Here is a 62,176-nt window from a genome sequence, read left to right on the forward strand (position 1 = left end):
ACACTGCAGTGCATCAAGAGGTTAGTGTGTTTATTCTTGATTTAATCTAGGATTCTAAAATTAATCTGATTAATTTTAAAATCTTAAATGGCAAATACAGATCCAAAAATATATTAAAAGAGTTTTAATATGTTGTTTATCATTGAAATCAAATAGATAAAAATAAATCTTGCATGATGCATGTGACCTTAGGTAAAAATTTTTGAATTCAATGGTATAAACTTGTGTTTTTCACGCTTCCGCTCCTTCAATACTATGATCTTATCACTTATGATTCCCATAGTGGGACTTGTACCCTCTTTAGGGTACCTGAACCAATAACTCTCTATCAAACCTTACAGTCCAATTTGGGATATCATTCCGTAGGTAACCAACACTAGTAGTAACCTTCTATCTCTCCTAAAAAATAAGGCCATGCCCTACAACACAACTAACTGCAAAAGAGGTACTGTATCTACTACATTTCCATTACCATTTCATGCTATCTTCTCTTTTATCATACAACAACCTCCTTATAATGTCATTTCATAGGCTATGAACATTATTCATAGCCTCCTGTTTCCTTTAGGGAGCAAGGTTGTACTTTGTACGTCACTGTCACACAAAAGATATACTATTCTCACTAAACTTTAGGCAAAACATCCATCGTAATGCCTAAAACTGTCCAAGATCTAGACTAATTGATCTCACTTAATAAGTGCCATCCTTACACTACAACCATACTAAATCTCTAATCTCATGACAACTCATGACTAAACCTCTAATCTCATGACAACTCATGATATAACTCTAGGATAACCAAGTCACTAACTCTATTTATCACCCAACTGTGATCTTTGATACTCTGGCTCAAGGGTTTAAACCTCTAAGTGGGAATTCCAAACTCCTCTATAGAAATAGAACTTTGTCCTAGCATAACTGTACCAAAATAGAAATTGTCTACAAACACCCTCATCATGGAACACCATGGGAATGCATGCAGCTCTATATAATAATCTCATATCGGTACAGTAATTTATAGCTTACAGAACAGACATTGAGAACATTGTATAGGTCATTATAGTACATTCCAATAGACTAGGTTTCCCAACCTCTTATCTCTCTTTAACCCATTGATATCATAAATTTACTTAGACTGGGCTATCCATTGATGACTGCCAGCATTGGTACCCGTATCCCCAAATAGGCCAGCTATACTGCCATAACTCACCTTTATGTAATCATGCCTTGCACTAGATAAGCATGCCAATTAGCGTTATTTTAACAAAAACATGACATTTCTTGGAGTATGTATCCCATGGTAGACCTCAACACATTCGCTAGCTCAAGTTCACATCACCATGTACTCCATGAAAATATAGCCGCCGGGCCCACCAGTGATATTGTTCGCTCTGGGCCGAAGCCCTCACGGTTTTAAAAAGCGTCACTAGGGGTTACGAACCGCCAACTTATAAACCCAGCATCTCTCCTGTGTTTTGCCAATGTGGGATTTACCTAGGGTGTTACAATCCACCCCCCTTATGGGACTCAGCGTCCCCGCTTGGGAATGTAATGGCCCGGCCCACCAGTGATATTGTCCGCTCTGGGCTGAAGCCCTCACGGTTTTAAAACGCGTCACTAGGGGTTACGACCTGTCAACTTATAAACGCAGCATCTCTCCCGTATTTTGCCGATGTGGGATTTACCTAGGGTGTTACAATCCACCCCCCTTATGGGACTTAGCGTCCTCGCTGAGGTTTGCCCCACCATCACTCAAGGTTGCATGCGGAGCGGCTCTGATACCACAAATGTAATGGCCCGGCCCACCAGTGATATTGTCCGCTCTAGGCCGAAGCCCTCACGGTTTTAAAACACGTCACTAGGGGTTACGAACCACCAACTTATAAACCCAGCATCTCTCCCGTGTTTTGCCGATGTAGGATTTGCCTAGGGTGATACAGACTCCTATTATAGATCGGCTCAAAACTCCCTGTCCCAAATCTACTGGGTCTTATCACCTGAACCTGTGAGAGGAAAAACTATCGCGCTACGCATTTCTGCTTAGTGGTGCACTAATGGAATGAAGGTATAATATACAAACAAAAGTAATAATTTCATGCTTGAAGTGATATAAATAAAATGCATATTTAATTAATCGTGAATCATTTTAAAGAAAATAAAGATTGTGTCATCAAATTTTTGTAATCACTTTGTAGTTTAATCACATAATGAATTTAAAGACTTTTCACCATATTTTCTTGATCTCTCATGTTTACACATTTTTGTGATCTTTGAAAGCATTTATTTCTTTGGGATCTTTCTTTCTCTTTATCTTGATATTTAACTTTCTTATTTCATTTCAGTGCCTAAGTAACCTTTTACAAGATTGACCCAGGTTTTACGGGCACTGGACACAGTGCCTCGGGCCGTCATACCGTCGGACACATCGGTGCCTACCGAGTATGCTATGTAAATTAGGCGTAAAAGCCAAAGGAATAATCATATTGGACACATCAGTGCCTGCCAATGATTATTCAAAGAAATCATGAACATGGGATAACCATATCGAATACTCGGTGCCTACCAATAGTACCCAGGCATAAAAGTCAAATGCAGTACTGCTAATCTCATCCAATCCTTGCACTACTGTTAAGGCATATTTGGGCTAATTATCATTGTTTGCAGTTCAATATTCTCATTATTTTCACATTATATCATCACTTCATTCATCATGGGAGCATAGGTCCCAAACACATATCACATGACATTCATGCTAGTCATTAAGTTAATTAATCTAGTCATTATTATTTTACTTTTACTAATTATATTTACTTTTTCCTAATCTTGATTAAGTTAATTAATCTAAGTTAATTAGCTCAATTTATCTCATTTTTTGTCAATTTTGAACTCTTAAATTTGATTGACCAAATGTTTCTCTTACCGGGTTTATGTTTATCTTTTCCCATAATACCCGATAAGTCCTTACTCCATTTTTTTCACCTTAGCTTTTAAATATGCTTATTTGTGTTTATTTTTTTCATTTCTTTGACTTATTAATTCATAATAATTCCTCATTTAGTCCTTTATTAAGGGTCTTGTAAGGTCCAACATAAATTAAAGAAGCAATCAGACCTATAGTCACTTCCTAATGAGGTTACTTATCGCTAGGAACTTGTGTTCATTTAATCGATTTGTACTCCACTTCTTTTATTCTTCTTCAACCTTACTTGATCTTTATTTAATTAAATTATGATTTCTCACTCTAATTTAAGTATGGTTCCAGACATTCTAGCCATCCGAACAGACCTTAGTAGCCGGAGTAGTAGAATATACGGAACTGTCTAAAGTGAGGATGTTACAGGAATGAGCGTTTGACTTAGAGAGTTTAGATATTGATTATAGATGTAATTTCTATAACTACCTACAATTAGTATAACCCTACCATGAAATGCACATCTAATATATATAACAAACAATTCACTCAATATTTACACGATAAGATAATTTGGAGCTACTCACACACTCAGTGTATCACATCAATACATAAATAGAAGAGCCAATCCCCTATACAGCTCTCTCAATCCAAATCCTGCCAGTGAGCTCAACTCAAGCTAGACTTTTGATTAAATCCAAGTGTGGGGGCCAGTGTGATCAACTCAAAATCGTGCCTCACCTTGACTTTCCATATCTATAAGGACCGAGTTTCAGCGAGACTAAATCAAGCTACGACTATCTGTCCAATCCATATCCGTACATACCATATATAAATAACACACCCAGCTCCAAATTATCCCCCAGGTGATAGTCACAAACTAATAACAATAATTAAATATACAAAAACCAAAATGCCTCTAATATATTAATTATTTATGTGCATAATTAAATATTTATAAAATACATGAGCATGCTAGATATATAATTAATATTAAAATTACAAATATAATCAATATCTAACTCACAGATTGATCAACTTGACTGCAGCTGGTCCAACTGAAAGAAAGAAGAATGGTCGGCACCAAACACCCATACAGACACACTAACATCTACCAATGTACTGACAAAATAATTAATTAATTTAAACTGAAAGAGCAATAATTATTTGTAGATTCTTGCTAACATTTTGGTAGAATCTCCTCTATAACTAGACCTAACTCTCTGTAAGAAAACTTATTAAAAAGTAATACTAAAGGCCACAAGCCCACAACAGCAAATACCATGCCCATCTGGGCTTACAAGAAATCTAATTTAAGTCAAATTATCTAAACTTCAACTCAAGTTTTTAACTCTTTTACAGTTCAAATAATTATTTTTAGTACCCTAAAAATTATAAAAATATTCCTGGAGGTCTTTTACATTGTTCTTGTATTGATTAAATTTATTTTACTGAATTTTACTAAGTTAGGAATATTTTACAGATAAATCAGCTAGTTTAGCCAAGGTAAAAATGCACAACTTAAGTTTGGGACTGCATTTGCAAATTTTGCTAAATAGAATGCATCCGAAACATCTGAAAATACTAGAAATAACTGTAAACAAGACCACCTTTTGAGTTGGCCCGCTGGGCGTCCAGACGGGGCCCGAGCATCGGTTAGCTATCGCCGATCCAATCACACCTATACGAACCCCATAAATTCTTAATAATTATTATATAATTATATTTAATTTACAGAAATAAAAAAACTTGAAAATCTCACTAAGCGATCTAAACCGTTCAATAATTGCCTTTTCTAAACTATGTCTAATCAGAGCGGGATTGGTCCCATCTCGAAGATTTTGTCACGCTAGATCCAACAGTGGTTCTGGATCGTCGATTCGACTGTCGAATTATCTGAAATCTGATCGAAAAGCTTCGAATATACCCATTTTCTCTCTCCGCAATTCTATAGACGTTGGCCGCCAAACTCGCTGCCACTAGTTGAAAAATGAAGTTGGGGTTGAGAGGAGTCTAACGCCACTGGAATTGCTGCTATTGGTCGCCGGAAATGCTGAATTTTGGCCGGAGAAGTTTGGCTCTTCTCTCGCTCTCTTTTTCTCTCTCTCTTTCTCTCCCCACTACATTCTGCCACCTATTGCCGTGAACCACCACCGTTTAGTGGTCGATTAGATGTGGAGGAACTCATCGGCGCCTTGCCAGCGCTGCAATTGGCCGATCAGAAGAGATAAAGTGAAGGGGAAAGGAGAGAGAATCCGCCCGAGGGGGGGGGGGGTATGGCTACTGCCTGATTTTTGAAGTTTCATTTTTTTTTTTACTTTTAATTATCCCTTCAGTCCTTGAACTTTTTATATACATTCAAAAAGGTCCAACATTCTTTTCTATAGGGTCCAAAAGTACTTTAATCAGTTTAAAGCTAATTTTTAAATAATAATAATAATAATAATAATAATAATAATAATAATAATAATAAATCCCATTTAATAATTCTACTACTTTAATACTTGAAATAGTATTAAACTTTAAAATACTTTCATAAAATATGTTTGAAAGAAATAACAAGTAAAATTTTAAAATTTTTTGGGGTATTATACTGTAGATCTCCACTTGTTTTCAATCTTGCTCCTTCTCTCATTTCAATAGAATGAGGAATTAAGCAGCTCACAAACTTGCAAGGAAGTGTCTGCATGATTTTTCCTTCATTTGTAATCCTTTGACTCAAACAAACTATGTTATTTCTTGCTTGGCCAATTAGGCCTCTTATGAATCTTGCCTTTGGATTGAAAAAAAATAATAATAAATAAATAAATAAAGGCATGATAAATCTTGGCGGAGTAAGCACCATATATGCTTTATTGACCCATATGTTATTATTGTTACAATTATAAGAAACTATTGACAATTTTAATGGCATTGGATTGCAAGAAGCATATAACTATTGACGATGTTACTGAAAACGTCATTCTCTCTAGCGTTTTAGTGGCACACGCTCTGTGTGATTTAACAGGGGAAATACCAAATCAATTAGCGTCTTCTAAAGCCAAGAAGTAGAGAATCTCAGCGCACGTGCTGCTGAAACTACTTATTCAAATGGTTTTTTCTTGTTTAAATGCTTCCCTTAAAAACTTTTTTTTTTAATTGACATTTTTTAGCTAATATTACTTTAATAAATAATTTTAAACTTATATTATTTTGATAAATAATTTTTTAATATTATTTTAATAATTAATCTTAAAATATGCAATTATAAAAACACTTTTATAATGAATAAAACTTTAATAAAAGATATTATTTTTCAAAAATTGAACTAAACTATATATTTTCACACTTTTAATATTTATTTCCTTAGGCTCCATTAGTTTTATAAAATATATTTTTTTATAATGATATTTTCTATATTTTTTAGAATTTAAGCACTCTAAAAATGAGTTAAAAGAGAAATATTTTTTTATAAAAAATAAATTATTTTCTATGTTTAATTTTTGATAATTTTATTAAAATATTTTATATAAAAAATATTTTTCAAATTCAAATAAATTTTTATGAAATAAATGAAGTTTGAAATAATTACTTCCTTTTTAATAAATTAGATAGCATTTATATAATCCTGATATTTTTTTAATTTTTTATTAAAAATTGAAAATAAAATAGAAAAGTGTAATTTTTTAAATGTTTTTCGATCATTATATCAACCATCAAAATATTTCATTAAATTACTTTTAAAAATATAATAAGGAATTAATTCAAAAAATTAGTAGTTAATTATATAAAAAAGGACATATTTTTTGGAGTTGTTCTACTGCCACGTGTAAAAAAGCTCGGAGGAAAACCCGACTTTAAAGTGTGCTGAGAGAGGGAATTTGTTGCAGTAGAAGACAGTGTAGTGTTCTGCTGCTGAGTTTTTCTTTTCCATCAGAGGAATCAAAGAATCTTTTTGAAGAGGAAAAAAGAGGAAGAAGGAGGTGAATGCACTGGTGGGTTGTGTTTTTCTTGCTTTATTTTTTGGTTTATGATCCGAAACACTATGGTTTTCTTACCCCCTTCATTTTTTTGTACTTAAATCTCAGAATGAATGATGAATTAGTGCTCTAATTGGTTCATTTCTTTCAACCCAGTACACACAGGTTATGTTTCTCTTTTGAAGTTGATTTCATTGCATGGTTCTTTCTCTTGCAGCAGTTTCCCATTTAAATGCTGGATTTTATGGGTTTGTGTGTGTGTGTGTGTGTGTGTGTATATTACTTTGCACATTTTTTTATAGAATGCTTAGAAATGTCGAACTAGAGATGCGTTCTGGGTAGTTGTGAGTAATGCCATTTTTTACTTTCTCATTGCTGTTACTAGAATTTTTTTTTTCCCCTCTTTATTGAGTCTTTGGTGCTGGATTTAAGTATCCAATATGTACTCATAGGTGATTGGCATTTGAATTTTCTCAATAGAATCTCTTAGTGGGGAATGCTTGAATGTACCTTTCTTCCTAGTTCTGATTACAATGCTATCTGATAAGAATCATGACTTGGAAATTTTGATATGTCGAACTGCAGAGGATGATTTTCCTATTTCCAACTTTGAGTGTTGATTTAACTTCGCTTGCATAGCTTCAGGAGACTATATTCTAGTACTGATTTAGAAGCCAATTGGATATGAATATGCTGGTGGGGCTATGTTTGAACCAAGGGAAGCTGATCTACCTGTGTTGTTTCTGGTTTTGGTTGTGCTTCCTCTTGTTGCTTACATTTTACTTGGGAAATGGAGTGAGACTACAAAGAAGAGAGAGAAAATAGATTTGCTTGCTCAATTGACTACTGAAGAGGCACTTAAGGCAGAAGCAATGCCTTATGCCACTCCTACTGCTCCTGATATTCCTTTCGTGTATCCTTCAAAGAATGGAATTCATGTATGCGCTAGATGCTCAAGTCCAGCTACGACTTGCTGCTCTAGATGCAAGTCTGTTAGATACTAGTATGTTCTTTTTCTTATTGTGGCATAAATGTGTTCAGTAAGAAAGATGCTTTATTATTTTATTTATTTATTTATTTATTTTACCGTAGGTAAGTAGGTGTTAAGATTTGAAACAAATTGCATATTGTGGAATAGTTTTTCCTCTGGATAAGGAAATAGTTATCATACAAATCTTGTTGTACTTTAATTTATATATATATAAGATTTGTACTTTAATTTGTAGAAAGTTCAATCGAAGCTTTCTAGGGTTAATTCATTTGGATATCTGGTTTTTTGGGATGAATAGATGAAATTTAAAGATTTCATGATGTGATTTTTGGTTTAAATTATTTGAATGGAGTCTAGGATAATATGACTGTGAATGAGTTTAGATTAATGAATGTGGATGAAAACTTAGTTCAGGTGGATTTAAAATAAGAACTTTTGTGGGCATCTTAAATTCACCCTCAAGTCAGTTGATTTATTCAGAGTCATGAATCTAATTTCAATTCATGAATAATTGAAGGTACCTACACATTATCAAACCCAAGTCTTACATTTTCAAATGCATCCAAATGTAGGATAAAGAACCAAATAGGGGATAACTCAAAGCTCAAAGCTTTGTTAACTGGATTATTGTAGAATCTAAGGCATCAAGCTTATGCATAGGAATTAGTAGATTAAATCTTTTACTATCCATTTATCTCCTGTTTTCCCTTCTTGATTCTTGATATAGTTGGAAATAAAGAGGAAAAGTGGTTTCCAGTGTCCATAGTTAGATTTGTGTTACATATTATAGTAAAAGGAGAAGGAATGTTAGGAAAGTAGTGTAACTGCTTGTGGAGGGAAATAACCAAAATAGTTCAGGTTTGATAGAGTTAGTTTTGGATGTCTGAATCATTGAGAGCGATTCTTCTTTGTGTGTATAAAGGGTCAGCTCATACCTGTATGGATTCATTCAAGATTCAATTCAATAATATACTCTCTCCTCTTCTTTAAACCTCTGTTCTCTTCTCTTCTCATCTCAGTTCTCTATTCTCTTCCCATCTCATTCTTTTCTCTTCTCATCTAATTCTTTTCTCTTCTCGTCTCTTTCTTCTTTGTTCTAAGTTCCAATCTCTGTTATCAGATCTGATCAATAACAATTTGGTATCAGAGCTTGTAGCGTGAGGGAACTAGCCAATTTCAGATCTGGAGTGTCACAAGATGACTAGATCTGGGACAGTCACTCAAGAATCTAGGGTTTCAGAGTTGGAGGAACAAATTAGGGTTTTATAGGAGGATTTTAAGAAGAATAAGGAGGAATTGCTTAGGGAAATCAAGCAATAAGGAGTAATTGCGTAGGGAAATCAAGCAATCTGCAATAGAATTAAGGGAGGAAATCAAGCAATCTGCAATTGATACTAGGAAAATTATCCTGGAGGAGTTCCGATCCTTGTTTGGTGCAAATTTGGCTGAGAAGGCCAGAGGAAACCAGCATGGAGGCAATGAGGAGGCTGGTACTTCTATGGCTTCTCTTGGAGGAAGGGGAATTCTTCCTGTGCCAAGGGAGAACATTAATACAAGTCAGAGAGGGGCTAATAGTGCTGGATCTACAACTAAAGTTGAAGGTATGTCCAAATTTTTGCCTAAAGTTAAGTTGATTACTTTTGATGGCAAAGAACCTAGGGCTTGGCTAAGGAAATGTACCAAGTATTTTGAGGTATATGGGGTTCCTAAGGATCAAATGGTGGGAATAGCAAGTTTATTTTTGATAGAAAGGGCTGATGCATGGTATCATAACTGGGTTAAGGGTGATGGAGGTCATTCTTGGGAAGATTTTGAGAGGGAATTGTGTGGCAGGTTTGGGGATGAAGGATTAGGGGATGTAGTTGAAGAATTCATGAGGTTAAGGCAAGAAAACACTCTTGAGGAGTATCAAGATAAATTTGAAGATATTAGAATTAGGTTGGAAAGGATGATGCCTAATCTTGGAGAAGCTTATTTTCTGTCAAGTTTTGTTGGGGGGTTGAAGGATGATATTAGACCTGTGGTTAAGATGATGAAGCCCGTGAATCTTTCTCAAGCTATTGAGGTTGCAAGATTGCAAGAACAACTCATAAACTCTACCAGGAAACCAATTTCTTATTCTAGACCCTACCAATGTGATTTCAGATCTAATATCCTTTCATCTTCAGCACCTATTACCTATAAACCTAATCAACCTACTCAGAATTATCCTTATGCTCCTAAACCCCCTATAACAGACCAGAATGCCAATTCAAAACAACCAAATTCTGTGCAGAAAACCTTACCTAACACTAGTCAGTCTTCTGTCAACCAACCTACAACTAAATTTACTTCCACCGATTACACTAATTCAAATACCATTAGACAACCCAGACCTTGTTTTACGTGTGGAGAGAAATTCTTTCCTGGCCATCAATGTAAACAGAAAACTCTCATGGCCCTGCAATTGCAAGAGAATGATGCCTCAGTATTTCAGATGCAAAAACAAGGAATAGATGAGGGGGAAGAGGAATGGCATGATGTTATAGAAGGAGAAGTACCTGCTGTATCTGAAAAAGTTGCTCTGTCAGTGCATGCTATGGAAGGCAGTCATGGGGTTCATACTATAAGGATAATTGGGCAGCATAAGAACAGGGAATTGTTGATATTAATAGATAGTGGTAGTACCAACAGTTTCTTGGGTGCAAGAGTGGCAAAAGAGCTGAAGTTACCTATTATTGAAGGGCCTGCAATTGCTGTGACAGTAGCTGATGACAGGAAAATTTCTAGCAGCAGCATGTGTCCTAACTTTAGATGGGGAATGCAGCAACACTCTTTCGTATTTGGCTTCAAGCTATTAGACATGTGGAGTTTTGATATTATTTTGGGAGTTGACTGGTTGAGGACATTTAATTCCATTTTATTTGCTTTTCAGCAATCAAGAATTACTTTCCAGCATGCAGGGCAGTTGGTTACATTGCAAGGAATCAATGATTTGGGCACTCGATCTAAATTTCTGCACTGTACCAGTTCTCAATGTAAATTGTTGCATGGGAAGGGAATGTTCAGCAGTAATTCTGGTTATACTTTTGCTGCATCAACTGATTTACCAGGGATAATTTGCAAATTCTTCAGGGCCTTGTTAAGTGCCAGCGGAAGAAGCTACATGGGGGCTCAAATCATTTGTCCTAGCTCAATTTCTTAAATTCTCATCTTCTTGGGGACAAGAAGATTCTCTTGCGGAGGGTATTGTTACATATTATAGTAAAAGGAGAAGGAATGTGAGGAAAGTAGTGTAACTGCTTTTGGAGGGAAATACCTAAAATAGTTCAGGTTTGATAGAGTTAGTTTTGGATGTCTGAATCTGTTAGAGAGCAGTTACTGCTGTGTGTATAAAGGGTCAGCTCATACCTGTATGGATTCATTCAAGATTCAATTCAATAATATACTCTCTTCTCTTCTTTAAACCTCTGTTCTCTTCTCTTCTCATCTCATGTCTCTAATCTCTTCCCATCTCATTCTTTTCTCTTCTCATCTAATTCTTTTCTCTTCTCATTTCATCTTTCTTCTCTGTTCTGAGTTCCAATCTCTGTTATCAGATCTGATCCATATCAATTTGTCAGAACTAGATGTGTGTCAATTGGCGAGTTTAGTGTTGATTATTATCACGGGAGAGGAAACAAGTGAAACAAAAAGCATGTATATTCATCAGCTAGTGAACTGATCTGGTCCCAGTTTCTTAATTTTCAAACTGATGGCGTACATGCAGTTCTGGGAGATGTCAAATAATTCATAGGAGGCAAGTTCATGAGCAATAATGTTGGCAATCGGAAACTGCCAGTTCATGCTCATCTCCTAATGCTACTGTAATCAAGGACTCAATTCCAGAGAGGATTTCAATTAATGACAGCTTGAACTTATTTTACTCTGGATATAATATTAAGTCACCTTTGATGAATAATGCACCTTCAGAAAATACAGTTCATTCTCAAATAATCAGTGGCATCTCTGCTGGTACCAATTGTTCTGCAGTTGATGCATTGCACGAGGCAATTCTGCAGAAAAGAAGCAGAGACAAGCAGGGATACCATAAATCTGACAGAGAAATGTTAATAAGACATGACATGGTTGTACTTGATTCTTTGGAAGAAAATTATGGAACAAGGCCTGCCTGTTTAACCTTTAATGACACTTCCATTGCATGTATCAATGGTCAAGATAGTGCTTGTAATATGCATGTGATTCCTAAATATTCAAGGGAATCTGGGAAGATATTTGAATCAAGAAGCAAATATGGATTGTCGGGCTCATTGCATTCTGGAAAAATTGGGACAAAAGTGCATGAAACTAAAACAGATATTATTTTGAATGGAGGAAATATGTCAAATATAGAAAGTACTTTTAATGATGAGACAGGAGAATTGAATTATTCTTATGAAACAACTCTTAGTAAGGGAAGTGTAAAGGGTAAATGTGCATTGCTGCCTGTGGGTACCAAAATTTCTAAATCATCAAAATCAACAACAAAAGTCTTCGGAGAACAATCATTCTCAGAAGTAGAGGGCAGGGGAAAAATTGCTGACGATTCAAGTAGGTTTACTGGATCTCTTTTTTGAATATATACTTTTCAGTGAGAATTTCCTTTGATTTGGCACCTGTGATGCAGAGGCCGTTAGAATGGGGTGTGCAATTCCTGCTCCAGGAAGCAGTGTGGTTGCAGGCATTGGTTTTATGAAGACGATTGGTGTAAGGAAGTCAACTAGACTTGGTAGACAGGATGTTACAGGACTACATGGTATACACCAAAAAAGTAATGTTTAATTTCCAATTAAATCCAAGCTCTTATGAATTCAATTTGAACCTTACATTTGTATATGATGGTTAATTGAATGGTTTCTGCCTTTCTGGAACCTCTTTTCATGTTGTGCTATCATTTTGTCTCAGATGCTGTTCCCTTATGAAGAATTTGTTAAAATATTCAATTGTGAGGCTTTTAACTTATCACCTAGGGGACTTGTGAACTGTGGAAACAGGTATCATCATCTAATTTTGTCTTTTATTTTAGCAATCACAAATTTAGGAATAGGGTGCAGAATATAAAAAATTATGTTTTCTGTGGTGGCATAATTAAGAACTAGACAAGAAATTGTGTTTCTTTTATTGGCATATGTAGACAAGAATAAGACTATAAGAAATTATACATGTAGATTGTAGAAGGCAGCTAATTTCATGTTGTTATGTATTTGTGAAAATCATACAGAACGACTAGGGAAAACTTTACTTTTAGAAATTAGGGTTTGTAGACTCAAGATTAAAAGCTTAAAATAACCTGCAGATGTATTTTTTTGAGGAAAAAAAAAGTTGGAGGAAACATAATAAACTACTAGTCTGACACAAACAAGCTTTAGGATTCACTCCTGTCAAGAAAGCATCACACTTTCCATGGTGAGAATTGCGTCAAACAACTTTGAAACATAAATTGATGGAATTTATTCACTGTAAACTAAATAATAAAAAGGTTTAGATATTTACAATCGAAGTAATCCTAAACCTGCATTGGACTTAAAAAACTAGTCTGAATCCTTAAGGATTTGGATTTCCAAGGAGAACTATGAGGAATAATTGTTATCATAAGTATAATATTTTTTAAAACCCTCAATTTAAAACTCTAAAAATAAAAAGATGAAGACTCCTCAAGACCTTTGGACAACTTTTCTAGCAAAACTCAAAATTGCAAAATACCCCTATGACGTAAAATATTATACCAACAGGTAATTTATTTGAATAGACATATAAATGGAACTCATAATTGACTAGAAAGTGCCCTATAATATCCCAAATAAATCTATATGTTATGAAAAGTCAATCACTATATTATTTCTCTGTATATTCTGTATTCTGTATTCCTATTTAGGATTTCTTATTTAGGATTTCTTCCTAATTAGTAGAACACAATTATAGGAATCAATTGTATATATATACCCATGTACAGATTAATTGAAATCAAGGAAAATCATCTCTTTCTACATGATATCAGAGCGGGTCATCTATCTAGGGTGATTATTTGTTCTCACCACCCAGCTTAGAAGAGACCTTGGCCGCCGACCGGCCGTTTTGACTCCGATCGACATCGCTGGCGTCGCCTCAACCCTCTCATTCCACCACTGTGTGCTGTTGCCTGATCCAGTACACCATTAAAGGACTTCTGAGGTTTAGCTCTCAGATACTATTTCGGTATTTGCTTGATTTGTGATTTTGGGTTATTTTGCGGTTGTAAGCACTTTGGATTAACGTTTTGGTTAGTTTTCTTTGTCTCAACAAATGACAGACAATAAGAATGTCATTTCTGATGTGATTCCGGTAATGACTAAGATTACGGAACACAAAGTTAATGGTTCGAATTACCTGGAGTAGAGTAAGACTGTTAGGATCTATTTGCGTAGCATTAATAAGGATGATCACCTTACTAAAGACCCACCTACTGATGATACATGGCAAATTTGGCTAAGGGAGGATGCTCAGTTATTTTTGCAGTTTTGAGACTCGATTCACAGTGAGGTAATTAATTTAATTAATTACTGTGAATTTGTTAAGGAATTGATGGATTACTTAGATTTTCTGTATTCTGGTAAAGGGAATATCTCCCGTATTTATAATGTTTGTAAGACATTCTACCGTACTGAGAAAGAGGATAAGTCTCTCACGGCTTATTTTATGGATTTTAAATGGGTATATGAGGAACTTAATGTATTGTTGCCTTTTAGTCCTGATGTGAAAGTTCAGTAGGCCCAACGGGAGCAACTAACTGTTATGAGTTTTCTTGTAGGCTTTCCTTCAGAGTATGAGACTGCTAAATCTCATATTCTCTCCAGTTCTGAGATTTCCTCTTTGCATGAAACATTCACATGGGTCCTTAGTACAGAGAGTACTCAATCTTCACAGCCTGTCAGTAGTGCTCTTATTAGCCGAAATCCAAATGGACAACAGGGTAATAGAAGAAGAAGTAGAGGAGGAATTATAGGCAACAGAGGTAATCAGCGTAATGGGGAGGCTAGTTCTAATCAGGACTCAAGAGGAGTCATTTATTATTATTGCCATGAGCTTGGCCATACAAAATATAATTGTTCACAACTTCAAAGGAAAAAATCAGCGATCACAGATGGCAAATATGGCAGCAGAGGATTCTACAGTATCTTCCTCTGAGAAAACTGTTTTGGTATCTGCAGAGGATTTTGCACGCTTTTCGATGTCGAGCATCTCTAAAGCCTACCAGTTCCCCTATCACTGCGATCGCTAAGTCAGGTAAATCCACTACATGCCTTGTGTCTTCCTCATCCAAATGGGTTATTGATTCTGGTGCGACATATCACATGATAGGTAATTCTAGTCTTCTATCTGCTTTTCAGTCTAATCTCACTTCCTCTATTGTTATTTTAGTTGATGATTCTACTTCTTGTATCATGGGTTCTGGAACTGCGAACCCGATTTTGTCAATTTCTTTGTCATCTGTTTTGTATCTACCAAAATTCTCTTTTAATCTACTTTTTGTTAGTAAACTTACTCGTACCTTAAATTATTCTGTTTCCTTTTTTCCTGACCAGTGTTTGTTTCAGAATCTTATGACGAAGCAGATTATTGATAGAGGACGTAAGTCAAGTGGTCTCTACATTATGAAAAATCATGTACCGCAGTCGCTTGTTTGCTCGAGTACCTTAACACCTCTTGAAGCTCATTGTAGATTGGGCCATCCTTCTTTGTCTACCATGAAGAAGCTGTGTCCTCAGTTTCAGTCTTTATCAATACTAGAATGTGAGTCATGTCAGTTTGCAAAACATCATCATTTGCCTTCTATGTCTAGAGTCAATAAACGGGCTTCATTCCCTTTTGAGTTAGTTCATTCTGATGTTTTGGGTCCTTATTCTGTTACTTCTAAAACTGGATTTCGTTATTTTATTACTTTTGTTGATGATTACTTTCGTGTTACCTGGTTATATTCAATGAAGAATAGTTTTGAGTTGTTTTCTATCTTTTGTGCCTTTTGTAATGAAATCAAAACTTAATTTAATATTTTTATGCGCATATTAAGAAGTGACAACTCAACTCAACTCAACTAAGTCTTTCTCCCAAAAATTTGGGGTCGGCTATATGGATTCGTTTTCTTCACTCTAAACGATTTTGGGTTAAATCCTCAAAAATGTGTAATGCTTCTAGGTCATGTTGTACTACTCTCTTCCAAGTCAATTTAGGTCTACCCCTTTTTTTCTTTCTATCCTCTAACCTAATGTGCTTTACTTGTCTAATTAGAGTCTCCGTATGTCTACTCTTCACATGACCAAACCATCTCAATCTCCCTTCTCTCAATTTATTCTCAATTGGCACCACTCTTATTTTTTCTCTAATGCTCTTATTATGGACTTTATCTACTCTAGTATTGTCACTCATCCACCTTAACATTCTCATCTCTGCAACTCTTATCTTAGACGCATATGACTGCTTCAGTGCCCAACACTCACTACCATATAACTTAGCCGGTTGTATGGTTGTACGGTAAATTTTTCCTTTCAACTTATTGGGAATCTTGCGATCACATAAAACTCCCGTAGCACGTCTCCACTTCAACCATCCAGCTTTAATCCCATGACTAACATCCTCCTCACATCCCCCATCTATTTGAAGGACTGAGCCGAGATATTTAAAGTAATTACTTTGGGACAGTACCACTCCATCCAAACTAACTCATTCCCTATCACCAGTTTGGCCTTCACTGAACTTGCAATACATGTATTCTGTCTTTGTTCTACTTAACTTAAAGCCCTTTGACTCTAGAGTACTTCTCCAAAGCTCTAACTTTCTATTTACTTCTTCTCGCGTCTCATCTATCAGAACAATATCATCCGCGAACATCACGCACCAAGGAATACTCTCTTGTATATGTTTCATCAATTCATCTAAAATTAATGTAAAAAGGTAAGGGTTTGTAGCTGATCCTTAGTGTAATCCAATTGAGATTGAAAAATCTCTTGTGTCCCCTCTCACTGTGCGAACAATAGTAGTTGCTCCTTCATACATATCTTTCAACACTTGTATGTACCTAATAGATACCCTCTTTTGTTCTAACATATTCCATAAGACATCTCTTGGAATACTATCATAAGCCTTCTCCAAATCAATAAAAACTATGTGTAGATCTTTCTTCTCATCTCTATATTTCTCCATCAAGCTTCTAATGAGAAAGATTGCTTCCATAGTTGAACGACCGGACATGAAGCCAAATTGATTGAGAGAGATAGAAGTATCATGACGTAGGCAATGCTCCACAACTCTCTCCCACAACTTCATAGTATGGCTCATGAGTTTAATTTTTCTATAATTTGAGCAACTCTGTATGTCACCCTTATTTTTAAAAATAGGTACTAAAATACTTCTCCTCTATTCATCAGGCATTTTCTTTGAGTTTAGAATTTTATTAAATAATTTAGTTAACCATGCCACTCCCATATCTCCCAAACACTTTCACACTTCAATTGGTATTCCATCGGGTCCACAGGCTTTATCCACTTTCATTCTCTTAAGTGCTTCCTTTACTTCTAAAGATCTAACCCTTCTAGTATAATTCACATTCTTTTCTATTGTTCTATAGTCTATATTCACGCTATTACCATTTTGACTATTATTAAAGAGATTATTAAAATAATTTCTCCATCTTTCTTTAATGTCCTCATCTTTCACCAACACTTTTCCTTCTTTATCCTTAATGCACCTAACTTGATTGAGATCTTGACATTTCCTTTCTCTCCTTCTTGCTAATCTATAAATATCTTTCTCCCCTTCTTTAGTTCTAAGTTTCTCATATAACTTTTCAAAAGCCTGTACTTTTGCTTGACTAACTGCCTTTTTTGTCTCTTTTTTTGCTATCTTATACTGTTCATATGTCTCATTATTATCACATTTAGGTAATTTCTTATACCATTCCCTTTTTCTCTTCCCTGCCTTTTGTACTTCCTCATTCCACCACCATCTCTCTTTTGAGGGTAGTCCATGTCCTTTAAACTCTCCAAGTACTTTTCTAGCTACTTCTCTAATCTTTGATGCCATCTGTATCAATATATCATTGGTCTCCATATCCATCTTCCATGCTTCGGACTCGAGAAGCTCATTTTTGAACTTCACTTGCTTTACTCCTTTGAACTCTCACCACTTTGTTCGAGCTACACTATTTCTTCTGACTTTACTTGAATTGTTCCTAAACTCGACATCCAAGACCACCAACCGATGTTGACTTGTTAAAGCCTCTTCTGGAATGACCTTGCAATCCTTGCATTGAGCTCTATTTGTCTTCCTAGTTGAAAGGAAGTCGATTTAGCTTCTATGTTGCCCACTTTTGAAAGTCACTAAATGTGACTCTCTTTTTATAAAGTAGGTATTTGCTAGTTTTAGGTCGTATGCCATAGCAAAATCCAAAATGCTTTTTCCCTCCTCATTTCGACTGCCAAAATCAAAATCTCCATGAACATTCTCATAACCTTGCCTATCACTTCCTACATGTCCATTTAATTCTCCACCAATGAAAACATTCTCTTCATTCAGTATGCTTTGCATTAAATCATCCATATCTTTCCAAAACCTTTGTTTACTCTCACTATCTAGTCCTATTTATGGGGCATAGGCACTAACTACATTTATTATTTCTCCTTCTAGTACTAGCTTTACTAGTATTATTCTATCTCCTACTCTTTTCACTATCTCCTGCTCTTTTCACATATTAAGAAGTGACAATGCCAAAGAATACTTTTCAGCACAATTTCAATCTTATATGATACAAAATGGCATTCTTCATTAGTCTTCATGTGTTGATACTCCATCCCAAAATGGCGTGGCCGAAAGAAAAAATCGGCATCTTCTTGAGGTAACTCGTGCTCTTCTTTTCCATATGAAAGTTCCTAAACACTTTTGAGCAAATGCAGTTTCTACGGCATATTTTTTGATCAATCGTATGCTATCTTCTGTCCTTAATGGGGATATTTCTTATACTGCTTTGTTTCCTACAAAATCTTTATTCCCTATTGAACTCTGTATTTTTTGTTGTACCTGTTTTGTGCGTGATGTTCGTCAACATGTTACTAAATTGGATCCTAAGTCTCTCAAATGTGTCTTCCTTAGGTACTCCCGGCTCCAAAAAGGATACCGCTGTTTCTCTCCTACTCTTAATCGTTATCTTGTTTCTGCAGATGTCAAATTTTTTGAGTCCACTCTATTCTTTCCTCAATCATTTGTTTATGAGAGTCAGGGGGAGGAGGATGATCTCTTAATATATATTGTCCAACCAATGTCTAGTTCTCTCCCATAGTCTGTTCCTTCTGTCTCTAGACCTACTCGACCTCCCATTGTTCATGTTTATTCCAGGAGATTGGAAATTCCTGACTCAGATCCTTCACTAGCTACTTCGTTGGGAGATCCTGTACCTCATATGGATCATGACTCTGACCTAGACTTACCCATTGCTCTTTGTAAAGGTAAACGTTCATGTATTTACCCTATTTCTTCTTTTGTTTCTTATAATCAATTGTCTTCTTGTTCTCGGTGTTTTATTACTTCTTTAGACTCTGTTTCTATCCCTAATACTGTTGATGAGGCATTGTCTCATTTTGGCTGGTTTGCTGCTATGAAAGAGGAAATGGAGGCTTTAGATGCTAATGGTACATGGAAACTGTTGCCTTTGCCCACTGGTAAGAAAGCTATTGGTTGCAAATGGATATTTACAATAAAGGTAAATCCTAATGGTTCTGTGGCTAAGTTAAAAGTACGCCTTATAGCAAAAAGATATGCTCAGACATTTGGGGTTGATTACTCTGACACTTTTTCTCCTGTAGCTAAACTTACTTCTGTTCGCTTGTTTATCTCTTTAGTAGCTACATATGATTGGTCCATGCACCAATTGGATATCAAGAATGCTTTCCTTCATGATGATCTTCAGGAGGAGGTGTATATGAAGCAACCACCTGGGTTTGTTGCTCAGGGAGAGTTGGGTAAAGTTTGTAGGCTTCGGAAGTCTCTTTATGGCTTGAAACAAAGTCCTAGGGCCTGGTTTGGGAGATTCAGTGAAACAGTACAGGAATTTGATATGCAAAAGAGTAAGTGTGATTACTGAGTATTTTATAGGCAATCTGAGACTGGTCTAATTCTCCTGGTAGCCTATGTGGATGATATTGTCATCACTGAAAGTGACTCTGCAAGTATTTCATCTCTTAAAACCTTCCTCCAAACCCAGTTTCAGACCAAAAACTTGGGATTGTTAAAGTATTTCTTGGGTATTGAAGTTATGAGAAGTAAGAAGGGTATTTTCTTGTCTCAAAGAAAATATATCCTCAATCTATTGACAGAGACAGGAAAATGAGGTGCTAAGTTTTGCAGTGCACCAACGACTCTAAATTTATAACTGTTAGCAGGAGATAGTGAGTTGTTTGAAGATCCAGAGAGATACAGGAGATTGGTAGGAAAATTGAACTACCTTACAGTCACTCGTCCTAACATTGCTTATGCAGTTAGTGTGGTAAGTCAGTTTATGTCTTCCCCAACTGTTGCTTATTGGGAAGCCTTAGGACAAATCTTGTGTTATCTAAAGGGCACTCCAAGAAGAGGTTTGGTATATGGTAATCATGGGCATTTGAATGTTGAATATTTTTCAAATACCGACTGGGCTGGATCTAAGGTACACAGGAGGTTAACTACTGGATATTGCATTTTTGTTTGGGGAAATTTGGTGTCTTGGAGAAGCAAAAAGCAGAGTGTAGTTTCTCAATCTAGTGCTGAATCGGAATACAGAGTCATGGCACAATCAATATGTATGGTAATGTGGATACTTCAATTACTAGACGGACCAAACATATTGAGATTGATTGTCACTTTGTTCGTGAAAAGATTCAACAACAGATCATCTCAACAGGACACATCAAAACTGGATAGAAGTTAGGAGATATTTTCACAAAAGCTCTTAATGGAGCTAGGATTGACTACATTTGTAGCAAGTTGGGTATGATTAACATCTATGCTCCAACTTGAGGGGGAGTGTTATGGAAAGTCAATCACTACATTATTTCTCTGTATATTCTGTATTTTATATTCCTATTTAGGATTTTTTATTTAGGATTTCTTCCTAATTAGTAGAACACAATTATAGGAATCAATTGTATATATGTACCCATGTACAGATTAATTGAAATTAAGGAGAATCATCTCTTTCTACACTATACTATAATTCTAAATTCTTGGCTTTCTTGTTATCTACATGAGAAAGTAACCAATCAAGGTCTATTTAACCTTTCGAGATTGGGAGCTAGGCTATGCAATTTGTGGATTCTGTTTCTTCATGCAATAGAACTTTTGTGTGTGTGACATTTTCCAATGATCACAGTTCCTATCTTGCAGTTGTTATGCCAATGCTGTCCTTCAATGTCTAACCTGCACAAAGCCGCTGATAATCTTCTTGCTTCGTAGATCACATTCAAGAGCCTGTACTTTCATTTCCTCATTTTTGCTATTGTTCTGGTAATTCATTTGTAATAATTTGTTTTTGTTATGGAAAGTCAATCATTATATTATTTCTGTGTATATTCTGTATAATGTATTCCTATTTAGGTTTTCTTATTTAGGATTTCTTCCTAATTAGTATAACACAATTATAGGAATCAATTGTATATAAATACCCATGTACAGATTGATTGAAATATATATGAGAATCATCTCTTTCTACATGGTATCAGAGCAGGTCATCTATCTAGGGTGATTATTTGTTCTCACCACCCACCAGAGAGACATTGGCCACGACCGCCGCTTCGACTCAATCAACATTGCCAGTGTCGCCTCAATCCCCTCATTCCACCAGCGTGTCTTTGTTGCGATCCAAGACACCATTAAAGGACTTCGAGGTTTGGCTCTCGATCCTATTTCGATTTGCTTGATTTGTGATTTTGGATTATTTTGTTGTCACAAGACTTTGGATTAGCGTTTGGTTAGTTTTCTTTGTCTCAACAAATGGCGGACAATAAGAATGTTATTTACGATGTGATTCCGATGATGACTAAGATCACGGAACACAAACTTAATGGTTCGAATTATCCGGAGTGGAGTAAGATCATAGGGTCTATTTGCGTAGCATTGATAAGGATGATCACCTTACTAAAGATCCACCTACCGATGATACACAACAAACTTGGCTAAGGGAGGATGCTCGGTTGTTTTTGCAATGAACTCGATTCACGGTGAGGTAATTAGTTTAATTAATCACCGTGGAATTTGTTAAGGAATTGATGGATTACTTAGATTTTCTCAGTATCGTAAAGGGAATATCTCCGTATTTATGATGTTTGTAAGGCATTCTATGGCCGAGAAAGAGAATAAGTCTCTCACGGCTTATTTTATGGATTTTAAGCGGGTATATGAGGAACTTAATGTATTGTTGCCTTTTAGTTACGATGTGAAAGTTCAAAGAGCCCAACGGAGCAACAGCTGTTATGAGTTTTCTTGTGCCTTCCTTCGAGTATGAGATCGCTAAATCTCGATTCTTTCGATTCGAGATTTCCTCTTTGCATGAAACATTCACACGGGTCCTTCAGCAGAGAGTACCCAATCTTCACACCGCCAAGAGTGCTCTTATTAGCCATAATCCAAATGGACAACAGGTAATAGAAGAGGAAGTAGAGGAGAATTACAGCAAATGTAAGTAATCAGCGTAATGGAGAGGCTAGTTCTAATCAGGACTCAAGAGGAGTCATTTGTTATTATTGTCATGAGCCTGGCCATACAAAATATAATTGTCCGCAACTTCAGAGGAAAAATCAGCGATCACAAATGGCAAATATGGCAGCAGAGGATTCTACAGTATCTTCCTCTGAGAAAACTGTTTTGGTATCCGCAGAGGATTTTGCACAGTTTTCCCAGTATCAGGCATCTCTAAAGCCTACCAGTTCCCCTATCACTGCGATCGCTGAGTCAAGTAAATCCACTACATGCCTTGTGTCTTCCTCATCCAAATGGGTTATTGATTCTGGTGCAACAGATCACATGACAGGTAATTCTAGTCTTCTATCTACTTTTCAGTCTAAACCCACTTCCTCTACTGTTACTTTAGCTGATGGTTCTACTTCTTGTGTTATGGGTTCTGGAACTGCGAATCCGACTTCGTCAATTTCTTTGTCATCTGTTTTGTGTCTACCAAATTTCTCTTTTAATCTACTTTCCGTTAGTAAACTTACTCGTACCTTAAATTGTTCTATTTTTTTCTGATTAGTGTTTGTTTCAGGATCTTACAACAAAGCAGATTATTGGTAGAGGACGTGAGTCAGGTGGTCTCTACATTCTGGAAAATCATGTACCGCGATCGCTTGTTTGCTCCAGTACCTTAACACCTCTTGAAGCTCATTGTAGATTGGGTCATCCTTCTTTGTCTACCATGAAGAAGTTGTGTCCTCAGTTTCAGTCTTTATCAGTACTAGAATGTGAGTCGTGTCAGTTTGCAAAACATCATCGTTTGCCTTCTGTGTCTAGAGTCAATAAACGGGCTTCATCCCCTTTTGAGTTAGTCCATTCTGATGTTTGGGGTCCTTGTTCTGTTACTTCTAAAACTGGATTTCGTTATTTTGTTACTTTTGTTGATGATTATTCTCGTGTTACCTGGTTATATTTAATGAAGAATCGTTCTGAGTTGTTTTCTATCTTTTGTGCCTTTTGTAATGAAATCAAAACTCAATTTAATATTTCTGTGCGCATATTAATAATTGACAATTCTAAAGAATATTTTTAATCACAATTTCACTCTTATATGACACAAAATGGCATTCTTCATCGATCTTCTGTGTGCATACCCCATCCCAAAATGGCGTGGCGAAAGAAAAATCGGCATCTTCTTGAGGTAACTCGTGCTCTTCTTTTGGATGAAAGTTCCTAAACACTTTTGGGCGGATGCGGTTTCTATGGCATATTTTTGATCAATCGTATGCCTTCTTCTCGCCCTTAATGGGGATATTCCTTATCTTTGCTTTGTTCCTACAAAATCTTTGTTTCGTTGAACCCCGTATTTTTGGTTGTACTTGTTTTGTACGTGATGTTCGTCCATGAGTTACTAAATTGGATCCAAAGTCTCTCAAATGTGTCTTCCTTGGGTACTCCGGATCCAAAAGGGTACCGTTGTTTCTCTCCTACTCTTAATCGTTATCTTGTTTCTGCAGATGTCACATTTTTGAGTCCACTCCATTTTTTCTCAATCATCCGTGTATGAAAGTCGGGGAGGAGGATGATATCTTCATATATACTGTCCAACCAATGTCTAGTCCTCTCTCACAGCCTATTTCTTCCGTCTCTAGACCTACTCGGCCTCCCGTTGTTCATGTTTATTCCAAGAGATTGGAGATTCCTGACTCATATCCTCCACCACCTACTTCGTTGGGAGATCCTGCACTCATCGATCATGATTCTGATCTAGACTTACCCATTGCTCTTCGTAAAGGTAAACGTTCATGTACTTACTCTATCTCTTCTTTTGTTTCTTATAATCAATTGTCTTCTTGTTCTCGGTGTTTTGTTACTTCTTTAGACTCTATTCCCATCCCTAATATCACATTGGTGAGGCTTTGTCTCATCTTGGTGGTGTCTTTGCTATGAAAGAGGAAATGGAGGCTTTAGATGCTAATGGTATATGGGAATCTGCTGCCTTGCCCATTGGTAAGAAAGCTATTGGTTGCAAATGGGTATTTACTGAAAGGTAAATCACGATGGTTACGTGGCTAGATTAAAAGCACGCCTTGTAGCAAAAGGATATGCTCGGACATATGGGGTTGATTACTCGACACTTTTTCTCCTGTAGCTAAACTTACATTCGCTTGTTTATCTCTTTAGCAGCTACATATGATTGGCCCCTACACCAATTGGATATCAAGAATGCCTTCCTTCATGGTGATCTTCAGGAGGAGGTGTATATGGAGCAACCACCTGGGTTTGTTGCTCAGGGGGAGTTGGGTAAAGTTTGTAGGCTTCAGAAGTCTCTTTATGGCTTGAAACAAAGTCCTAGGGCCTGGTTTGGGAGATTCGGTGAAGCAAGACAGAATTTGGTATGCAAAAGAGTAAGTGTGATTACTCAAGATTTTATAAGCAACTGAGGTGGTCTAATTCTCCTGGTAGTCTATGTGGATGACATTATCATCACCGGGAGTGACTCTGCAGTATTTCATCTCTTAAAACCTTCCTCCAAACCAGTTTGCACCAAAGACTTGGGATTATTAAAGTATTTTTGGGTATTGAAGTTATGAGAAGTAAGAAGGGTATTTTCTTGTCTCAAAGAAAATATGTCCTTGATCTATTGACAGAGACAGAAAATTAGGTGCTAAGCCTTGTAGTGCACCAATGACTCCAAATTTACAATCAAGTAGCGGGGATAGTGAGTTGTTTAAAGATCCGAGAGATACAGGAGATTGGTAGGAAAATTGAACTACCTTATCACACTCGTCGACATTGCTTATGCCGTTAGTGTGGTAAGTCGGTTTATGTCTTCCCCAACCGTTGCTCATTGGGAAGCCTTGGGACAAATCTTGTGCTATCAAGGGAGCTCCAGGAAGAGGTTTGTTATATGGTAATCATGGGCATTTGAATGTTGAATGTTTTTCGATGCCGACTGGCCGGATCTAAGATTGATAGGAGGTCAACTCTGGATATTGCGTTTTGTTGGAGGAAATTTGGTGTCTGGAAAAGCAAGAAGCGAGTGTAGTTTCTCGATCTAGTGCTAATCCGAATCTGAGCCATGGCACAATCGTATGTGAGGTAATGTGGATATTTCAATTACTAGATGAGACAGGTTTTAAGACCCCCCCTGCGAAATTGTGGTGTGATAATCAAGTTGCTCTCCATATTGCTTCTAATCCGGTATTTCATGAGCGGACCAAACATATTGAGATTGATTGTCACTTTGTTCGTGAAAAGATTCAACAACAGATCATCTCAACAGGACATATCAAAACTGGAGAGCAGTTAGGAGATATTTTCACAAAAGCTCTGAATGGAGCTAGGATTGACTACATTTGTAACAAGTTGGGCATGATTAACATCTATGCTCCAACTTGAGGGGGAGTGTTATGGAAAGTCAATCATTATATTATTTCTGTGTATATTCTGTATTCTGTATTCCTATTTAGGATTTCTTATTTAGGATTTCTTCCTAATTAGTATAACACAATTATAGGAATCAATTGTATATAAATACTCATGTACAGATTAATTGAAATATATATGAGAATCATCTCTTTCTACAGTTTTTATATGTTTTTATTTTTTTTTTCCCTCTGTCATGCGCTTGTTAGGTTGGGGGAAAGATTGGTGTCTTATGTGTGAACTTGAGAAACTTGTGATGATGTTAGGAGAATGTGGTGGCCCTCTATCTCCTAGTAGAATACTTTTGCAAATGCAGAATATTAATTGCCAGATTGGTGGTGGAAGTCAGGAAGATGTACATTGAGTTTTTAAGGTCTGCAAAAGATTACAAGCCCATGTTTTCTTTCCTTTTCCACATTTAAGACTCTTTAGATGTTATTCCTACTCTTCAATTTGTGCATATTTATGAGCTCTCTATGTCCAGGCTTCTGGTTGCATCAATGCAGTCTATATGTTTGGAAGGACTAGGTGTTGAGGACAAGGTCAATCCCATATTGCAAGAAGCAACTTTTATACTACATGCTTTTGGTGGGCGTCTTAGGTCAAAGGTGTTGCTTGATTGCTTCTTTGGAACTCTGTCTTCAGTTATATTTGATTTTCACTTTTGTTTTTCCAATTTATTTCCCCCCCAATTTCACTGACAATAGTCATGATTGAGTTTTCTTTCTTCTTCTTTTAAATAGTTCAAATATCTGAGATGTCATCATGAGTCAGAACGATATGAAAATATGATGGATCTTACACTAGAGATATTTGGCTGGGTTGAGTCACTAGAAGATGCATTGACTCAGTTTACAACCCCTGAAGAATTGGATGGAGAAAACATGTATAGATGTGGAAGGTATGATAAACATTTTTGTCCTTTATTTATGTTGTTATTCACATCTGTGTTACAGTATTTTCAACTTTAGAGATTAAAATTTAAGCAACTTGATAATAAGGTGTACAACATTTGTCCGAGCTACAAAGCAATTGAGTATACACGAGGCACCAAATATTCTGACAATTGTTTTGAAGCGCTTCCAGGTAGCACTTGCATATTTGACTTTGACCAAACGAGGTCTTCTATGATATACTTTCTATTTCAGTCTGAATGCCATCTACCTGCTAAAGAACCTTGCTGCATGCATTTTCATGAACTTCTAACTCTTAGTTTTGAACATTGATTGGTTTTACGAGTTGATTTGTAATCATACAACTGACTGATACAAGGTGCTCCTAATCTCATTTGAGTTTTACATACAGTGAAAAGGAAAGAACTTAGCTTTGTAGGTAGCAACTTGCTGTTGTTTTGATCTGCACAAATTACAACTTGAGATGCAATTCTAATAACAAATGTGTTTATTTTAAACTCATCTCGGTTGATCTTAGACTTTATATAGTTCTTGGTATATGTACTTCTTAGTTTCTTTTTGGGTAGATAAGACTTAATGCTTCATTGTCAGACTTTTTTAGCGCTTTGATTATGGGAAAATAAACAAATGTATTACTTTTCCTGATATGCTGGATATGATCCCATTTATGACTGGAACAGAAGATATTCCTCCTCTTTACATGCTTTATGCTGTTGTGGTGCATTTGGATACATTGAATGCATCCTTTTCTGGGCATTATGTGGCATATGTAAAAGATCTGCAAGGCAACTGTTCAGGGTAGATGATGCAGAGGTAAATCTTTCTCGTCATTTCAGTTCTTTTTGATAGTTTGTTCTTAACATAACTGCTCAGCACACGTTGGTATCGTCTATACATTAGTTTAAAGCCTATGATGAAGTGAACTTTTGGTTTTACATATTGTTTTGCATATGACATTTTTTTTAATACCCGAAGGGATAAATTATTTGGGATTGGACCTTGGATTGCTTAAAATGATAGTCATTAGAATAGTTAATGGATTCTTGATTGTTTTATGGGATTAAATACATTCTGATTTTGGAAGTTAGACAAGCTTATATCGCCTTATCTGTTGCAATTTCTTAGGGATTAGAATTTGGTTGTTGCTATGTATCGTGTAACAAAGTTCATCTTATCCTATAAATAGTGGTTTCTCTATGAAATAAGCTATTCAGTTTTAGTCCAAACTAAAAGGGAGTAATTTTAATTGAAAGGTTGGCATGATTTTCCAGCTAGTGAAGAACCCTATATTTTCCATTCTGTCAATGTCTTCTTATCTTTCCCATTCTATTGGCTTCCGCAAACAATTAATAAAATTTAATAGTTCATGCGCAATCATCAGTAACTGGTTATGAGGAACGCTTCTAATAGATATTATCCCATTGAAGTTTAAATGCACTAGATTCTCACTTCATAAGGCTCTTGGACATATAACACGTGTTTAAATTTTTTGCTTTAGTGGTTTGATTATTTCCTTAGAAAAAAAAAGAGGGTGAGATTCCAAATATGCAGTGCAACTTGGTTCCACCAAGCATTAGAAGCAATCTTCTTTATATCACGTATGTAGTTGAGCTTAGTTGTCCCACAAGGGTAGTGAAACTTTGTTTCGCCATATTGCCCAATATTTACACCAATTAAGTGGTGCAGTAGTGCAACTAGGTTTCACCTTGCAACGCAGTTATTTTCCCTGCAAGTTCAGTGCAAAACAATTATGCCAAAGGATGGTACTAGTGCTACAGACACTCAAGAAGTATAATAACAAAAGAGAGTTTGCATCACAATTACAGTCTAGGCTAGCAACACCTCAAGTACAGGGTGGCTTACAAGTGCAATTTAGTTGCAGTGCAAGTATGGAATCATCACCTCCTACTTTAAAGGAACTATTATTTCAGAGAAGAGAAAGGAATGGAAGAGTGATTCTGGGGAAGTATTGCTTGATTATTCCCTCAGGCCATTAGAGAACATTGTACTGGTTAGTTGTACTCTAAGAATGGAAGAGTATTCATTTACAGGCACTATTACATCCCATAATTACAGCAATTAATCTCTTAATTACAGGCACAATTACATCATTCTAACAAGAATAATGCCAGAAATTATCTTTGCTATTTTATTTATTTACTTTTTCCTACTTGCCTTGAGATTAGTGACATGGTTGATATGAGGATTTAACAAAATTGGCTACACTTGAGATTATGATTTTAATTTTTCTTTGCTCAGTTCCTATTTTGATGAGTTCGGAATTCAAGGTTTTGGATCATGGCTCCTTGATAGGTTCATCCACTGCCAATGAGCCAAGTGATGTCACAGGGAGCATACATTCTATTTTACATTAGGTATATATCTTGGCTTAAATTCCCCATAACTGTTTTCTCTCTCTCTCATTCATTGTTTCTTAGAAATGCTACTACTGCCTTCTAACGATGTATATGCTGGATTTGCCATCCGTTCTTCATTTCACTTTTTAAAACATGTTTCTTTCTTAGATCCCGCCCTCGTCCTCAGAGAGAATTTTGTAAGAAAGCTATCCAGCAACAAGTTCCACCATCTGCAAGATGCTACTCATCATCAAGGACTCAGCAACCTTCGAGAAAGGGACATGGCAAATCAAGCGGCCACTTCCTTGGCTCAGAGCCATCATTGCATCTCAAACCAGAAAATGGTATAGGCCTTATCAACCACACTAATGGAATTCTGGGGAGCACAAACAGGAATGTTGCACAAGCGATGGAGTTCTCTGATGCCACATCAAGTGGTTGGTCCCTTTCTGCAAGCTCAGATGAGGCTTCTTTCACTACTGAGAGCACCAGCGACTCTTTTAGTACTTTGGATTACACTGATGCATGCAATGCAGATACATTCTCCTCGATCTTCAGTAACTTGTATGCTCCAGTCATCCTTGTAGGACACTCAGTGTTGTAGAACATTTTCAAATAGTAGGCCTCAGACTAGGTTCATCTCAGATGAAAGGGGCTGTGCAGGACTTATTATTCTTGTCAACACATTCTACAAAAGGGTTATGGAGAGCAGATAGTTTCAAACTGGTCAGTGATTCTGCTGAAATTCCTATTGACTTGTTCTGTACCATGTCTTCAAAATATGGGATTAATCCAAAATGCGGTCTTGATTGAACTTCTGGCAACTGTAAATTATAGGCTTGGAGATCCCAACTGATAAATTAGATGACTTAGCTAGTCGGAATCTGTGCCTCAAATTTTTTCTGTTATCGCTATTTTCTTAACTGGGGCATTGGATTGGGATTGTTTTATCACCCAAGTAAAAGAAACGTTCTTGTCAGCATTTAGAATTAATTCTTGAGAATGTAGAGTGCTAGCTTCTCCATGTGGGACTCTCTAGTGACCTTTTCCTATTTGAAAACTTGTGTCTCACTTGTTTGGTTCACATCAACCAAGCGAACACTAATCCTGGTTCTGTCTCAGACTACGATTTTTTTTTTTATTATTTATTTAGTTACAAGGAAACGAAATTGCATTGTTTTGGAAAGCCATAAATTTGATAATGCATCAAAGCAATTGCTTCTCGCTGGAGAATTGAAAATGTTATCAATCTCCTTGTGGGTTTTCCATTGCTACAAGTTTTTGAACAGAGTCATTTAGTCATTGGCAAACTTACCTAGACTTAATCCATTATAAATTAAGACACAAATATGTAAATCCTACCTCTTTTATACGTGCATCCCATCACAGATGCTGTGTCTTAGAGTCCACGATCTCACCTATTTTACATATATGGATCCAATCGGATCTAGTTGAGAATATCCTGTCAATAGCACTTACTTGCCGACATGCTTGTACGGTTCCCGTCCTCGAAACTGTACCCAACAGCACTACCACCATCAGTGCTAACAATGGCAATGGTTTGTGCCGTCCACATTGCAACGTGAACAGGGAAGCTGTGTATTTAGGGAGATGGTCATCAGGTCTCAACTGCTAGATTACTAGCATTTCACTATCATTTTGATAACAAAAGCATTCAAGCACCTTTATTCAATATCACTAAAACAGAAAACTTTAAACAGTACGCCTACACATAAAAGCTTGCCTAGCTAGTTTATTGAATAACATGGTACTTCTATGACTGTTAACTGTAATTATGTTAAATTGTCAAACAACATCCATATCTCATTGACCCTGTGATCAAATTCAAATGGAGAATTGTACTGTGCAACTGTATACACAGAAGTAGCATCAGCATCATGGCTTTTCTGAATTGCAGTAGCCCATGTAGTACCTGCAAGGCTGGCTTCCAAGGCAGCGGCTTCCTCTCCAACATTTGAATCTGTAACAAACCCACTGAATTGCCTTACTGCTGCATATGTTTGTTTCCATCTTTGAACATGTAGGCCTTCTGCAGGAGGTGGATTTGCTTGATTCTCTTTTGGAACATAAAAACTGACAGTGAATGAGGATTCACAGAAAGGTCCATCACTTGGAGAAACTTCAGTAATAACTGGACCTGTCATCTCTATCTTCTCTCCATATTTATTCTTCCCTTGAATGTAGTTAAACAGCCTGTGACCAGAAACAGAACAATGGTTCAAGCTATAAAATTCTCTTAAACAAAACAACAAATGAAAGAAGAAATCTTACTGTAGGAAACCAGTTCTGGTAGCTTCAACAATGGAAATGTCTTGGATGGGAGAGGTTGACATCCAAGCAGAAGAGTTATAGCTGCGAATTTCATATCCATCACCAACTTCTATAACATCATAAGATGGACACTCTATTCGCTTGCATGTTGGTGGGTATATCCCTAATCTGCTGCTGCTGCTGCTAGGTTCATGCCAGAGACCAAAGTTTGCACTCCATAGAAGACTCAAAACCAGTGATAGCTTTGTGAAGAGCATGTGTAAGCTAGAGCCAGCCATGGCAGAAAGTGCTCAATTGCTTTGAAAAAGGTTAGGTTGAAGAGATACATTAGATAGCATAGAAGCAGTATGGTCCACATATTTACTTCCATTTATTCATTTTGTGTGGATGTCATTAATGAATTGTGGAAGGACTCGGATGGAGAAAGAATCTTCCATCGATGCCTATGCCCAATATGCATTTGTATTTAAAAAAATTAAAATCCTATTAAAATTACTTCTTAAAAAAGCTAACATTTTAAGAAAGCCCAAAGATCAATTTAGCATCTCAATTATAGAAAAGTTTTAGCTTTAACCTCTGATATTTTTTTTTATTGAGTTTAATTAAGCGGTTCATATATAAAATATATTGTATTTTTAAGAAAAAATTACTAATAAAATTTAATTTATACATAATAAAATTTTTATTTTTATTTAAAAATATATTTTAAAAAAATATTATATTTTTTAAAATATAAAACTAATTAATATTGTTAAAACAGAGACTACATAGTAATATTTTTAAAATATATAAATTAATTAATTATTTTTTAAAAAAATAACTAAATATTAATTTAATTAGTATTGACAAATAAAAAATTTAATAAGCTAAATAGCATATTTTTTAAAATATAGAATTAAATAGTTAATTTTATTAAAAAATAAATAATAAATAATAATTTTCTTTACATTTTATTAATAATTTATATAAAATGAATTTAAATAATAGATATCATTATATAAAATATGAATCGGCACGGGTGTTCAATTAAAAATCATAATTAACAAAAACCATATCTAAGTCTAATTCTCCACTCCAATAAAAGGAGAAGAAGAAACTTAACTAAAAATCATAACTAAAGGAGAAATTGGGCAGCATCATCAACTAAATTCAACTTCAGCGAACAGTCAAAACCAAACATTCAAACAAGCAAAAGAATGATGAAAGAACAGCAATCCATATAAATTCTGTGAAATGGCTTGCAAAGATAATCAACAGGAGGCTCCTGTGTTTGGATGGAATTGGCAACACTGAGAAACCTCTTGATTTCCCTAGCCAAAGTCTAAGGCAACCTCTCACTATCAAAAGGCTTAGGAGTATCATCATCATAACCACAGGTGATTACAATGTGCAGGTCAGAGGAGGTGCTGGGTTCCATGAAAGGGTCTGCAGCAACAATCTCTGACGACATTATTCAATTCACCCTTTGTAAATTGGCCTGGAGTGTTTGTTTTGGGCTATGATTGACTCCCTCCTCAAGGCACTTGAATTCTACTCAGTCGCTCCAAGGCACTAATGAGGGTTCCGGGACTTGGAATCGCCGCACTAATCTTGGTTTGATTTGAAATTTGAAATTTTAACTTGGCAATACATTGTGATGATCACAGAATTGCCTAAAAAGGAATCAAACCCAACTTCTATGTAGAAAATCAAACTATGCACCTGCATTCCCTTGCAGCCAAACAAATTTATAGGTGACCCAACATTGAAGCAAGATAGGTTAGAAATGAACTAGGCTTAATGCCATCCTAAAAACTAATTCAACGAGAAAATGTTTGTCCAAATCTTATATATAGCTCAAATACCTCATTCTAAACTAATGGCACTCAAAATCAAATCATATGTCCATCCATTCAAGGAACCACACTTCTAATTGTCATCCTATCAAACAACCCTCGAGCCTCAACAATCCTTCCCTCCTTGCAAGAACCATCAACCATAGAGCACCAAGAAACAACATCTCTCTCCCCTGTATCATCAAAAACTCGAATTGCCTCTTCCAGCCCCCCAGCCTTAATTTCAAGAACTCATTTATCACTGCATTGGAACAAGCCGGATCCCACCACTTAACAGGCATATCGTCAGACAACTTCTCTGCCTTATCAAACATCCCTGCCATACCATGTTCCATGACGAGGGAATTGAAAAAAAAAATTGTTGCATCTTTTATTCTTTTGTTAATGCGCTTCAAGGGCACTTGAGGCCAGAAATTGGAATAGTGGAGAGCTAAAAAAAGAAGACGATTATTATATGGAGAAATTAGAGCTATTTAAGTAACTTTAGCTTTCATACAAGCCATTAGATATAAGCTATTTTGTGCAAGATTTATCAGCTTTAAATATGCCAAGTATTATTAAATGGAGAATGTACAAGTAGAATTTCAATTTATAACACAAACTCCCAAAATTTTTATATTTAATACAACCAAATATGTTTGGTTAATTTACAAAAAGATATGGTTTCTATGGGGTATAAACCTCTTCACATACATGAAAGATATTACACAAGTAATAAGGAAAATAAAATTTTGAATGGTAATTGTATGCATACCATGTTTAGCTATGATAAAACTATCCAAACTTTGTGTAGGAGAATAATGTACAATGGATAGCGACCGTACTGGATGGAGGCAACCTCATTTCTATCCTTACTACTAATTCACATTCTGCCAAACAGAACAGCTTTTACTTAATCTCTCCTTCCAATTTCTCTTCAGAGAGCTGAGGGTTTGAGAACTCTGGTCTATTACCATCCAATTTCTTCCCACAGAGCTGATAGCTTGAGAACTCCTCCGCTTCATCACCATCCAATTTCTTTTCAGATTGCTGATGTTTTGACAACTCCTCATTACCACCACTAGAGATGGTCACCTCGTTCTCATCTATACTCTCCAGAACATAGACATTTACCTTCTTCATTTTGCCCTCTGCTTCCATTGCAAACTTACTTGAACCAGCCTGCACAACATTCTCCTGCTTTTTATTGGGATCATCATTACCATAACAGGAAGATGCGGAACTAGAAACAACTGGGATTCTTTGAACTTGAGGAGACGTAAGAGATTCATCATTAGACAAATTGGACTCTGGATATATTTCTAGTTCTTTTACATCAGATAAGCCACTTCGAGACTTTCTTGACCCTTTTCGGGAAAGCACATGCTTTATGCCGCGAGCAGACTTTTCAGCACGTTTTAAAATACTCTTTGCCTTGTCTTTGACATTTCCCTTCCCTGGACTTTCTGGTCCCTCAGGACTCAAAATCAAATTAACTTCTTTTGGAACTGTAGGCTTAGGAAGGCTGTTTTCCACTATGAAATTCAAACCAATCTCCTTCTGATTAACAGCTTTAATGTTAGCATAAGGAGATTGAACAGTCTCCTCATTGCTGCCCAAATTTTCCTCATTTTTAGGACTTCTATGAAGTACTAAGCTAATCTTACGTAAACCCTTCCGGACTTTGTTCATTGAACTTTTACCCTCCGCATTTTCATCAATATTGCTACTCTCATTATTAAGGAGCCCAGAAGTTGCTGAATAAATTCCACCAAATGAATCACGAGGATCTTCACCAACTTCATTATCATGGCGCTTAATCTTCCCTCTTCTAGTCTCCCAAGTTTGTGATACTTCACTTCCAGATTGATATACCCATATCCCAGTTTTTTGTTGCCCTTCAATGTTTACAGGCTCAAAATTATCTGGCACTCCAGCAGACTTGTCTGATGTTGTGGATGATGAAAAGGAAGCTCTATTTGCAGCCTCACTTACAAAGGAATCTCTTATTTCTGCCTTGCTCAATGTTTCTCCATCAAAAAAATCATCACTCCCCTAAACAAATTATATTCCAGATTCTCATTGGATGATCTATGAGACAAGTGCACTATGCTTTTTGTTGAACATTTGACACCCAAAATTTGTGGAAATTACCTTAGCATTTTCTTCAAGAACAGTTATTGCAAGATGCAGCCTCCCCATTTTAATTTTCTGGAGTGGCAACCACATGTCATGTCTCTCGCCACCTCTATGATCATTGATGTTAATGGTACAATCCCTGTAGGTAACAGAAGATAACATACATTAAAATTATATTATGGAAAATAAATTAAACAGAAAGCTGAACCACCAAATAAGTAAAAGAAAAAAAAAAGTATTGCTTTTGTTCTTAACAAAAATGAAAATATAACCATTTAACCATATTCATATCACGTGGAGAAGAGACAAACCCAAGGGAATCATCAACAAAATGGTCCTCATCAAAAACCTCAATAGCCAGCACATTAGGCAAATCCCATCTGCAAATGGGGATCTTGAATTCCTCGTGCCATTTTGGGGCCAAAGTTTTCCTTTGTGTCTTCGTCCTGAATTTGTAAGGGCCAAGTTGTCCTTTAATGTACGGATCAGCCAATCCTGAAAAATAAACAAGTTTTATATCTCATATATGTGGAGCATTAAATGGCTAAAGATAAAACATTAGTAGCTTAAATCAACCATTTAAGTTAGACGGTTTCATGTCGGATGCTTCCACAACTTCAACTTTGGCATAAGCAATGGGTTCCTTCTCGTCTACAGAGAACCAATTATCTGACAAGCAAACAATTATTGCAAAGGTTAAACATTTAACTTGCTTGTAAAAATACATTTAAAATTGCACCAGATTGTACAATAACTTCTAGAATAGCTTATAAAGGTATTAAAATGCTAACGTTAAACCATCACTTGTCTTTCTAAAACAGAGAACACAGACTAAGCTTGCTTACAAACATGTGTAACAGCATATTCATGCAATCACAATGAATTATCATATGCTCAATCCAAAACACCATTTTCATCAAATTACTTGGCATTTAAAAAAAATGCAGGGATGAGAAAAAGCTTTACATGAGTTCTTTCACTTCAGCCTAATAACACTGCATATAACTCTTAATTAGTCAAACAATAGAACAAAACAAATAAGCCTACTCTCATTGTACCATGTTTTCAGAATGTTTTTTAGTGGACATCCTTTCAAGTCCACATACCACGGAAATCAGTATGCCCAACTTCAGATAACTTTGCAAAACAGAATTCCTTGCATTAACCTTCCTAAATTGATGCCAAAATAATGCATCTGCAATTTGCAGTGCACTTAATATCTTTCTCTTCCCCATTCTAAATCCATGCGCACTTTTCCTGCTTCTTTATATTTTAAAATCAATATTGTGAACTGAAAAAGGCAAATCCTAGTTAAAATGCTAATGACAGTGGATCTGAAAATAATTTCAGGGCATTATTACCACTGAAAACCAAGTTCTGAGAACAAGATTAATGCCAAAAAAGAAAATAGATGAGCACTCCACTTAAATTATGTTCAGTCTGCATCATGAATCTCCCCCGCAACATTGATAAACAAGGAGTCATTCACTCAGAAAAATTAATTGACAAAGCCCTGAACCATAGTTCCACAATAAAGCCTTATTAACATTTCCTATCAGTAAATCACCTGGCTCTGCTGAAGCAAATTTCTCCACATCCACAACTAACATGTTGGGCTGCAATAAAGCAAAAAATTATACATTTGAAGCACCACTGCCAATTTTCATAAATAAGAGAGAAACTACCACTTGTCAGCTGAAGAATTCTCAAGGGACAATCCAAAAAAAAAAAAAAAACCCCTTCAGATTTGGCCTCGATCTGCATAGGTCCTCTCTTTTCAAAATCAAATACTTTGGTCCTTAAATTTTGTAAAAATTAGCATTTTGGTCTTTATTGGCTAAAAGATGTCTAAGAATGATTTAGTTTTAGTATAAAAAATAAAAAAAAACCAATTTAGGTTATAAAAGGAATGAAATGTTGATTTTTTAGAACACGGGCTAAATTGTTTGATTTTGAAAAAAAAAAAGGAGTAAAGGTATATTAGGCCAAACTTTTTTTTTAAATGTTCAATTTTTAAAGTATAGAAGGAGGATGATAAGTCAAGTCAATTTGACCAAGTCTCAGAAGTTAAAAAAAAAAAAAAAAAAAAAAAAAAAAAAAAAAAAAAAAAAAAACAACAACAACAACTTTACCTGAACAAGTGTCTGCTCAAATGCAACCAACAGAAGCTTGTCCTAATCAAGAAAAAGACTGCATGTAAGATTTGGATAGAGGCAATGAGTTGATGAGAATATGTGTGTGGCTGTGTAGGACCATTTAAATGTAAGACACACACACACACACACACACACACACACACACACACACACGCACACACACACACACAGAGACACACACAGAGGGATAGAGGGAAGAAAAAGAAAAAAGAAATTAAAGAAATCCTTTTAAAAATTGTCTGGATATGACTTACTAGCCATCCAGCAATCCCTGGAAGTTCAGTAACACCAGGGCCGCGAGTGAAGATAGGTTTGATGGTCATTTGGAAATAAGGAGGCTCAGCAAAGCATACCCTCAAACGGCCAAGGAAAGGCCAGCAGGGAAGGAACTTCACTCCAATCAAGACCTAAAATGGATGGGCAACAATTGAAGTGAATATAATACTAGTCAGATTGCACTAACAGAGGGGAAGGGGGGAACTCAATGATGTCATTTCGTCATCCATTGCAAGGATCTCATATTCCAAATAAGAAAAGAGTGAACCTATCAGATTTCAAGCATGACAAAAGATCCAGAATTCTACATGCTTCAATATCCTCAACTAAATGAATTAATGCCATCCAATTCTCTATATGCAACATGCAATTCGCCAAAGAATAAAGATTTATTGCCATGGAAAAGCTTCTAAGCAATATCCTTAATGTGTGTGTGCATGTGTGTGTGTGTGTGTGTGTGTGTGCGTATATATATAGGGCAAAAAACATAAGCAGAAAATTTTTCCTCTATAGCATGTTGATAGATATTAGATACAAGTATACAAAGTTAATGATATTAAAGGTTTATGTTCAAAAGTCCTAAAGGTAGCAAAACAAAAATATTAAATACATAAATAAAAAAAGCAAAATATGGAGATACATCATATGAGGTAAAGCCATTTGACCAAAGTGTGTTCTAAAGTTCCAGCAGAAGTAGAAAAAACCATGAACAGCATCGTGTAAGACATGCCATGTCTTACAGTTACAAGTACTCTTTCCCTTTTGATATTTATACCCATAAAACAGATTTTAGGATATAATCATTCATCAATGACTTGCATAATACACTATAATCTGGAAAAATAAAAACAAAAGTCCAGAAAAGATAATTCTGCAGAAAATATACATGGAATATGATATGTTCCAAACTTTTCAAAGTGAACTTTGGAAAAAGAAAAGCAAATTTCTTTGTTTCATATTGTCACTATAGGCAGAGACTTTAAGCTGATTTCTGTATGATATGATGAAATTTCATTCCTAAGAGAGAATTTTGCAATTAATGCATGCACTGTCACTCCCCACCATCCTCATGCTCCTCTTTGACTCAAAACTGTCAGAATTGCTCATAAAAAACATAAATACACCTTGCCCACTTTTATTAACATATATCAGCATAACAGTCATGGAATTCAAGCTATATACCTTCCCTTCAACATGCATAGCTTTCATATGCAACTTAGCCCACATTCCAAATCCCAGTCTTCTCCTTAATTTGACAGCAAGTACTGCGCTCATATCATCTGCCGTCAAAAAGCTCATTCCCAATTCCAATGCCTGCACTACTTTGAATAAGAAAACAAATTGCAGCCACAACGTTTACAATTAGAGAGATCAGCATTCTTGATGATATATACCAAGTGGTCATCACTGGAACATTGGCGAAGAACCCTCATTTCTGTGAACATTGGTGGATTTCTTCCCAAATATAGGTGTTGAACCACAGCCTTTTTCTGCACATTTAGCATATGCAAGCAGAAACAACCCACAAATTGAATCAGAAAATTTTTCAGAGACAAATTCAAAATTTCCATGACAAACACGGCAAGAACAGATGACGACCACTGCCCAAAGATTTGTCAAATGGCTATTTAAAATAATTATTCCACATTCTTAAGCTCTTCCATTTGCACACTAAAACACACAATAGGTCATATGGAAATTGGATATCTCAGAACAATGTTTCAAAAAGGCAAATTAGAATTGCCCTCAAAGTCATGGATTGGATTTAAATACACATATTTTGGAAGTGAGTATTAAGACTACATACATATGGACATGAGACTATCTTAATTGATTTTCTCAATAATTTGAAGTAATAAAGTATAAAATCCACGTCCATGTTGTAAACTAACATGGGTAATTTTTTCAGGCTGAAATAGCGACTCAACCATGACCGAGTAGCCTAATCTAACAAAGGGATCATCATCCCTAGGCAAAATAAACAGATAAAAGAAGAAGAAAAGGGCAACTCAAGACTTAGACCAACCAAAATCAAAGGATAGCATTAAAAAAAAATAAATAAATAAAGTATGAGATAGGCGGATTCATACAGCGGTCCATGGTTTATACTTGTCCAAGAACCAAGGTATAATGGGGAGTAGAATCTTCTGCGATGCAATCTGCTCCATACAAATGGGCCACATCTTTTCCACAGCATGGTTCAACCAGCGAACAGTTTCAGAATCAGCAAGCACCTGAAGAAACCCAAAAAGAAGTTTATAGCTTTGCCTTCCCTTGTACTAACAAAAAGAAGAATAACTGAATAAGCTTAAAAGCATATACACTCTTTTGAAGTCTTTTCTGATTCAAGAATAAGAGAACGTTAGAAAAGATTGAAGAATATGATGAACCCAACCCAAATTAAGGAAAGAAATTTACTCTCTTCTGATTCGCTCTCTTTCTTTCGTGGAATTGCAATTTCCTCCTCAATCGCATAATATACCTGTCATGAACCTTTCAGAGAAAGAAACCCATCAGCAGAAATTCAACAAAAAAGAAGAAGAAGAAGAAGAAGAAGAAGAAGAAGAAGAAGAAGAAGAAATTGAAAAGAAAAATCAAGAGAAAGAAGAATCAATTGATACCGCATAGAGATATATCAAAGAAATGAGATAGGCAACTGGGTGGCATTGATTGAAAAAAGAAAGCAACCAAAGCAAAAACAGTACAATGCCCACATGATGCATTATGGATATCTCTGTTATATCCATCTCTCTCTCTCTCTCTTCAACTTCTAGTAGAACTTATCAGAGAGCATCTACCAAAATAAAAATCCCAAAAAATCCCATCATGGGATCAATCAAATTGATTTCCTACACAAGTAAAGAAGTGGAGGAAGTTTTGATTTCCCGGCGAAGAAACAGAACAAAGCAAATAAGCAAATGGGGTGAAGGAAGAAGGAGCAGAGCCAAAGGTCATGGTCAATCGCAGAGATGTATTAAGTATAATATATTTACGTAAAGAAGCCAGGAATGATGAAACCAAGCATTTCAAATTTCAGGCAAATGTCACCGACAGTTGGGAGCCACGCGCCTATTCCACGTACTTTACAGCATCTTCCTCACCAGATTTTAGCCCTAAATAGATCTTTTTTTTTTCATCTCAATTTTAAGAAATATTTTATTTTCCCATTGGTTAGAAAATAGAAAAAAAATAATATTTTTTAAAAGAAAATTAGAATCGATTAGATTTTTTTTATTTTAGGACTTTAATTCATTATTATACACTAAAAAATGTAATGAATTATTATATAAAATGCCAATAATATAAATAAATAATATTCATATTTATATATTTTTTATTTCATTTAATTTTATAAGGTTAGAAATTATGATTATTTGACCGAAAAAATTGAAAGATAATATATTGAGACAGAAAAATAAAAAAGAAAATGAATAAATTAGGAACCACCGGAAGAGGTAGAAGCTAATAAAAATAGAAAGAGAAACAAAAGAGTCCTCTGGTTACATATAATGCTAATGCACATGATGAAGATAAAATAAAAAATATAAATTATTACGTAATTAATACAATAAGTAAAATTAATTTAAATGTTAAAAATTAAAATTTTATTTTACACAATAAATTATTTATAAAACTTGATTTTTTTAGTGCTATAATTGTTTAAAGGTAATAACGAACATTAATCATAAAAATAAATAAAGATTTATTTTTATGGACACATTATTTGAATACAAATTAAAATAAAATTATAATTAATAATTAATAATTTAATCCCAATTAAAATAGATTGATACAATTTAAAATAGAATTAGAATTAAAATGGGATTGATTAAAACTCTTTTTGTAAATACATTAATAAAATATAAATTAAAACAGAACTAGAATAAATGTGATTATTAAAATATAATATAAAAATGCAATATAAATAGAAAATATGAATAAAGAAGGAAAGGTGAAGAAGAAAATTAGTAATAAATTTGTAATTTTAAGTATTTTTATAAATATGGAAAAATTAAATATGTAATTTTTGATTGTAGGATGAAGATTATAGAATTAAAAATTTTAATTAAAAAACAAAATAAAATTATTGTTTGGCGTTTAGAACATATTGAAAAATGTTTTTCTTTCAATTTTCTAACGTTTTGGGTATTAAATAATTTTCTTTTAAACGTCAAAAATATTCAAAATGTTTTTCCTAAAATTATGTATAATAAAAGATGCATATTTGCTTAAAAATAATAAGTTAATTTTATTATTTATTTTTATTATAATGTCATATTTAACTAATTTTTATCCTTTTTCAAATGAATTTTCAATAATTTTTATAATAATAAATTTTGGATCAATTATGTATATATATATATATATATATATATATATATATATATATATATATATGTATTGTGTTATTGTTTTTGAAATTAATAATTATATTATGTATATATTCAAAATAAAAATAATTTTATATATAATTATATAGTCATTAGCAATAAAACTTGAGTTGAGTAATAATTTTCATTAGATAAATTTTGATGCGCAGTTCACATGTATTATCTATAATATATATAAAAATAAAAAGATGGAATAAGGAATGGTGAAAAATATCTTTAATTTTTTATATTATTTATAATTATATTTTTATTATTTAAATTAATTTTAAAATTTATATAAATTTAAAATTTTTAATTCTATTTATAATTTTATTAGATACTTAATCATATTTATATTTAACTTAATAATTCTAATTATTAATAATCCTTCACTACAAAAATAAAAGTAAAAAATTTTATAGCAACATTAATTTTATCGATATAAAATTAACATATAGCATCAACATAAAAAATTTCGTCTAATGAGATATAAACAAATATTACAACAATTATTATTTATTATTATTATTATTGATATAAAACAAATATTACAATAATTATTATTTATTATTATTATTGATATAAAACAAATATTACAACAATTATTATTTATTATTATTATCATTAATAAACTTTTGACAGTAATAATTATTACTGCTAATAATTTTTTTTTAGCAATCATAATTTTATTATAAAATACTTACGATCACAATTTTTTAACAATAATTCTTATATTGTCGCTATAAACTTACAGTAATAAATTTTATACTTTAATAGTGATATATAAATTATTGTATGTTATTACTTAAAAAGTTATTATCATAGGTATTTTATAATAAAATTATAATTGCTGTAAAAATAAAGAAATTATTGGTAGCAATAAAATTTATAAATAATAATATCAATAAATAATAATTACTTTCATATATTTTTTATGTACTATTAAGCACAAACAATTATTTATATATTAATTTTATAGTAATAGAATTAATGTTGTATGGTGCTTATTATTTAATTAATTTCTGCAATCCTATTTTAAAATTATATAGTTAAATTAAATATATAATATGCTTGTGACTCCTAGATAATGCATAATCGTCAAGAAAGATAGCAAAGTTAAGTTTCAAACTCTTACACTAATATTAATATTATAGTTTTGCAGATTTCTTGCTTGTGAAGTAAATTAATTTGTAGGGTTGGTAAACAAAGTTATAGTTTATTGATATTATTATTGAAATTATTATTAAAAAAATATTTTTTGAATAAAAAATAATTTAAAATTAAACTTAATAAATTTTAACAATAAAAATATTAAAATAATAAAATAATATTTTTTAAATTATTTTTTTCAACGTACTAATTAAGATAATGCTAAACATATGTTTAGATAGCAAATGGAGTAGTTGGATAAAAAGAGAGTGTCGACACTAAAAAAGATAACATTTTTATTTAGGATGGTATGAATTATAATTAATATTTAATTTAAAATATCAGCAATTACAGTAACCTTTCCAAATTTTAATATTTCACCTGCAGTTTTGTTCATGTCCTGCAGGCTAATAATCAAGTGGTTCATGTTCTTGCTTCCGTTATTGCTCATGGCTTTTGATTCTGTGTGTTATTTTGGCCCTTCTTTTTCAACAGCAATTCCTAATGCTGTCTTAACTGGTTTCGTAGCTAATGAAAGCCTTTTCCATTAAAAAAAAAAAAAATTATATATTTATGGTACTCTTAAAATTATATTATTTTTATGTTTAATGCATGTAATATTAAATTGAAATTTTAATAAGGTTAATTTTTTATTTTGTATATATATTTCTTTTTAATTAAGATGAGACTATTTATTTTTAACAAAAAATGAATTTTTTTCAAAAAATGAATTTTTTATTTTTTATTACAATAAATAATTAAATTTAATTAGCTATTGAAAATTATTATATTATTTATGGTAATATTATATTATATATAAAAAATTATATATAAAAAAATTATAAGTATATATAATAAATATAAATAACACACAACACATATTAAAAAGAAAGTAAATACAATACTATTTTTATATAGGCAATTAAAAAAAATAAATTTTTAAAGAATTCATGCATAATGTTTTTATCTCAAAAAGAAAGTATATTTTTTAATTTAAATAATTAATTTAATTTTAATCTTTTAAAACCTTTTTCTAATTTTTTTTTTTTACAGTTTTCAAACTTGCTCAAAATGTTTTTGTCGATCAATTTCAAGCCAAACTTAATTTCAAACATACAGTCCATCTCAACTAGGGTTAACTCAAATATTTGATCTTATTTTTTTTAATTAATTTTTACTAAATTTAATTTAAAATTTTATAAGTTTATAATAATTTTAATATTATTAAATTAAAATTAATTGATATACAATTAAATTTATTATTTTATCCAATGTTAATTTCATCCCATAAAAGAGGTCGACTTGAAGATGGCTGCCCGAAATTCTCACGTGTTTGCCGACTAGCGGTTTCCCACGATGATGTCAACTTGATAAGAAGAACAACACACATCCACATACCCACAGTTCTTCGCCTTATTTTATGTATTTCAAATAAAATTAAAAAAATTATCTAAATTAAACTTAAAATAAAAAAAAAATTAAAACTAGTCTTGTTCAGCTCAATAATAATGTACCAATTATTTGTTAGGTATTAAATTTAAATTTTTATTTTCAATTCTCTTATTAATTAAAAATAAAAAACTAATTGAATAAATTAATTAAAATATAATAAAAATATTAAATATAACTGAATTAAATTATTTAATCAATTATTTAGTTATAATTATAATAATAAAATAATAACATATGTAATTATATTTATTTATAAATATAAAATAATAAATAAACCGCTGAAATGCAATAAATGATGTATTATTAATGAAATTAAAACTAAAATCCATTTATAGTTTTTTATAATATATAAATATAAGAAGGTAACACTAGCATTATCTAAAATATTATTTATGATTTATATTATTTATAAAAATATTAATAAAAATTATATATATATATATATATATATATATATTAACATATATATGTATTTATTACCAAAACGATGAAAAATTGATCTATTATTCAATTAAATACATCATTAGTTACCTTTGTAAATAATGTGTCTATCACTAATACATTTAGTAATAAGAAGTTATTTAATACAATTTCATCTCTAATAATTTTAATAATGATATATCTGTCACTAACACTTTTCATCAATGAGAAGTTATTCCATATAATCACTAATAATTTCTAACAATGACTTATTCATCACTAAATTTATAAATAATTTTAATTACTAATATTATAATATAAACTAAAATTTTAAAATATTTTAATATTAATTTAAATTATACCAAAAATCATATTATAATTTTATATTCTTAAACTATAAGTATTATTAATTTAGTTCACTCTAATAAAATTAATAAACAACTTTAAATACAGAATGTTATTTTCACTAATTTATTTTTTTAATTATTCTAAATATTTACAAATTTGTAATATTAAATTATAAAATTACTATTTAAAAATTAACTATTTAATTAACATAATTATAATATTATAATTAAAAATAAATATTTAATTAAATAAAATTTTTATTTACATCAATAGATATGAATTCTAATTCTAATTTAGTGACAAATATTTATTAAAAATTTGTTGTTTTTTTTTTAATTATTAGCAACCAATAAGTTTTTAATATTTAAATACCCTTTTTTTTAAAATAGGACAAATGATATATAATATATATATATCTTTTCTTTCTTCACTATATTTTTATGTGTCTCTTTTTTTCAATGAGCAAAATCTATTTATAAGTATTTAGATTTTATGACTTTTTGCATGTCATAAATATTATTTTTGTGAGAGTAGTTATATATGAATGATTACAAAGGTTTTTTTTTATTGTCAATATCAAATAATATCCTTACAAATTCAATGATGTTTATATAAGCCAAGATAAATTGATTTTGCTATTTTTTTCATGTTTAATATTGATTTATCCAGTAATATTGAGATAATTAATATCATATTTACATAAACAATGTATTTTACTTTAGATGGCATGAGATTTTAACTTTCTTATGTCTATTTAGTTTAAATGCAAATTAATTATAATTTGTTAATATCCTTATGTGCATGAACATGATTTTTATTTTTTAATTATTAGTTAGTCTTGTTGTCCCACATTGATTTCAAATAAGAACTCTGTGTTACATATATAACTTAAACAAATTTCTTTCCCTTAAATTAGTTTTTACAGTGAAGTTAAACCCAGTCCATTTTTTCAACATAGTATCACATGGAATATTAAAAATAATATTATATCATATGGAAAAAAATATAAGAAAATTATATAAAAAAATAGAAAATTATATAAAAAAAATTAAATCAGAAACTTGTAAAACAAGTAAAATAACATATAACACATGGTACCAAAAAAACTAGTATAATATAAAAATAGGAGTAGGCTTAAACTGATTAAAATTTCCTATTAAATTTATACTATCTACAAAAATATTGATTAAAATTTTAATCTTATTACAAATTGTCACGACCAAATTATGGGTCAGACCAGCATTAGAACTTGAGTCAGCGCCTACAAAATCCATAGTAAGCCTAACTGGTTTTAGCCCAACCATAAAGCTCATATCTATATCCCATTTTCAATAAATCAACCGAACAGAGTCCGGCCATAAATTAAACTGCCCAACGGGGAGTTTTAGCTCAATAAAAATATCAAATGGGAGCTTAGCTCTCTCAACCAATATATATATTCATCCCATTCAACCACACAAATATAAATATAAGTTTACAATTTTAAAATAAATAATCTTTTATAGTCCCACACCAAATATAATATTCCTAACATATGCAGAGTTCTAAATTTTAAATTAAGAAAATAAAGTATAAGGAATGGCTGCTAATAAACTTGTGAGAAAGGAAACAGGTTATTTTGAAAATGAAATCGTCATGTAGCCTAGAAAAATAGGATGAACAGTAGTGAGCATTCTACTCATGGAGTAAGATATTAATTTTAAATACAATTTCTATAACTATCTTGAGCTAATGCATCCATAAGGATGAAATGCTGTGTATATCAATATATTCAACCAAGTTCAAACAATATTCACATAAAAAATAATTTAGAGCACTCACACACCCGTGTATCACATCAATCAAATATATATATATGAGCGTTGATCCCCTGCACAGCTCTTTTAATTCCAACATTTGCCAGCGAGATCAACTTGATTCAGACTTTTTCCTAATAATCCAAATGCGAGGGTCAGCGAGATCAACTCAAAACTGTACTTACCCCGACTTATTACAAAAAGGATTGGGTTCCAAGCGAGACTAGCTCAAACCGATCTTCCCATCCTACCCATATCCAGACCACACCTCACGCACGCCGACACACGCCCTAAGGCGATATCCACATCAATTTTATCAAATAATAATACAATATAAAGTGTGCCTATAATAGCTATATACATATAATTATAAGTGAATGCACGAGCATGCCTTCTATGTATAATAATATTGAAATTATAAATAAAATCAATATCTACTCACAGTATACCAGAGACTACTGGGGCAACTGAGTGGAGGAAGATAATTTATGTCGATAATTGTCCATGCTCACCTAAATAATTATATTAATGAATTTGTCAGCTCTAATACAAAATAAGAATTTAGAAAGTCCGAAGACACCCTAATTTATGTCGAAAATCCGACAGAATTTTTTCTATACCTAGGACCTATCTAACCTACAAAGTGATTCAAATCATACTTCTAAAATCACAAGTCCCATATTCATATCTCATCAACATCATATGACCCCTCCTAAGCCCTCCAAACTAGGTAAAACTCACAAAATTAGAAAATTCAGTTGTAGCTCCTAAAATTTGCATTCTATAAAAATTATCCAAACTAGATATAAAAATTCTAAAATTTTATCTTGCAATCCTTACCAATGTTATAAGGCTATTGCAAAAGAAATTATAATTTTATAATCCTCTACAAATATTTTATGGATTTTTATTATAAACCCGATACTATGTAAATAAGAAAATTTAGAGTTCAAGTTTACCTACGCTAATTCTGTTGCTTGTAACTCGTCCGGGGCATCTGAAAATGGTGGTAGGGACTATAATTTTGACTTGTTTCTGAAGCGACTCTGGCAACTCATCTGTCCGACCTGAAAATGCAGATCTCATCGCCGGTGGAATTTCCTTGAAACAAAGGTACCTACACAAAGCTCACAACACTAAGAGTCAGAATATAGTTTTTATGAAATTAAATAAGCTCAATTAGGGCTCTAAAAAATATTGCGAAGTCCGTGGGACTCATCGGATTTTCGGTGTCAAAAAATTTTGAAATTTTTATCACTGCGAAACTCTCGTCGAGTGGAGTATGCCGGTACTCTCAGAATCTTAGTGGGTTTTCCAGTTTGGGGGAAATTTAGTACAAAAGTTGAAATGGATTCAAACTTTTCAGGCTTAAATTGGACAAATCGCTGAACGAAAATTCATATTCTTGGTGTCTTTGGAAAGCTATCGAAATGTAAAAGGTGATTGGAACTGAATCTAGTCCAATTAGTGGCTGGATCGACCAAATTTTGGGCGAAAAGTTGATGGGTCGTGCTTTGCACCTGAGGGAGTTTCAAGCCAGATTTTCTAGCACTTAGGGTGGTGGCGGGGAGGCTCCCTGGTGGTGCGCCGACAAGCTGAGGAGGAGAGAGGAGAGAGAAAATGAAGAGAGAAGGGATAGGGGTTGGGTGCGCACGGGAGGAAGAAGGAAAGAAAAACATGGGTAGTTCAATTCGATCGGTTCAATTTAAGATACTCGAAATTAGATTTTTACTCTACCCTGAAACTCAAAACAAGGCTCAAAAATTTTAAAAAAGTTACAGAAAACTCAAAAAAAAATATAGAATCTAAATATATTTTTAGATTTGTCACGTGATCTTTAAATAAATCTTTAAAAATATATGAAATTTATTATTTTAAGAAAATTAAACCCAATTTTAAAAATTCAAAAAATTTCATATAAATTTTTATAATATTTAATATAATAAAATATTATAATTTTCATATAAAATAATTATTTAAAAATTTGAGATGCTACGCAAATCCTATTTCAAAAATATTATATATATCTTAACTCATAAGTAATTTTAATAATAATACACTTTTATTGTAAATTCTACCTTAACCACACACACACATATATATATATATATGGTCAAGTAATTCTAAAGAAATGGAAAAAAATTTCACATTGAATAATATTAGAATTATTACGTAATTATTAAAAAAAATTAGATATTTTAATGTTTTATTAATGCTATAACTTTTTTATCGTCAAACTTTTGCTAAGTTTTTTATTTTCCTTTTCTTTTTCCTTACATATTAAGTAATTCCCCTCTCCCAATTCTAACTTATGTGCTATTTTTTTCAACCTTTGACTGTTAAAAAAAAAGGATTTATCTCAATTATCTTCATTTGAATAATATCAAATTTTATTTATAATAAATAAAATTATTTAATAAACCAACATTATATTACTTAAAAAAAAAACATTATAAAATAAAATATAAGAAAAAAAAAAAAGAGTGTGTGAGTCTCTCTTGTTTTTCCAGCATTAGACTGAGCAACTTTATCTTGAATTGTATACTCGGCCTTATATATTTTATAATTCATATTTTACTATTTTATTAAAAAGACGTATTTTACAATAAAAATTCTGAAGACTTATTTATGAATTCGAATAAAAAATTAATTGTGAAATGATTCTTTAATCATATACCTTAAAAATTTATTAATTTATAAAATTATTTTCTTTTTCTACTTAATTATAATATGTATTAAAAATTCGTATACATTATTATTATTATTTTTTTCAGTACATAATTTATTATTATATATAATATTTTTTTAAAATTAAATAAAATAAAAATTTTACGACCTACTGATTTAATTTTGCTAATTTCACCCTCGAAAATAACTCAGAAAACCTTTTTCAACATAAAATATATGGATAAAATATAAGGGAAAGTCTACTTTTTACTCATAATTAATTTAAATTAAAAATAATTAATGCCAGCTAACTAACAATTGCGACCAAAGTGTCCCAACGGTGATGAGTCAATGCAATGCCAATCTCGTTCTATTGTGCTGTGTCAAAGTAACTCCTTCGATTCCTCAATTTCTCTTCAAAAAATCAAACAAAACCCTCTCTCACTTCCCAATCCTAATCACTAGTAACCATGAGCGAAGAAGACAAAGCACGCAACAGAGGCGTCGTCGAGCGCCGCCACCACCAGCAGCAACAGCCGCCCCAGTATGGTACCTTTCAAGGCGTTGCTAATTATCCTCCTCCGCCTCCTCCCCACCACCAGCCTGTCATCGGCTTCCCTCAGCCTGCTCCTCCCCCTGGAGCTACTGAGCCTTCCGCCCCTCCTCCGCCTCAGGATCCCTCCTATTATGCTCACGGTTACCAAACCGTCACAGGTATGAATCTGATCGCTGTTCTTTATTAGCTTACATTTTAGTTAGCCACAAATTTTTCTTCGTTTAAATAAATCAAGATTTTCTCTTTTTTTTTTTTGGATTTTTAAAAATTTTTTTGACTTAAATTGTTTCAGGTTATGCTGTTGCTGAAGGAAGACCTGTAAGAGAGCGCCGTCTTCCTTGCTGTGGTATTGGTGTTGGCTGGTTCTTGTAAGTTATTATCATTTTAAAGTTTCAAACATGCAGCAAATACAAGGATGCCTCATTGGTTTATAAAAATTTTCACTTGAGCCTTACAATGTCTGGATATTCATCGAGTTTTGCAAGTATGACTCCATAAAATTTTCATTTGAGCAGAATAGTTTAGGATTTCAATCTTTAGAGCTAAATGAGCTGACCAATTGATGCTAAAACTTGCTCATGTTTTATGTCTATATGTTAATATCATGATGGCTGAGCCTTTCTTGTTTGTTTGGATGTGCTTACTCTTTGGTACTTAATAAATAGAGCTATATTTGGGGCTTCATTCTTGATTATGAAATGCTTCTAGTACAAAGGGAGCTGTTTAAGGGTATTTTCTTTTAATTTTTTTTTGAATATTTAGACCTTTCATTTATAATCATTATTATTTATATATTGACCGTCCCTTCATGAAGGTTTATAATCGGTTTCTTTCTCGGTGCTATTCCCTGGTATATTGGGCTATTCGTTCTACTATGTGCAAGGATTGATCCACGAGAGAAACCAGGATACATTGCTTGCACAATTGCTGTGAGTGACTCTTTCATTTCCTGAAAATTTGCAAGTTACTGTGCTATACTCTTTTGTTATTTGATGAAATTACATCTAAATTTCAATTTTTTATAAAAAAAATATTGTTATTCTTTTAAATTTTTGAAATGTTGTTCTGAACAATTGAATCACGGAAGAAATATCTTGATATGCATGATTGCCACACTGGAGAAAGCTGTAAATTGCACAACTAGCAGTCACACTGTATATAAATCGATTGTTAATAGATTATGCAGATTAGTGAATTTTTTGAGATCTTAAGTTGACACAATAATGTACTATATAAGAAGCAGTGAACTCTTTGGCTGGATGAGGAATTACAAATATAGAAATGCCTCTGTATTCTATATTATATCATAGTTTTTGAGCTAGGATGTGACATTGAATAGGTGAAGGGACTTGGTTACTAGGCTATTAGGTTGGTTAGCAGTTCACTGCTGCATTGCAAAGTGATTAAAAAGATATGTATTCACAAACAAGAAAAAAAATGTAATAAACATCCTTATAATGTAAAAAAGATGCTTGCTTGGTTCAACATTTGCAGTCAATAATTGGCCGTTAATAGCCAACAGTTGAAGGGCCAAAGCTGACATTTTTAAATCCCAGCTCTATTATAATGTGAACTGCTTACCATTGATTTTTTTTAGAAGTTGTTCTAAATGTCATACTTACCAAACACCTCAATTCAACAATTGAGAGCCTAAAAGCAGGCTTATCAACTAAGTAGACACTCAACTCAACTAAGCCTTTATCCAAAAAATTTGAGGTCGGCTATGTAGATTCGCTTTCTCCACTCTAACCAAGTAGACACTCAAACAAGTTAAAATCATATTCATGAATTAGTCTCCATTCATGAATCTACTCAAAGAAAATTTATACACTATAAGCACTAAAACTATCAAGTTCATGTTACTACATTCCAAATGCCTATGGTGCATCCTAAAGGAAATTATATCAGTCAATCGGAAGTTGTGACTATCAATTCCAGGGAATATCTAAGGGTATCTTTTCTATTACAATAGAAGAATGAAGAATCTATAAATGAATTCACTATTATAATTTATTAATAACCATATAGGAAAAGGTAACCATACCGCTTGGGTTTATGATTTGTTTCTCCAATTTTTCCTTATAACATTGGATTTTTTTTTTCTTTCTAATTCAGAATAGATTATATCTCAAAATAGTGAGAGATTTATAATATTTGTGGTTTCATAGGGTGGATACCAGTGAAACCATAAGGTTGTTCCAGCGTTATATGGAGGTCACATGGAAAAAACCTCCTTGCAATGCCAAGTAAAGCTGTGCATCTTACTTTCCTTAAAGTTGACAATGCTTGAAGCCTTTAAATATTTCATTCTGCTTGCATGTAATTCCAAAAGTTATGATTTAATCTATTTGACTAGAATTACCCTAATCATCCTCATTGCCATAGTTGATCATTATGCCTCTCTCTCTCTCTCTTTCTCTTTCTCTCTCCCCCCCTTTTTTTTTTTTTAATTTCTCTTATCCCCACCCTCTTTCCTCTCTCTCTCAAAGCCACTAGCAATATGGTTATTGAAATAAAGTAAATTAGATACAATCTATCAAGTTTCTGCCACATTTGAGGAATTTATTCTCTTCATAAGAGACTTTCATGTCTCTATCATCCAAATATTTATATAGAAGCTAGTTAGTTGTATGTAGGAAATTCAAATTCTCTTTTGGTTGCTTTTGAAAACTCACAGTGTATGCTTTAGTATGTGTTTCCTTGTGATACATCATCAAGTGAGTACCTTTTGGATAGTACTTTAGTTGCTATGATTTATAGTCGCTGTCACCCACTCATATAAGGATCACTATGCAAATTGAAACTGCATTCTTTTTTTTTTCTTTTTTATTTTTTTAAATTTTTGCTGACTGGGGTTGAGAAATAAAGGATTATTTTGTCTGTTCCTGCCTAAAAATGCAAGAAAAATGCTCTTTCTGCAGGCTGTTGTGGCCACTGTTGCAATTATTCTTGGTGCAACTAAAGGAGCTGATGCTTGGTAATTTTTGGCCAAGACCCAAGAGTAGCAAAATAGATGTGGACACATGCATCAGTTCCTGAACGCTATTTGTAACTTTTGGTACTCAATGATGTGATTGATTCATAGTTGTGTTACTTATCGGTAGTGTTCTGAACAATGAAACTGCGAATTCGTTGGGAGATGATTTCCATAAATGTTTAACGCAGTTATTGTTTTATTTAGCTGAAGGTTTGCTTTGATTATTTATTTGTGAAAATCAGCAGACATTGTATATGTATAATTACTAATTATTATAAATATTAATTTAGATATTAAGTCAGTGGATTCAGGTAGAGTTACTTGGTTAAAATGTTCAGGCTTTGAGTAAATTGCTGCAGTTAAGAGTTTGAAGATATTTTTTTGACCTCATATATAAATTGGCTATTGAACAATTAAAGAAAACTTTATTGCACCTCTTTAACATTTTATTTTGATTTATTCCACCTATGACCTTCTATGTTTTTAGCTATTACACTCTTGCCTATCCAAGGTTGGGTCCCCGAAACCAAGAGGTCCCAGGTCAAAATCCCAGCAATAGCAGGTTTGTTATATTTAGATACCATTTGGTTGTATTTACTTTGTTTTGTAAATGTATGTTGGCTTAGAAAATTTGAGATTTCTTATTGTAATTAAGAGGTTTTTTTAACTATCAAACAATAGTTAAAGGGTCAAAATGGGTCTTTTACTTTTTTTTTTATTATTTTTTTATAAAGATTGCACATAAAACAAGACAAATACACCTCTTGATAAAACTATATTAGTTTCAAATACATATTTATGTTATATTGTCAACCTCAAGTTAAAATATATAAGCATATAGTTGACTTCAATTATCAAAATAAATTTAATTAAAACAATGTATAAAAATACATGTAGACAAAAAAAAAATATTAATAAAAAAAATTAAGAATTCAAATATTGATAATGAAAAATAAAAATATCCTGTTAATAAAAATTTAATTTTTTTTTCTATTTTCATTGTATAAATAAAGTACTTATGATTGATAATACAATTACTTTCTCTGTTGTTATAGTCAGGGGCGGAGCTACACTTGGGCCAAGGGGGGTACCGGCCCTCCTAGCTTTCAAAATTTTTTAAGGGTATAATAGTAATTTTTTAAAATATTAATATTTATTTTTTAATTATTGCTATATAAATTTTATGAGATACTAGGTCACATAAAATTTTAATAAGTATTTTAAAAATTTTTAGGAGTATAATATAGTAGTAATTTCTCAAAAATCAATTGTTGTCTCAATATTTTAAAAATTTTTAGGAGTATTACTAATTTTATAAAAAATAAAATTCTAAATTTTAACTGAATGATATTAAAAGTAAAACGTAAATTTTTTTATAAAAAAACTTAAGACATTATTTTTTGGCTTATTCTTTACCATCAATTTTATTTTACCGCAATCACTAATTTCTTTTCTTTGAAATTTAAATTATTGGATAAATTATCAAATGAAATTTTAGTATATTTGTTTTGTCATTTTTTTCATTAATTTAAAATTTTAGTGGTTTTCTTCATATAATCTTATTGCTATTATTGATATTTTTTTCTTTCTATAATTTCCTTAGACTCAAATTAAAAAAAAATTCTTTTATAAATTAAAGCCATATCATTTATTTTATTCAATTTATAATTTTAATTAAATTTGTTTTTCATGATTACTATGAAAAATCGAGATAAATTAGATAAATTTTTTAATTTTAAGCCATTAATATATTGTAAGTACAATAATTCTTAATGGTAAGCATTTATTATTATTTTTAATCAACAACAACTTTCATTTGATTTTTAGCAAGTAAATTTTATTTTAAAAAAATTTTCTTGTGAATTTATATTATTTTTTACGAATTACATATATTTTTTAATTGAGCCCCTTAAATGAATTTTCTGACTCTGTCACTTGTTATTTTTTAATTATTGCTATATAAATTTTATGAAGCACTAGGCCACATAAAACTTTAATAAGTATTTTAAAATTTTTTAGCGGCATAATATAGTAATAGTTTTGCAAAAATCAATTGTTGTCCCAATATTTTAAAAATTTTTAGGAGTATTACTAATTTTATAAAAAATAAAACTCTAAATTTTAACTGAATGATATTAATAGTAAAATGTAAATTTTTTTATAAAAAAATTTAAGACATTATTATTTTTTGGCTTATTTTTTATCATCAATTTTATTTTACCGCAATCACTAATTTTTTTTCTTTGAAATTTAAATTATTGGATAAATTATCAAATGAAATTTTAGTATATTTATTTTGTCATTTTTTTTCATCAATTTAAAATTTTAGTGGTTTTCTTCATATAATCTTATTGCTATTATTGAAATTTTTTTTTTACTATAATTTCCTTGGACTCAAATTAAAAAAAAAAAAATTCTTTTATAAATTAAAGCCATATCATTTATTTTATTCAATTTATAATTTTAGTTAAATTTTGTCACGACCCAACCTATGGGCCGGACCGGCACTAGGACCTGGGCCAGCCTAAAGCCCCTGAGACCCGTAGTAAGCCTAACTATTCATAGCCCAACTCTAAGGCCCATTTGGGCCCAATTTCAAGAAACCAACCAGACAGAGTCCGGCCATAAAGTGAACCTTTCAACGGGGAGTTTTTGACTCACTCGACCTGTAAACAAAATATATCATCAATTGGGGAGCTCAGCTCACCTTCCACATACTCATATCAACATAAAGATAAATGGGAGCTCAGCTCCCTCATCCAGTCAATCAAACATGCATTTAGTAATTTTACAGGTCCACATAATAATTTATATTACAGACCCGAATCAATTAATATTTTTAACACATGCGGAAATTCTAGGAGTAAATAAAATTACACAAATATTGATAAACAACCTGCGAAGGAGAAAAGCAGGTTAACCACAATAAAATCCTCCTGTAGCCTGAAAAAATATTGAACAGGAGTGAGCGTTCGACTCAGAGAGTAATCTCTATAACTATCTAAAACTAATGCACCATGTAGAGTGAAATGCAACACCAGCAATAATTTCACATCATAACAGCAAAAATGTAATTTGGAGCACTCACACACCCAGTAATATCAATTATAATATATGGGAGCTGATCCCCTATACAGCTTTCTTAAATCCAACCTGGTGCTAGCGAAGAACTCAAGCCGGACTTTCGCTTAATAAACCAAATCGGGGTCCCAGCGAAGAACTCAAGCCGTGACTACCCCGAAGGACTGGGTCCCAGCGAAGATCTCAAGCCATGTCTACCCGTCCTATCCATAGTCCACATCACATCACACGCACGCCAACGCACGCACACTGCTCCAAATTACCACAACAACATACATGGCACTTTCACAGTTATGAATGCAACATAAATCGTGCCTAAAGTTTATCTACATAGATATATGCATATAAGTGATGTATGGGCATGCTTGAATATATAATAATAGTGAAATTACAATTAAAATTAATATTTTACTTACAGACTTGACAACGGTCATCAAGCACCGGGTGGAGGAAGAAGGTCATCTGCCACCGACAATTACATTACAATTATTTAATACAAATAACTCAATACGAATCAAGAAAGACCAATTACGTCCTAAATCGTGCTGAAAATCCGGCAGAGTCTCCCCTATACCTAAGACCTACCCAACCTGCAAAAGGGCTCAAAACACACTTCTATATTCACAACCCATATATCCACAACTCAATCTCATCACACAGCCCCTCCTGGGCCCATCAAATCAATCATCCATCACAATATGTAAAATTTCAATTTAGTCTTTATAATTGATCATTTTGCAAAAGCTACCCAAACAAGCTCTAAAAATTCTAAAACTTTGCCCCGCGGTCCTTAGCAATATTAGTAGGCTATTGCAAAAAGAATCATAATTTTCTGGGCTACCACGAATATTTTATGGATTTTTAATCCTATTTAAGCACTAGAAAATTACGAAAAAGCAAGGTTCGGGTTTACCTTTGCCGATTCCGACTCTCGAGACGTTGCTCGACGCTTGACAATGTGGGGTAGCCAAAACCTCGGTCCACCCGAGACTTTTCCCAGAATTCCTGTCTAGCCGGAAATTCACGCATCTGCAACAGCCGAATTTTTGCGAATTGAAGATACCTACACGAAGCCCATGACACGGGGGTTAGTACATAAATTTTTTAGAATTTTCTAAGCTCATTTAATGCTCGAAAAGACACTGCGAAGTTCCGTGGGACCCACCGAAAAACGGTGTCGGAAAAATTCAAAATTTATGTCGCCGCGAAGCTCTCGACGAGTGGAGCGCTCTGGTACTCTCGGTTTTTTCGTGGGATTCACGGTTTGTGAGAAATCTAGCCCGAAAGTCAAAATGGGCTAAAACTTCTCGGGCAAAAATTGGACAAACCGCTCGATGGATTTCGGTGTTCTTGGTGTCTATGGAAAGCTCTCGACGAGTAGATGAGTTTAGACACAAGACCCGGTCCGATTGGTGGCCGGATCGGCCGAATTTTGGCCGGGAAGTCGAAAAGTCGCGCGCGCAAGGGAGGGGCGTTCGCGCGCGTTTTCCGGCCATTTGGGGCGGCGGCCGACCAGGGGAAAGAGGTGGGGCAGCGTGCCGGTGAGCTGGGGTGGCGGGGGAGGTGGCTGGCCGGCGGGCTGGGGCGGGAGGAGAGAGAAAACGGGAGAAAGAGAGAAGGAGGAGGAGACGCGCGCGGGAGAAAAAGAAGAAGGGGAGGGAGCCGGTCCGATTCGATCGGTCCGATCCGGTCCGGTTCGATTCGGCCGGTTCGATTCGAAATACAAAATTTTGAATTTTTACTCTGCCTCGGGACCGAAAACGAGGTCCAAAAATTCCGAAAAAATTCTAGAAAACTCAGAAAAATTTATAGACTCCAAATATATTTTTAGTTTTGCCACGTGGTCTTTAAATAAATTTTTAAAAATCATCAAAGTTTATATTTTCGGAAAATCGAACCCGATTTTTAAAATCCGAAAAAATCTCAAATAATTTCTTAAAATTTAATTAAAACATCAATATTTACCCAAAAATAATATATTTAAAAATCAAGGGTGTTACAAATTTATTTTTCTTGATTATTATAATGACATAAATTAGATAAATTTTTTAATTTTAAGTTATTAATATATTGTAAGTACAATAATTCTTAATATTAAGTATTTATTATTTTTTTAATCAACAATAATTTTCATTTAATTTTTAGCAAGTAGATTTTATTTTTAAAAAATTTTCCTGTGAGTTTATATTATTTTTACTAATTACATATTTTTTTATTTAAGCCCCTTAAATGAATTTTTTTGACTCTGTCACTGGTTACAAACAACTGACCAGATTCGTTTAATCAGAAATCAAATCAGTAATTGATTTAGTCCAAAATAAAAACCATTTGAAGTGCAAATTAAAATTAATATGCGTGAATCAACTGGATAATCAGTAAACTGATGGAGTTCAAAAGGGTTGATTTACTTTAAAAAAAAAAAAATACTACTAATAGCAAAGCCTACAATGCACACTAGGTAAGTTACACATTTACTTCATCATTCATATAAATATATTTAATAAATATTTACATTAAATAATTATAAAAAAGTTAAAATTTATGTGTATACTTTTTCTTTTTATAAACAAAATTTATATATACGCTTTTGACTTATGACAATTAAAAAAATTAAATTATTAAATTAATTTACAATTTGTTATATATATATATATATATATATATATTATTGATTATGATATAAAATTTTTATTTATCAAATATTTATATTTTACTGATTTAAATAATTTTACTAATATGAAATTTTATTTTAAGTATTTTTTATTATAAAATATTATTATTTAAATCTAAAATTTTAATTAAAAAATTTTAATTGTTTTAATAAATTATTATATTTTAAAGTATAATTAAATTTATTCCAAAAATTATTTATAAAATATGATGAATTATTAATTGAGACAATATATTATTAGTGTCTTTTAAGAAATTATTATTAATATTTATTTAATAATATATCAATTAAACCTATTCAAACTTTAAGTTTTTAACCTTTTGTCAGTATCGATTTAATAATCGAATCAATTTTAATAACAGTAATCAATTCAGATACTTAAAGAGTAACATATTAAGGAAACAATCAAAATTACTATTATACCCTTTATCACTCATACATATATAATTAAAATTTTTACTTTTTATTATAATTTTAATTAATTAAAATTACAATGTGAATATTGCACTATTATTTCACTTAGTTCAAACTATTTTTCTCTTGTGATTGGTTCAATAGCCTAGTAGTCAAGTGAACTCAATCTCCGGCTCTTATAAACTTTAAGAATTTCTAAAATATTAAAATAAAATTATTTTTAATTCAATTTATTTATGCTATTTAATTTCTTTCATATCCAATACATTATAGAATTTTAATAATTTTTATATGCATGGCGAACACTTTAAAGCCTACTATTTTAAGATTTAAAATTATAATGAGATTAAATTAATTAATTAATTTTTTTTTTCAAACTAATATAAACATAAAAAGAAAATGATAATGAATATAACCTGGTTTTATTTATTATATAAACATATTATTTCCAGGCGAAATGAATTTTTCTTATTAACACTCCGTTTGGTTTATGAATAATATTTTTTTGAAAATTATTTTTTTTTATATTTTTTGCATTTGGGAAATTCAGGAAAAATGATCATAGAAAATATTGTCCTGATCAAAGAAAAGATTAAGTTATTTTTAATAAAAATGACTTCCTTTTTTTCATTTTTCTGACTTTGATAATTTTCTTAAAATATGAAAATATTTATACATATATGAAATAAACACATATTATTAATTTAACATTACAACTAAAAAATTAATATTACAACTAAATAATGAAAAATATTTTTGTAGAACATATTTATTTAACAAATATTTTTTATAAAAAATATTTTTTATATATAAATTATTTTCTGTGAAACAAACGAGATCTAAATGTATTAAAAAAATTGTCTAATCTTTAATTTGTGTGAATGAATTGTGAACATATTATTCAATGTAGAATGTATTTTAAACTTATGATCAGAGTAATTATATAAGCCAAAAATAAATAATTTAATTTCCCACCTTTCTCTAATTAAAAAAATGTATATTACTTATTAAAAGGAAATTAATTCCTTTTGAACATTAAATTGAATATTTTTGAAAGGTAAATCATTATGCATGGCAAAGTAAATTGATCATTGCTGGCTCATAACTCAAAGGAGTATGATTTTAATGATACCAAAACTTTAAGGTATTTTATCTAACTTCTCAATAAGCAAAGTCTCAAGTTGTTATGCAACAAGAAACACAATAAGAGAGCATGCCAACTATTAAAGAAGCATTAAAAGATGATAAAAAAAATGTCAAAATTAAAGGTACAAGGATTGTTTAAGATGGATAAAATTTCCTTCTTTCCTTAGACTTAACATATTTATAAAAGGAGCACACTCTTTTTCTACCTTTAGAGAGAATATTTCTCTCAAAGTTTTTCTCTTTGTTGTTTCTTTTGAGTCGCTGAACTTTTCCTTTGTCGAAGGCTTCCCTTGCCCTTCGGAGCAGGGGAAGACATTTTTTTTTTCTCTCCTAACTCTGGTTTATCCCTCCTGCAATTGAGTTGAAAGTAAATAGTCTTTTTGAGTCTTTGTTCTTGAAGATCTAGGAGTTTTCATGGTGAGGATGATATGGAGCATATCAGTGTAGCATGGCCGAATAAGAGAATCGATGGCCTTTCTGATGTTGCTGTGAAATAGCTTCCACAAATGCACGGGTCACAGTAGTATAGTTTTAAAAATATTGTTCCCACAGGAAATTGTGCTTAAGTTGTAAATAAAAGAATAAGCTAATTAGAATGCTAAAATTTAAAAATATTGGTAATGAAATTTAAAATTAAAATTGGTATTTGAGGAATTTAAGCCAAATCAAATGATTAATTAAACTAATTAAACTAGATGACTAAAATTCAAATTGAAATCACTAATTATGAAATTGGGAGGAATTAAATCTAACTTCAATAAAAATTAAAATGATTCTAGAGATAGGGTTTTCAATATTATTTGCATGTGGTTTATCCCCAATTTAGCCAAACACATGAGAATTGCAATTTTGAGGAAAAATCAATTCTTAGTTCTTTAAAACTTTTTTCAAGCATTTCAAAGTTGATATTCATCAAATTAAACTTTGTTTTCATGATATTTCAAACCTGAAAAAAACCCAATTAAAGCTCTAATTGATTTTAAAAGTCCCCTTAATCCTCTTAGCTTATCTCTAACACCAAGAAAACTAAGTTTATTGCAAAATTATCTATCCCAAATATTCACTTTTCAGTCCATCTGTTAAGGATTAAAACTTAACTTAATGAGGGCCCTTTCATCAAGCAAGGCAACAAGCTCACAAGTAATAAATCAAAATACAGCAAATCTCATTTAAATGACTAAATCAGTTTAAAAACCACAACACAAG

The 62,176-nt window shown here is 32.7% G+C and overlaps 7 protein-coding genes and 1 long non-coding RNA gene across 9 annotated transcripts; 6 read left to right on the plus strand and 2 right to left on the minus strand.

Moving 5' to 3' along the window:
* Positions 1–6,787: 6,787 nt before the first annotated feature.
* LOC110658855 (uncharacterized) lies at positions 6,788–8,105 on the plus strand. Its single transcript, XR_002495659.2, has 3 exons — positions 6,788–6,885; positions 6,979–7,035; positions 7,456–8,105. It is a non-coding gene; the product is annotated as an uncharacterized LOC110658855 (long non-coding RNA).
* Positions 8,106–9,195: 1,090 nt separating this feature from the next.
* LOC131177598 (uncharacterized) lies at positions 9,196–11,045 on the plus strand. Its single transcript, XM_058142648.1, has one exon. The coding sequence runs from the start codon at positions 9,360–9,362 to the stop codon at positions 11,043–11,045; it is 1,686 nt and encodes a 561-aa protein (XP_057998631.1). The 5' UTR covers positions 9,196–9,359.
* Positions 11,004–12,661, plus strand: LOC131177599 (uncharacterized). The gene is made up of 2 exons (XM_058142649.1): positions 11,004–12,430; positions 12,507–12,661. Exons 1-2 carry the CDS (start codon positions 11,794–11,796, stop codon positions 12,659–12,661), a joined length of 792 nt encoding a protein of 263 aa, XP_057998632.1. The 5' UTR covers positions 11,004–11,793.
* An 8,604-nt stretch (positions 12,662–21,265) lies between these two features.
* LOC131177601 (ubiquitin carboxyl-terminal hydrolase 15-like) lies at positions 21,266–27,499 on the plus strand. Its single transcript, XM_058142655.1, has 5 exons — positions 21,266–21,351; positions 26,185–26,348; positions 26,460–26,583; positions 26,719–26,861; positions 26,977–27,499. Exons 2-5 carry the CDS (start codon positions 26,329–26,331, stop codon positions 27,104–27,106), a joined length of 417 nt encoding a protein of 138 aa, XP_057998638.1. The 5' UTR covers positions 21,266–21,351; positions 26,185–26,328; the 3' UTR covers positions 27,107–27,499.
* A 6-nt stretch (positions 27,500–27,505) lies between these two features.
* LOC110658849 (ubiquitin C-terminal hydrolase 15-like) lies at positions 27,506–30,383 on the plus strand. 2 transcript variants are annotated; one of them, XM_058142654.1, is made up of 3 exons: positions 27,506–27,702; positions 29,149–29,264; positions 29,415–30,383. In XM_058142654.1, exons 2-3 carry the CDS (start codon positions 29,218–29,220, stop codon positions 29,848–29,850), a joined length of 483 nt encoding a protein of 160 aa, XP_057998637.1. In that variant the 5' UTR covers positions 27,506–27,702; positions 29,149–29,217; the 3' UTR covers positions 29,851–30,383. The 2 variants fall into 2 exon arrangements, with proteins under 2 accessions (XP_057998637.1, XP_021672301.2); XM_021816609.2 differs by having other exon boundaries at positions 27,506–29,264.
* A 520-nt stretch (positions 30,384–30,903) lies between these two features.
* LOC110658854 (uncharacterized) lies at positions 30,904–31,887 on the minus strand. Its single transcript, XM_021816619.2, has 2 exons — positions 31,539–31,887; positions 30,904–31,460 (listed from the first exon to the last, which is right to left on the minus strand). The coding sequence occupies exons 1-2, from the start codon at positions 31,814–31,816 to the stop codon at positions 31,040–31,042; spliced, it is 699 nt and encodes a 232-aa protein (XP_021672311.2). The 5' UTR covers positions 31,817–31,887; the 3' UTR covers positions 30,904–31,039.
* A 2,074-nt stretch (positions 31,888–33,961) lies between these two features.
* LOC110658853 (C2 domain-containing protein At1g53590) lies at positions 33,962–41,070 on the minus strand. The gene is made up of 12 exons (XM_058142650.1): positions 40,545–41,070; positions 40,342–40,416; positions 40,014–40,157; positions 39,318–39,413; positions 39,106–39,237; positions 37,902–38,054; positions 37,624–37,665; positions 37,059–37,107; positions 36,068–36,160; positions 35,803–35,986; positions 35,507–35,630; positions 33,962–35,407 (listed from the first exon to the last, which is right to left on the minus strand). The coding sequence occupies exons 1-12, from the start codon at positions 40,668–40,670 to the stop codon at positions 34,262–34,264; spliced, it is 2,364 nt and encodes a 787-aa protein (XP_057998633.1). The 5' UTR covers positions 40,671–41,070; the 3' UTR covers positions 33,962–34,261.
* Positions 41,071–50,446: 9,376 nt separating this feature from the next.
* On the plus strand, positions 50,447–53,959 carry LOC131177603 (60S ribosomal protein L18a-like protein). The gene is made up of 4 exons (XM_058142659.1): positions 50,447–50,839; positions 50,974–51,049; positions 51,496–51,610; positions 53,603–53,959. The coding sequence occupies exons 1-4, from the start codon at positions 50,596–50,598 to the stop codon at positions 53,660–53,662; spliced, it is 495 nt and encodes a 164-aa protein (XP_057998642.1). The 5' UTR covers positions 50,447–50,595; the 3' UTR covers positions 53,663–53,959.
* The last annotated feature ends 8,217 nt before the right edge of the window (positions 53,960–62,176 follow it).

The sequence above is a fragment of the Hevea brasiliensis genome, unplaced genomic scaffold (genome assembly GCF_030052815.1).
Source record: "Hevea brasiliensis isolate MT/VB/25A 57/8 unplaced genomic scaffold, ASM3005281v1 Scaf62, whole genome shotgun sequence".
In the NCBI taxonomy this organism is placed as follows: Eukaryota; Viridiplantae; Streptophyta; class Magnoliopsida; order Malpighiales; family Euphorbiaceae; genus Hevea; species Hevea brasiliensis.

Excerpts from the sequence above, each read along its gene's own strand:
- LOC131177599 (XM_058142649.1), top strand. The coding sequence starts at position 11,794 with ATGAATAATGCACCTTCAGAAAATACAGTTCATTCTCAAATAATCAGT. Across the intron at positions 12,431-12,506 it reads AAAAATTGCTGACGATTCAA|AGGCCGTTAGAATGGGGTGT; the intron begins GTAGGTTTACTG and ends CCTGTGATGCAG.
- LOC110658853 (XM_058142650.1), bottom strand. The coding sequence starts at position 40,670 with ATGGATATAACAGAGATATCCATAATGCATCATGTGGGCATTGTACTG. Across the intron at positions 37,108-37,623 it reads TTGAGCAGACACTTGTTCAG|CCCAACATGTTAGTTGTGGA; the intron begins GTAAAGTTGTTG and ends GCTTTATTGCAG. Across the intron at positions 36,161-37,058 it reads ATTTGCTTCAGCAGAGCCAG|ATAATTGGTTCTCTGTAGAC; the intron begins GTGATTTACTGA and ends TTTGCTTGTCAG.
- LOC110658849 (XM_021816609.2), top strand. The coding sequence starts at position 29,218 with ATGAGCCAAGTGATGTCACAGGGAGCATACATTCTATTTTACATTAG. Across the intron at positions 29,265-29,414 it reads TACATTCTATTTTACATTAG|ATCCCGCCCTCGTCCTCAGA; the intron begins GTATATATCTTG and ends TTTCTTTCTTAG.
- LOC131177601 (XM_058142655.1), top strand. The coding sequence starts at position 26,329 with ATGTACATTGAGTTTTTAAG. Across the intron at positions 26,349-26,459 it reads ATGTACATTGAGTTTTTAAG|GCTTCTGGTTGCATCAATGC; the intron begins GTCTGCAAAAGA and ends CTCTATGTCCAG. Across the intron at positions 26,862-26,976 it reads GAATTGGATGGAGAAAACAT|GTGTACAACATTTGTCCGAG; the intron begins GTATAGATGTGG and ends CTTGATAATAAG.
- LOC131177598 (XM_058142648.1), top strand. The coding sequence starts at position 9,360 with ATGGCTTCTCTTGGAGGAAGGGGAATTCTTCCTGTGCCAAGGGAGAAC.
- LOC131177603 (XM_058142659.1), top strand. The coding sequence starts at position 50,596 with ATGAGCGAAGAAGACAAAGCACGCAACAGAGGCGTCGTCGAGCGCCGC. Across the intron at positions 51,050-51,495 it reads ATTGGTGTTGGCTGGTTCTT|GTTTATAATCGGTTTCTTTC; the intron begins GTAAGTTATTAT and ends CCCTTCATGAAG. Across the intron at positions 51,611-53,602 it reads ACATTGCTTGCACAATTGCT|GCTGTTGTGGCCACTGTTGC; the intron begins GTGAGTGACTCT and ends CTCTTTCTGCAG.
- LOC110658854 (XM_021816619.2), bottom strand. The coding sequence starts at position 31,816 with ATGGCTGGCTCTAGCTTACACATGCTCTTCACAAAGCTATCACTGGTT. Across the intron at positions 31,461-31,538 it reads ACCAGAACTGGTTTCCTACA|GCTGTTTAACTACATTCAAG; the intron begins GTAAGATTTCTT and ends TTCTGGTCACAG.